Below are 72,089 nucleotides of genomic sequence, written 5' to 3'. Positions count from 1 at the left end.
GTGGATCCGGCTGCACAAGGAGAGGAGGAATGGGTGGATCCAGCTGCACAAGGAGAGGAGGAATGGGTGGATCCAGCTCCACAAGGAGAGGAGGAATGGCTGGATCCAGCTCCACAAGGAGAGGAGGAATGGCTGGAACCGGCTGCACAAGGAGAGGAGGGGTGGGTGGATCCGGCTGCATAAGGAGAGGAGGAATGGGTGGATCCAGCTCCACAAGGAGGGGAGGGATGGGTGGATCCAGCTCCACAAGGAGAGGAGGGGTGGGTGGATCCGGCTGCATAAGGAGAGGAGGGATGGGTGGATCCAGCTCCACAAGGAGAGGAGGGATGGGTGGATCCGGCTGCACAAGGAGAGGAGGGATGGGTGGATCCGGCTGCACAAGAAGAGGAGGAATGGCTGGATCCGGCTGCACGAGGAGAGGAGGGGTGGGTGGATCCAGCTCCACAAGGAGAGGATGAATGGCTGGATCCGGCTGCACAAGGTGAGGAGGAATGGCTGGATCCAGCTACACAAGGAGAGGAGGAATAGCTGGATCCAGCTGCACAAGGAGAGGAGGAATGGCTGGATCCAGCTGCACAAGGAGAGGAGGAATGGCTGGATCCGGCTACACAAGGAGAGGAGGAATAGCTGGATCCGGCTGCACAAGGAGAGGAGGAATGTCTGGATCCGGCTGCACAAGGAGAGGAGCAATGGCTGGATCCGGCTGCACAAGGAGAGGAGGAATGGGTGGATCCGGCTGCACAAGGAGTGGAGGAATGACTGGATCCGGCTGCACAAGGAGAGGAGGAATGGGTGGATCCAGCTCCACAAGCAGAGGAGGAATAGGTGGATCCGGCTGCAGAAGGAGAGGAGGGATGGGTGGATCCGGCTGCATAAGGAGAGGAGGGATGGGTGGATCCAGCTCCACAAGGAGAGGAGGGATGGGTGGATCCGGCTCCACAAGGAGAGGAGGAATGGGTGGATCCAGCTCTACAAGGAGAGGAGGGATGGGTGGATCCGGCTGCACAAGGAGAGGAGGAATGGGTGGATCCAGCTCCACAAGGAGAGGAGGGATGGGTGGATCCGGCTCCACAAGGAGAGGAGGGATGGGTGGATCCGGCTGCACAAGGAGAGGAGGAATGGGTGGATCCGGCTGCACAAGGAGAGGAGGGATGGGTGGATCCAGCTCCAAATCACCCCTGGCTCATCCACAATGCCTGCAGCACGTCAGCTCACTCTTCATTTCCCTCTTCCATTGGGAAATTTGCAGACATTACAGCAGGACAACCGGAAACTGTCTTGAGGTGTTTTAAATTGAATATTATTGAAAAAGTACTAGTGGTGATCCACCCATGGGCAGGACCTCTGCTTATTTCTCCATGCCTCATGGTCTTGTGCTTTCCTCTTTGGTTGCTTGTCAGAGCCTCCCATATTTTAACTTGCACCAGAAATGAGCAAAATGACTTGGGGAAAAGTACATCAGATGCTTTTTGTTGCATCTCTCATGTGTGCTTTAGAGGAAGCACAAGTCCTCTTCCCGAAGGATCCTCTGCCTGTATGTGGCCTTTGTCTCTCGAGGCTCTTCCTCCATACCACCAAAAATGTGTTGGTTCTGCTGCTGGCCATGTCTTGTAACCGTGAGCATGGGGCCTGGGCCTGGGATGACTTGCAGAAGGGCAAGGACGAAGGTTCCGATGAAGAGTCACTGACTGAAATGTTAACTCTGCTTCTCTCTCCACAGATGCTGCCAGACCTGCGGAGTATCTCCAGCATTTCTTGTTTTTATTCCAGGCTCTTGAGATCCTTTAATTGTTCCTCATTTATTCTTGTTCTTTTTTGTGTTGTTTTCTGCACTCCTTTCAATGCCTGTAAGTTCTTTTTGAACTCTGGTAACCAGAGCTGCACATTGTATACCAATTGAGATTTATCTAATATATTATAGCCCCTCAGTATAACCATTGTATACTTATACTCCATTATTCTATGTATGCAATTTCTATTTGCTCTCTAATTGCTCCCTGAGAAGTTGACACATCACCATCAAAGTTTTTGTATGCTAATTCTATAATCAACAGTTTCCTTTAATATTTCCACCAATGTAAATAGTGCTTGGCATAGGTATGAAAAGAAAATGTCAAACATAAATAAAGCTTAATTCCAATGCTATTAAAAATTCAAAGGCAATTTGAAAATTCAGCACAGCCTTGATGACCTAAATACATATATTAAGCACTGGAACAAAAGTTGGCATCTGAAGAGTCCTTATATAATGCAAATAGGATATAATTGTTTTAAGGGGATTATGTACAAACAGGATATGGATTTGATGGCTTGAGTCTCATTAAGGACAGTTAACCAGTTCCTTAATGAAGTTTCATGAATTTCCAACACTTTTCATTCAGTATTGCTGAAAATAGAGACGTGTTGTCGAACCTTTTTGTCTTGCACTCATCAGGACAAATTCACTTGCCAACCAATCAGCATTCTCTTCTCCTACAGAATAAAGTTGTTGCTTTCCCTTACATTAGTATTCTTGCAGATTGTCCTGATGAGTACAAGATGAAAAGTTTTGACAACATGTCTCTATTTTCAGCAATGCTCAAGTTCTGTACTAACCAAACGACTACTTTTCATTCAGTGACATTGCATGGTGATTTCAGCTGACTTTCTTGCGTTATATAAAACAGTACCAAAATACTAATAGTAATGTTTTTTAACTAACTAAAACTTGGAAATCATATAAATTTAATATATCCTGGCCTTTCATATAATTCCACTTGTGAGATGATTATGACTTCCTTACTCATGAGTTATGACAATTGTTGATTCCAATCATGTTCCTGTTAGTTCTCATCTCTTAGGTTTGCTCTTTTACTGAAAATGTAAAAGATGATCAGCCACAAGATGATTAATCCCAGAAACACTTTAAAATAAATGTAATGGAATCCAGAACGGCCACTTCAATACTGATATTTTAGGCATGAAACATCCTAGATGGTTAGGTTTTCTCAATAGAACTCCTGGAGAAAATAGTGCCTTGTTACCCTACCCTCTGCAGTAGAATGTACATAACAAGGAAAATTGTGTTTTAACCAATCACTGCATTAAGAACGCAAGAAATAGGAGCTGGAGTAGACCATTCAGGCCCTCGAGCCTTTCTGCCATTTAATAAAATCGTGGCTGATCTGATCGTGGCCTTAGCTTCACTTTCCTGCCTTTCCCCCATAACGCTTGACTCCCTTGTAGATCAAACTTCTGTCTAACTCAGCCTTGAATATATTCAATGACCCAGCCTCCACTGCTGTCTGGGTTCGAGAATTCCACAGATTAACGACCCTCTGAGAGAAGACATTCCTCCTCATCTCCATCTTCAATGGGAGACCCCTTATTTTGAAATTGTTCTTGATTCTAATTCTTGATATCTCCTTGAGGGGAAACATCCTCTCCATATCTACCCTGTCAAGCCCCCTTATATGTTTTGATGGGATCACCTCTCATTTTTCCACACCCCAATGAGTATAGGCCCAACATGCTCAGCCTTTCCACATAAGACAAACCCCTCATCCCAGGAATCAGCCTAGTGAACCTTCTCTGAACTGCTTCCAATGCAAGTATGTCCCTCTTTAAATAAGGAGACCAAAACTGTACACAGTAATCTAGGTGTAGTCTCACTAATGCCCCATACATTTGTAACAAGAATTCTCTACTTTTATACTCCATCCCCTTTGTAATAAAGTGCAATATTCTATTTACCTTCCGAACTACTTTTTATAATTGAGGAACGAGGACACCCAGGTCCCTTTGTACTGCAGCATTCTGCAGTCTCTCTCCATTTAAGTAATATTCTGCTTTCATATTCTTCCTGCCAAAGTGGACAACCTCATATTTTTCCATATTATACTCCACCTGCCAAATTTCTGCCCACTCATTTAACCTATCTATGTATCTTTGCAGACTCCTCACAACTTGCTTTCCCATCTATCTTTGCATCGTAAGCAAATTTGGCGACAATACGTTCAGTCCTTCATCCAAGTCATTAATGCAGATCGTAGATAGTTGAGGCCCCAGCACTGATCCCTGTGGCACTCCACTAGTTACAGTTTGTCAACTGGAAAATGACCCATTTATCCCAAATCTCTTTCCTGTTAGTAAGCCGACTACTATCTATGTTAATATATTACCTCCAACACCATGAGCTCTTATCTTGTGTAGTAACTTTTTATGTGTCACCTTATCAAATGCCTTTTGGAAATCCAAATACACTACATCTACTGGTTCTTCTTTATCCACCCTGCTCGTTACATCCTCAAAGCATTCTAACAAATTTGTCAAACATGATTTGCCTTTCATAAAACCATGTTGACTCTGCCTGATTGTGTTATGATTTTCTAAATGTCCTGCTACTACTTCCTGAATAATGGATTGCAACATTTTCCCAGTGACATATGTTAGGCTAACTGGCCTATAGTTTCCTGCTTTCTGTCTCTCCTTTCTTGAATAGAGATGTTACATATGTGATTTTCCAATCTGCTGGGACCTTTCCAGAATCTAAGGAATTTTGGAAGATTCTAGTCAATATCACTGTCTCTGTAGCCACTTCTTCTAAGACTGTAGGATGCAGGCCATCAAGTCCAGGGGACTTGTCAGCCTTTAGTCCCATTAGTTTTCCTGGTACTTTTGCTCTCCAAATAATAATTGTTTTAATTACCTCCTTCCCTTTTGCCTCTAGACGTTCTGCTATCTTGGGATACTTTTCATGTCTTCTACCGTGAAGATGCATACAAAATACTTATTCAAATTCTCTGCCATTTCCTTCTTTCCGATTATTAATTCCCCAGTTTCAGCCTCGAAGGGATCAATGCTTATTTTAGCTACTCTTCCTTTTTATATATTTGTTGAAGCTTTTACTGTCCATTTTCTTGTTAGTTTACTCTCATACTCTAATTTCTCTCTTTTTTTTAGTTTCCTTAGCTGGTTTCTAAACTTTTCCCAATCTTCTGGCCTACCACTAATCCTTGCAGCATTGTACACCTTTTCTTTCAATTTGATACCACCCTTAACCTCCTTAGTTAGCCATGGATGGTTTACCCTTTTCATAGAGTTATGAATGATGTGTGCATTCAAATAAAGAGCCTTTAGTTTTGTCTATTTACCATTTTTCCCTACCCTGACTTATTTTCTGGTGCATCCTTATGTTTGTATACTCTGTCCCTTCCTGTCACACTCTGGTTACCATTATCTGTATCGCTACCCTGTATTATTGTCTTGTCCTTTTTCCCTTCATGTGAACCACCCCCTGTGACTGTTTAGTTTAAAGCCCTCTCGACAGCACTTGTTATACGATTTGCCAGGACATTGGTCCCAGCATTGTTCAAGTGAAGCCCATCCCAATGGTACAGTTCCCTTTTTCCCCAGTACTGATGCCAGTGCCCCATGAATCCAAACCCATTTCTCCTACACCAATCTCTGAGCCACGCATTCAATTCTCTAATCTTATTTACCCTATGTCAATTTGCTCGTGGCTCAGGTAGTAATTTAGAGATGATTACTTTTGTGGATCTGCTTTTTAATTTAGCCCTAGCTGCTTATATTCCCTCAGCAGAACCTCTTTCTTAGTTCTACTAATGTTGTTGGTACCCAAGTGGACCCTGTCATTCAAAGGTCCTCTCCAGGCCCAAGGAGATGTCTTTAATCCTGGCACTGGGCAGGCAACACAGCCTTTTGGACTCACACTCTCGGCAGCAGAGAACAGTTTCTATCCCCCTAACTATACTGTCCCCTCCTACTATTACATTCATTTTTACTCGCCCCACTTGAATGCCCCCCTGCACCATGGTGCTGTGGTCAATTTGCTCATCCTCCCTGCAGTCCCTGCTCTCGTCCACACAAGCTGCAAGAACATCAAACCAGTTGGACACGTACAAGGGCTGAGGCTCCTCTGTTGCTACCCTCTGTATCCCCATAGCTGCCTCACTTGCAGTCACACCCTCCTGTCCCTGATCACAGATCAAATTAGAAGATGCTAGCCTAAAGGGTGTGATTACCTCCTGGAACAAAGTGTCCAAGGAACTATCCCCCTCCCTGAGGCATCGTCATGTCCGAAGCTTGGACTCCAGCTCATCAACTTTGAGCCAAAGTTCCTCGAGCTGCAGACACTTACTGCAGATGTGGTTGCTGTGGATGAGACTGGTGTTCACCAACTCCCACATGTTACAGCTGCAACACATCACCTGTCCTGCCATCTTTATTGTGTTTTAGCTAACTAATTAGGTTGCAAGTTTAGAAATATCACTCAACAATTATTTGTAGTTCCATTAAGTTGTTTAACTCATTAACCTATAAATTTAATGCAATACTTATATCTCCCAGTACCAGGTTAAACTCCTGTCCCAAATTGGAGAGACAAAAGCCTTAAAACTCACCAACCAATCACCTACCTGCTCAGCTAATGAATGCATTTGGGCTTCAGCTCTCCGGTCTCACTGTGTCCCACTCCCTCTCTTGGATCACCATTTGTTCTATAAAACACCTCCTCCCTCACTGCACCAAATTCCCTCACTTATCAAATTCCCCAAGTTAAGCACTCTGTCTCACTATATGAGCTGGGCTTCGTGTTACTTACTTCATGTGTTAGCAAAAGTTCCTGTATTTATACCAGCTGGAATTCCAGAGACCTGAGTCAGGCCCTGCTGATGAGGGAACCAGTTTTAAGCAGGTACCTAATTAAGTAACTGTGCCACTGCCTCTTAACTATTGCGAAGACTGAAGGAAACTGCAATTTAATGTTAATGTTAAATTAAATGCTAAATGCAAACTTGACCATATTTTAGAAAGTGATCAACCCTTAAAATTCCGTCACTTACCAAATTTCCCAAGCTAAGCACTCTTTCTTGCCGTACTCAGTTGAGCTGGACTTTGTGATTCTTAGCTTCACAGCAACTTGCTAATGAAGGGTTTTTAAGTCCATTAGTTTTATAACATTAAAAAGCATGGCAATTTGGTCAGCATTTCAAAGACGAAAGAATAATACTTTAGGTCTAACCATTTGACAGTTCTAATAAAGAATCCCAACTCTTTCTCTTAATGCTGCCAACCTTTTTTTGATGTTACTTCATATATGACTGTTGAAATTTTTTTTATATTTAACATTTTGCCACAATATTTGATGGCACAAAACATGCCTTTAAACAGTTAGTAATTTGCTCAATAAGAGGGCGGGCAGTAATTTGCAGAGTGTCCCACCATAAAGCTTCTCTTTGGCCTCCTTATCTCGAGAGACAATGGATAAGTGCCTGGAGGTGGTCAGTGGTGTGTGGAGCAGCGCCTGGAGTGGCTATAAAGGCCAATTCTAGAGTGACAGGCTCTTCCACAGGTGCTGCAGAAAAATTTGTTTGTCGGGGCTGTTACACAGTTGGCTCTCCCCTTGCACTTCTGTCTTTTTTCCTGCCAACTACTAAGTCTCTTCGACACGCCACGCTTTAGCCCCGCCTTTATGACTGCCCGCCCGCTCTGGCGAATGCTGGCAACTGACTCCCACGACTTGTGATCAATGTCACAGGACTTCATGTCACGGTTGCAGACGTCTTTAAAGCTGAGACATGGACGGCCGGTGGGTCTGATACAAGTGGTGAGCTCGCTGTACAATGTGTCTTCGGGGATCCTGCCATCTTCCATGCGGCTCACATGGCCAAGCCATCTCAAGCGCCGCTGACTCAGTAGTGTGTATAAGCTGGGGATGTTGGCCGCCTCGAGGACTTCTGTATTGGAGATACGGTCCTGCCACCTGATGCCATGTATTCTCCGGAGGCAGCGAAGATGGAATGAATTGAGACGTCGCTCTTGGCTGACATACGTTGTCCAGGCCTCGCTGCCATAGAGCAAGGTACTGAGGACACAGGCTTGATACACTCGGACTTTTGTGTTCCGTGTCAGTGCGCCATTTTCCCACACTCTCTTGGCCAGTCTGGACATAGCAGTGGAAGCCTTTGCCATGCGCTTGTTGATTTCTGCATCTAGAGACAGGTTACTGGTGATAGTTGAGCCTAGGGAGGTGAACTCTTGAAACACTTCCAGAGCGTGGTCACCAATATTGATGGATGGAGCATTTCTGACGTCCTGCCCCATGATGTTCATTTTCTTGAGGCTGATGGTTAGGCAAAATTCATTGCAGGCAGCCACAAACCTGTCGATGAGATTCTGCAGGCACTCTTCAGTATGAGATGTTAAAGCAGCATCGTCAGCAAAGAGGAGTTCCCTGATGAGGACTTTCCGTACTTTGGACTTCGCTCTTAGACGGGCAAGGTTGAACAACCTGCCCCCTGATCTTGTGTGGAGGAAAATTCCTTCTGAAGACTTGAACGCATGTGAAAGCAGCAGGGAGAAGAAAATCCCAAAGAGTGTGGGTGCGAGAACACAGCCCTGTTTCACGCCACTCAGGATAGGAAAGCAAGCAATAAGAAAAAGCAGTCTCAAATGTTTTGTGTTCTAGATATTCCTCCCTCGCAAGAAGAAATACTTATCCCAATGAACTCCTCCTTCCAGTAATATAGTTGAGACTAGGAATTTGCCGTGTTTTGAATTCTGAACGCAACCCGTACTTGATCACTCACAGACACATTAAGGTGAATTTTATGGGAAGATTGGGGACGGGAATAGAGTTGGGGAAGATGTTGGACCTGATGTCTGATGTTGTGATACCTGTCCATATTTTACTGTCAGCAACTGATATGGAGGGTGGACGTCACACATCCACACAGTGGGAAACCAATTCAGGTAGTTAAGAGCCCAATCGACCGCAATTTTATTCTCCGTTTTGCATTTAACTGATGGCGCACAGGAACAACAGGCGTTTGGAGCCTTGCCTGGCTAAAGAAGCTGACAAGGAGGCAGGAGCTCAGTTCCAGCAGAAAGGGAAACCATTGGGTGAGGCAGCACCAATTGCCAGGGAGTGTAGAGGAGGGAGGGCATCAGGAATCGGTCTGAGGAATGGGGGCAAAGGTGCCAGCACTGAAGGGGAGACATGCCAGGGTGCCACTGGCAAGTGCCACCTCCTCCAAAGTGACAACTGAGTGGAAGAAGAAGGGGCCTATTAGCTGTGAAAGCCTTGCACACAGGGAAAGGCAACCTGTCATAGGCCTCATTCACCCTGGCTTTGGGTCCACCGTTGAGGAAGAGGAGCAGCAGAAAGGGAGAGAGGTCCAGGCATTGTCAGCGGGAAATCAACAACTTCAGAGCCCACAGGAGGGCCTACTTTGGGCTTGGGACGCTGGAGAAGAATGCAGGAGGCAAACCAACAGCCGCCTGCACGCAGAAAAAGCTACTCTCCAGAGAGGGTCTACTGGCCGAAACTCAATTACTTGCAGATGTTGGAGCAGCAGTGTAAACAAAGACTCTGCCTCTCCAGGGAGGCCATTACTGATCTGTGTGTCATGGTGCAGGATGAGCTGAGCCCCATGGGACTTGGTGGACACCCATTGTCAGTGGCACTGAAGGTTACCATGACACTGAACTTCTACATCTTCAGATCTTTCCAGGAATCCACTGGAATTATGTGTGGGATCTCATAGTCTGCAGTGCATCAGTGCATCAAGGAGATCACCAATGCCCTTTTCAAGACAGCAGGTGACTATGTGAGCTGCTGCACTGATCCAAAGAGTCAAACTAAGAAGTCAACTGGGTTTGGGGCCATCGCTGAATTCCCCCAGGTGCGCCCATATAACCATCATCGACTGCACCCATATGACCATCAATGCTCCTGCAGATCAGCTAGAAGCCTTCATCAGCAAGAAGGGCTTCCACTCACTCAATGTACAACACATGGTCTGTGACCACTGCAAATGGATCATGCAGGTCTGTGCACTGATCCCAGGAAACAACACGATGCCTACATACTTCAGCAGTCTGAGGTGCCAGAACTGCGCCGGCCCCCACTGCACATTCAGGGATGGATACTAGGAGACAAGGGATACCCACTGAGGACATGGCTACTGACATCTGTGAGGCACCTACACACAGATGCAGAGGAGAGGTACAACACCGGTCACTGGTCAACCCGAGCGACCATCAAACAGGCCATTGAGATTCTGGTACCTGGATCGATGTGGAGCATTTCAATTTGGACAAGGGAGGGTCTCGATTAACGTGGTGGTCTGCTCGGTACTGCACAACCTGGCACTACAGAGGAGGGATTCTTTGGTCAGTGAGAATATCTTGGAGTACAATGCCTCCTCTGATAATGAGGATGTGGAAGAGGATGCCCGGGCAGTGCCAGATGAAGACATTCGGAAAGGTGCCATACGATACTCATAAGGGAGGCCTGAGACACCCTTACATATTCACGTTTCTTATGGCTCTTCCTACCTTTGATAATCGCCACAATAAAGCAGCATGAAGCTGTGTTGTCACCTTCCTTCCTTTTGCACTCCATGGCCCCTGTGCCCCAGCGCACATCACACAGTGGCAAGGTTAAAGCAATGAGCGTTCGTGGCCTGGTCCCTCACTTCCAGCCCCTTCATAGAGGCAGGGTTTTAATGACATCCCGAAGGGCATTAATAAAAGGAGGAAGACGTTGTGGCATAGTGGTGCTTCTTTATTCCACGTGATACCAAACACAACCCTTTCCATTGAGATTAAACATTCACCCGTGACCCCCAAGTGCATCTCGGTGCTCTTCTTAAATCTTTGACAGGTGCTCCTACATTGTGCTCCCCCTGCGCTTTCAGCTGAGGTGGAGGCAGGCTGCTGACCTCGCTGTCCCGTGTCTTGGGATGATCTTAGCAGCCGTCTTCTGGCGGCCTGAGCCTAGAGGCTCACGCCACACTGAGGGGCTCCTGCACCAGTACAGGGACCCCCTCTGTCATCAGGAATGATGGAAGCGCTGACGTCACTGGGAGAAGGTCTTTGCAGCTACTGCCAACATCAGGAGCACCCTGAAATGAGCTTCCAGCTGCAGAAGACAGATTCTCCTCCTCCCTTATAAGGTGCAGTTGTACTTCCCTGATGACTTGAGAGGGCAAGGAGCTAGAGGAGACTTCAGATGCTTCATCCCCCTCTCGCCTTGCCATTGCTGCTTTGAGCTCATGTACAAAGCGATGGTGTGTGTAGTGAGTTCTTTATGTTGTCTGATGCAACATAAATGAGATGCGTGGAGTCCAGTTGGTTGAAGATCTCAAATAGGTTTATTAAACAGCCGAACTATTATATACAGTACAGAGAAACTATTTACAGAACCTTACTCTGGGTGTTACAGTTGCAGAATGACTCTGGCTTTGAGTCACATTACTATGTCCTGGTACTTAGGTCATTAGCATACTAAGATCTTAAAAGGACATCACTCTTAAAGACCATCATACAACAGTGTGTAGGTCTGTGTGCACCTCTGACAGCCAATGATTGGTCTGCTGGATCTGCCTCTCCTTGAGAGTTGCCAATCTCTCAATGAAGGAATCTGAACGCGCACCCATCAGAGACAGTTCAGCACCCAGGGCCTGGATGGACACCTCCATCATCCATGCTTGTGTACGCATAGCCTCTGGCATTTCTGCCAGATGTTGCCTTACCTCTCACTGGAGCTGCAGCATTTCCCATGTTGCTGGTGACACCAGAGGCAAATCACCAGCCTGGAGCTCAGCATGGGCTTGGCTTTCAGCAGTCCTCCAACTGCCAGTGTCCTCAGTTGTCTCAGCCTTCCGTCAACTGCTCAGGCACATCAGTGATGTACTCATAGGTTATGTGGCGCACGATACTGGTTGGCTGGCTGCATTTCGCTCACGTGGCAATGGCACCTGCTTCTGATGCCACTGTCGAGACCCACACATTCGCACTAAATTTTGACCATTGTATTCAAGCACCTATGTGCTGCATGTCCATAGCTCCTCTTGATTTAGCTTTAAATAAAGCAAGAACAAAAGTATTTTCATAAAAGACCTTAAGCCCAATAAGCCCACTTTGTGATAGACCTACTTGCCATCTTATTACATCCCTTTATCCTTTCTCTCTCCAATATTGAAATCATCTGTACAGTATCTGTTATGGACAGGCGGGAAATGGTGTGGGTGGCTTCCATTTTTCACCTCTCAACTGACCGCAGGTAGTGTTTTAGTCCCTGAATGTTTAAAGACAAATAAACAGACAAATGACAGGTTTTGTCATAGGTTTAAAAAAAGAAAGTTAGCTATTCATTAAATGTTTGCAACCTCATCCATTCACATACATTCACACACACAAGAAAAGATGGACAGTAGAGGGTAGCATACAATTAGCATTCGATTATTGTAAAGAGAGTTCACTTTGAAACCTTCTGGGTTTTCTGGGAAGAATCTCTCTGCCTCAGTAGTTTAAAGATGGTGCTGGCAGGCCTTATTGCTTAGCTGGGTCAATCTCAGATTTTCTGGCTGATATGTCTCACTGTCTTCTTTTAAGATAAAAAAAATTATCAGGTTTTGGTTTTAGTCAGGTGACTCAAGATGCTCTCCACTGGGTTGTTCATACAATGTCCCATGATGTGGGAACCATAATGATGTCTGAATGTGGTCCATTTTGATAAATAGGTGTTATTTCATACCTATGATCTTGGCCTTGGCTTTAGAGTCAGCCTGTCTGAGAAAGCTATTGCTCGCCCAAGTTTTGATGTTAGGAGTCGTTAGCAAGGAATGGTCTGTTTTACATGTTAATGTGCCTCCTCAAGGTGATTCTAGACATTAATAATGGTCCCATTTTCAACAGACAAGCATGTTGATTGGAGGGGATCACCTGACCTCTCCCTCCATGTTGCTGGGTAGCAAAGTGTCCATTTTCCGGTAACTTAGTTCGACTTTTATTTCATAATTCCTCCAGTTCATTTTATATTTCATCACTGTTCCCTTGGTGAGCCTGATAGTATGTTAAAGGTCTTCCACAGTTACTTCTTTCCCATAATTCTATTAAGCTTTGAATGAAAACATTTCAACTGATTTTTTTTCTTACTCTTGGCTTATTAATGTCATCTTGTGCCTAATGCCATTGGATCTCTTTTTGCCATAATAAATAATTTTCCTAGATTAACTTGTCCAATCTTCAATTATCTTGAAAACTTCAATTCAATTATGTTTCATTTCTAAGAAAATAACCCTTTTTTAACCTTTACTCATAAGTTAAGCTCCTAGTACAAAAATGGAGAAAGATGTAAACACTTAGTAGGTAAGGCAGCAACTGTGGACAGACCCGACAAGATGAGGTTTTAGGAAGGACCCTTTGTCAAAACTGGATCTTCCCCAAATCAGCAACTCAGCTGTTGTTGTCACTGATGCAATGGGATATGCTGAGTATTTCCAACATGCTCTATTTATGTTTCAAGCACCTGAAGTATTTTCCTTTTTCTCCAGCTTCTGATACCCTGAAATACCCCGTTGTGAAAAAATCATATACTTCTATCTAAATGCTGAAAACAAAGATTTTTTCTGTCAATAATAACATTCAGTATATATTACAATGGTCTTTGAAACAAATTACAACTGTTGAGTCTTGATTGTTTCCTCAGTTGTGGAATGAAATAACTTTTGATCAGCTAGCTGTCTAACATACACAAACCTTTCCATCATCTTAAGAGTCTCCAACTTACTTAAGCCAAGGCTTTGGGACCTGCCAAGCATGCAAAGGTCCCAGCAGTGAGTCAGGCTATGCACAGATCTACTTGTCTCTTTTCTACTTGTCTGTATCGGATGACCGGGTCTACTAGAGAGGATCAACAGACTTTCCCTCTCCCTTCACCAGGAGTGTCATCTTGAAGCCATCTCAAATGCACATCATCCATCACCCCACCAAAGCAAGGCAGTTCCTACCTGCTCAATAGACAACTAACAAGGCAGACAGCAGATGCCAAGAACTCCCCGTGGGCAACATGGTGAGAAATAAAATTCACTATGAAATGTGCGACTTCATTGCTTCCACTCTTCTGACCACACCATGGACTGATAGTTCCATCCTTTGGAAAGGTTGTCCCTTGGCAGCTACTGCTTGCTTTGCATCAATCCAGTTAAGGCAGCCACCACACCCTGAATAGATAAGCACTTTTGCAGCCTTATGCTAATACCTGAAATATAAGAATCTCCTCATCCAATATGAGATATAAATATGCAGACAAGCCAACTCTCGCAAAATTATCGTGAAAGATGCAATTTGTCAGCAAAATTAAGCCTGAGAGAACTTTGAAATCACCGGATCATTTAGAAATGTGTCCATCTTGGAATAAAGACAGCACCACCCACCATGGCTGCTTGTTTTTCTTTTTGTAAATATGTTTAGCTTTGGTGTGAGGGGCCTGCGGTATGGTCAACACAGTCCTGAGCTGGAAGTGTGGCTTTTCTAGCTGCAGACAGAGTGTTGGCCCCAGCAGCTCACATTATCTCCAGTAACCACCTGCGTGCGATTGGCAGGGCTTTTTTGTCAGTTTGGGGCAACATTTGAAAACCGCCATGCTGTGCTGCCCGAAACGTGAAGAGACTCCATTAAAGGGCCCAACATGACTAATATTTCTGGCATACAAACATAAAAATTCTGTTTACAAATGAGATGCCGCTGCACAGATTGCAGATATTTTCAAAGATTTTGGGACAGCTTGAATTTGCCACTTTTGTTTAAAATTGACTGTTCCAGTTTTTGACTTTTTTACAGTTCTGTAAATTTAATTAAGATAATAGTATTGTTAAAAAAAGACTTGCATTTATATAGCGCTTTTCATGACCATCTGATGTCTCAAAGTGCTTTAGAGCCAATGAAATACTTTTAGATGTAGTCACTGTTGCAATGTAGAAAACTGGCAGCTAATTTTGTGCACAGGAAGCTCCTACAAACAGCAATGTGATAATGGCCAGATTTTGATGTTGATTGAGGGATAAATATTGGCCAGGACACCAGGATAACTCCCCTGTACTTTTTCGAAATAGTGCCATAGGATCTTTTACATCCATTCAGGCAGGCAGATGGGATCTTAGTTTCACGTCTCATCAAAAAGACAGCACCTCTGACAGTGCAGCACTCCCTTAGTACTGACCCTCCAACAGTGCTGCACTCCCTCAGTACTGACCCTCAGACAGTGCAGCATTCCCTCTGTACTGACCCTCCGACAGTGCAGCACTCCCTCAATATTAACCCTCCGACAGTGCAGCACTCCCTCAGTACTGAACCTCTGACAGTGCAGTACTCCCTCAGTACTGTGCCTCTGACAGTGCAGCACTCCCTCAGTATGGTACTGGAGATTATAAGAAACGGGTGCACTTTCTAAAGTCTGATCCCATGCAGGAGAAACACTCAATGGGTACAAGTCCATGTTAGACAATGGAACAACCAATATGACAACTTTTGTTTTTGTAATATCTACTACTGAACAGTTTCTTACTTATGGTGTAAATTTGAAACTGTTCAAAAACAATCAATTGACATTCAAAGAATGCCCATATTTTTTGGACATCACTAATGTGACATGGTACAGTTTTTTGTTTTACAAAGTTGTGATACTCTTTTTAAAACATCTTGAAACATTTGAATAATCTGTATAACTATTTGCATGTCCTGAGGTCTTGATAGGTGCTATATAAATGCAAGTTCTTTTTTCTAATTGTCTTGTAACAACTTGCACTATATTCTCAGAGAAATATCTTTTAGTAAAATAAATTTCTCAGAGCTGAGATGAATAGCAACTTGTTACGAAAATCCTCTAATGACATTTATAAACTAAATATTAACTTCTATTGGTGTATCTTTGAAAAAAGAGCAACTGATGGTTTTTACATGAAATCTTTTCATTTTTAAGTGTTTGTCTCTTGATTTATGAGTCAGTAGGGTTGGCATGTCTGCATCTGCTTTGCAGCTCCTGGAAGGAGATTTGCAGGATAGCTTACTCTGTCATTCATAGGAATATAGGAACATAGGTGCAGGAGTAGGCCATTCAGCCCATCAAGCCTGCTCAGCCATTCAACATGATCATGGCTGATGTCTTTCCTTCAATGCCTTTTCCCATATCCCTTTATACCATTGGTATTTAGAAATCTGTCAATCTCTACATTAAACATACTCAATGACTGAGCTTCCACAGCCCTCTGGGGTAGAGAATTCCAAAGATTCACAACCCTCTGAGTAACGAAATTTCTCCTAATTTCGGTCCTAAGTGGCTTCCCCTTATTTTGAAATTGTGTCCCATGGTTCTAGACCCCCCAACCATAGAACATAGAACATGGAACCAAGGGAAACATCTTACCTGTATCTACCCTGTCTATCCCTTTAAGTATTTTGTAGGTTTCAATGAGATCACCTCTCATTCTTCGAAACTCTAGAAAATTCATGCCCAGTTTCCCCAATCTCTCTTCATAGGACAGTCCCGCCATTCCAGGAACAAGTCTGGTGAACCTTCATGACACTCCCTCTATGGCAATAATATCCTTCCGAAGGCAAGGGGACCAAAACTGCACCCAATACTCCAGGTGCGGTCTCACCAAGGTTCCATACAACTGAAGCAAGACTTCACTACTCCTGTACTCAAATCTTTTTGCAATAAAGGCTAACATACCATTAGCTTTACTAATTGCTTATTGCACCTGCATGCTGGCTTTCAGTAACTTATCAATGAGGACACTCAGATCCCTTTGTACACCTAACTTTCTAATCTCTTACCATTTAAGAAATACTCTGCACATCTATTCCTCCTACCAAAGTGGATAACCTCACATTTTACCACATTATATTCCCTCACATTTTTCCACATTATATTCCATCTGCCATGTTCTTGCCCACTCACTAAGTCTGTCCAAATCCCCTTGAAACCACTTTGTATCTTCCTCACAACAGACATTCCCACCTAACTTTGTGTCATCTGCGAACTTGGAAATATTATATTTGGTCCCCACATCTAAATCGTTGATATATATTGTGAACAGCGGGGCCCAAGCACTGATCCTTGTGGGACCCCACTAGTCATATCTTGCAAAGCAAGAATTACCTGTTTATTCCTTCTAGAAGCATTGAGTCATACAGCAGAGAAACAGGCCTTTCGGCCCACCACTACCGACCATAATGCCTGTCAATACTAATCCCACCTGCCTGCATTAATTCCATATCCCTCTATGCCTTGCTCATCCAAGCACCTGACCAGATGCCTCTTAAATATTGCCACTGTTCCTGCCTCCACCACCTCCTCTGGCAGCTCATTCCAGATAACCCACTATTCTTTGTGTAAAAAATGTACCCCTTTGATCCCCTTCAAACTTCCTCCCTCTCACCTTAAATCTATGCCCTCTAGTTTTAGTCACCCCTACCATGGGAAACCCTCCAAACCAGGCAACATCCTCGTGAATCTTTTCTGCACCCTCTCTAGCTTAATCACATCTTTCCTGTAGTGCGACGACCAGAACTGCACACAGTACACCATGACGTCCCACCTCTTGTACTCAGTGCCTTGGCCGATGAAGGCAAGCATGCCATATGCCTTCTTCACCACCCTGTCTACCTGTATTGCCACTTTCAGGGAACTATGTGCTTACACCCCAAGGTCTCTCTGCTCAACAACACTCCCCAGGGCCCTGTCATTCACTGTATATGTCCTGCCTGGTTTAACTTCCCAAAATACATCACTTCGCACTTGTCTGCATTAAATTCCATTTGCCAATCCCTTGCCCACTTTCCCAGTTGATCTATATCCTGTTGTAACTTTAGACAACCTCCTTCACTGTCCACTATACCACCAATTTTGGTGTCATCTGCAAACTTACTAATCATGCCCCTTACATTCACATCCAAGTCATTAATATATATGACAAACAACAGAGGGTCCAGCACTGATCCCTGCGGCACACCACTGGTCACCGGCCTCCAATCTGAAAAACAACCCTCCACTACCACCCTCTGCCTCCTATCACCAAGCCAATTTTGTATCCAATTGGCTAGCTCACCCTGGATCCCATGTGTTCGAACCTTCTGGAACAGCCTACATGTGGGATCTTGTCAAAGGCCTTGCTAAAGTCCATGTAGACAATGTTCATCACCCTGCCCTCGTCAGTCCTCTTGGCCACCTCCTCAAAAAACTCAATCAAATTCGTGAGACATGATTTCCCACGCACAAAGCCATGCTGATTATCCCTAATCAGACCTTGCCTTTCCAAATGCATATAAATCCTGTCTCTCAAAATCCCTTCCAATTACTTTCCCACCACTGATGTAAGGCTCACCGGCCTGTAGGTCCCTGGCTTATCACTGCTGCCCTTCTTAAATAAAGGCACAACATTAGCTATCCTCCAATCTTCCGGTACCTCACCCGTGGCTAATGATGATACAAAAATCTCTGTCAGGGCCCCAGCAATCTCCTCCCTTGCTTCCCATAGCATCCAAGGATACACCTGGTCAAGCCTTGGGAATTTATCCACCTTAATACACTTCAAAACCTCCAACACCTCCTCCTTTGTAATGTTTAGATGCTCCAGGATATCGCTGTTCCCTCCCTTGAACTCACGAGCTTCCATTACCTTCTCCACGGTAAATACAGACGAGAAGTATTCATTTAAGACCTCACCCATTTCCCGTGGCTCCACACATAGATTACCACACTGATACTTAAGGGGACTTATTCTCTCCCAAGCTACCCTTTTACTCTTAATATATTTATAGAATCTTTTAGGATTCTCCTTTATCTTATCTGCCAGGGAAATCTCATGCCCCCTTTTCGCCCTCCTAATTTCCTTCTTAAATGTACTCCTACATCCCTTATACTTCGTGAGGGACTTGCTTGATCCCAGCTGCCTATACCTGACATATGCCTCCGTCTTGTTCCTGACCAGGCCTTTAATATCCCTCGTCAACCAGGGTTCCCTAAACTTGCCAGCCTTGCCCTTCAATCTAACCGGAACATGCCGGCCCTGAACTCTTCCTATCTCACTTTTAAAAGCCTCCCACTTGCCAGATGTCCCTTTACCTGTAAACAGCCTCTCCCCTTCAACTTTTGAGAGTTCCTGACTGATGTCATGGAAATTAGCCTTCCCCCAATTTATGACTTCAACGTGAGGACCAGTCCTATCCTTTTCCATAACTATCTTGAAGCTAATAGAGTTATAGTCACTGGTCCCAAAGTGCTCCCCCACTGACACATCAACCACCTGCCCATCCTCATTTCCTAAGAGGAGGCCGAGTGTAGCCCCTTCTCTAATAGGGCCATCCACATACTGCTTCAGAAAACTATCCTGGACACACTGAACAAATTCTTCCCCATCTGATCCCTTAGCACTAAGGCAGTCCCAGTCAATATTAAGGAAGTTAAAATCACCTACTATTGCAACCCTATAATTCCTACACCTATCTGTGATTTCCCTACATATATGCTCCTCCAATTCCCTCTGACTATTGGGGGGCCTATAGTATAATCCCATCAAAGTGATCACCCCTTTCTTATTTCTAAGCTCTACCCATATGGCCTCACTGGACATTCCCCCCGGGATATCCTCGCTAAGTACTGCCGTGATGTCCTCCCTAATCAATACTGCAACTCCCCCTCCTCTCTTACCTTCACCTCTGTCACGCCGGAAGGATCGGTACCCCGGAACATTGAGCTGCCAGTCCTGCCCATCCCTCAACCACATTTCCGTAATAGCTATAATATCACAATCCCATGTACCAATCCATGCTCTGAGTTCATCTGCCTTACCTGTAAGGCTTCTTGCATTAAAGTAAATGCAGTTTAGCCAATCAGACCTCCCACACTCCCTGTCCTGCCCCTGCCCGACCTGCCTACTGGACTTGCTTGATTTAACCTCTACATTTGCCTCAACTATCTCATCGAAGAGACTATTACTTTGGGTCCCACCCCTCTGCCAGACTTGTTTAAACCCTCCCGAGTAGTACTAGGAAACCTCCCCACAAGGATATTGGTCCCCTTCCGGTGCAGATGCAACCCGTCCCTCTCATACAGGTCAACTCTGCACCAGAAGATCCAAGTAGCTGAAGCCCTCCTGTCGACACCAGCTCTTTAGCCACGCATTCATTTGCCTTATCCTCCTATGCAAAGAACAAAGAACAAAGAACAGGACAGCACAGGAACAGACCATTTGGCCCTCCAAGCCTGCGCCGATCTTGATGCCTGCCTAAACTAAAACCTTCTGCAGTTCCGGGGTCCGTATCCCTCTATTCCCTTCCTATTCATGTATTTGTCAAGATGCCTCTTAAACATCTCTATGGTACCTGCTTCCACCACCTCCCCCGTCAACAAGTTCCAGGCACTGACCACCCTCTGTGTAAAGAACTTGCCTCACACATTCCCTCTAAACTTTGCCCCTCTCACCTTAAACCTATGTCCCCTAGTAACTGACTCTTCCCCCCTGGGAGAAAGCTCTGTCCATGCCGCTTATAACTTTGTCAACCTCTATCAGGTCGCCCCTCCACCTCCGTCATTCCATTGAAAACAATCCGAGTTTATCCAACCTCTCCTCATGGCTAATGCCCTCCAGACCAGGCAACATCCTAGTAAACCTCTTCTGTACCCTCTCCAAAGCCTCCACATCCTTCTGGTAGTGTGGTGACCAGAATTGCACGCAATATTCTAATTATGGCCTAACTAAAGTTCTGTACAGCTGCAGCATGACTTGCCAATTTTTATACTCTATGCCCCAACCGATGAAGGCAAGCATGCCGTATGCCTTCTTGGCTACCTTATCCACCTGTGTTGCCACTTTCAGTGACATGTGGACCTGTACGCCCAGATCTCTCTGCCTGTCAATACAGGGGTTCTGCCATTTACTGTATACTTCCCACCTGTATTAGACCTTCCAAAATGCGTTACCTCACATTTTTCTGGATTAAACTCGATCTGCCGTTTCTCCGCCCAAGTCTCCAACCGATCTATATCCTGCTGTATCCTCTGACAATCCTCATCACTGTCCACAACTCCACCAACCTCTGTGTCGTCCGCAAACTTACTAATCAGACCAGCTACATTTTCCTCCAAATCATTTATATATACTACAAATAGCAAAGGTCCCAGCACTGATCCCTGCGGAACACCACTGGTCACATCTCTCCATTCAGAAAAACACCCTTCCACTGCTATCCTCTGTCTTCTATGACCAAGCCAGTTCTGTATCCATCTTGCCAGCTCCCCTCTGATCCCATGTGACTTCACCTTTTGTATCAGCCTGCCATGAGGGACCTTGTCAAAGGCTTTAATGAAGTCCATATGGATAACATCCACTGCCCTTCCTTCATCAATCATCTTCGTCACTTCCTCAAAAAACTCAATCAAATTAGTGAGACACAACCTCCCCTTCACAAAACCATGCTGCCTCTCGCTAATAAGTCCACTTGTTTCCAAATGGGAGTAAATCCTGTCCCGAAGAATCCTCTCTAATAATTTCCCTACCACTGACGAAAGGCTCACCGGCCTATAATTTCCTCCATTATCCTTGCTGCCCTTCTAAAACAAAGGAACAACATTGGCTATTCTCCAGTCCTCTGGGACCTCACCTGTAGCCAATGAGAATGCAAAGATTTCTGTTAAGGCCCCAGCAATTTCTTCTCTTGCCTCCATCAGTATTCTGGGGTAGGTCCCATCAGGCCCTGGGGACTTATCTACCTTAATACTTTGCAAGACACCCAACACATCCTCCTTTTTGATAATGAGATGACTGAGACTATCTACACTCCCTTCCCTCGACTCATCATCCACCAAGTCCTTCTCCTTGGTGAATACTGATGCAAAGTACTCATTTAGTACCTCGCTCATTTCCTCTGGCTCCACACATAAATTCCCTTCTCTGTCCTTGAGTGGGCCAACCCTTTCCCTGGTTACCCTCTTGCTCTTTATATACGTATAAAAAGCCTTGGGATTTTCCTTAATCCTGTTTGCCAATGACTTCTTATAACCCCTTTTAGCCCTCCTGACTCCTTGCTTAAATTCCTTCCTACTGTCTCTACCTACACTCACTTGCATGTGGCACAGGGAGTAATCCTGAGATTACAACCCTGGAGGTTTTTAACCTTCTACCTAATTCCCTATATTCACTTTGCAGGACCTCATCTCTCTTCCTGCCTGTGTCGTTAGTACCAATATGGACCACAACCTCTGGCTGCTCACCCTCCCCTTTCAGAATGTCCTGCAGCTGCTCCGAGACATCCTTGACCCTAGCACCAGGGAGGCAACATACCATCCTGGAGCCTCGTCTGCAGCCATAGAGACACCTATCTGCACCCCTTACAATAGAATCCCCTATCACTATAGCTCTTCCACCCCTTTTCCTCCCCTGCTGTGCAGCAGAGGCCTTCATGGTGCCACAAACTTGGCTGTTGCTGCTTTCCCCGGGAGGTCATCCCCCCCAACAGTATCCAAAGCGGTATATCTGTTTGAGAGGGGAATGGCCACAGGGGACTCCTGCACTACCTGCCTACGCCTACTACTCCGTCTGGTGGTCACCCATCCCTTTTCTGCCTGTGCAGCCATTAACTGCAGTGTTACCACCTCGCTAAACATGCTATCCACGACGTCCTCAGCATCACGGATGCTCCACAGTGAATCCACTCGCAGCTCCAGCTCTGTAATGCGGGTAGTCAGTAGCTGCAGATGGATACATTTCCTGCACACATGGTCGTCAGGGACACTGGAAGCATCCCTGATTTCCCACATAGGACAGGAAGAGCATATCACGGGGCTGAGTTCTCCTGCCATGACTTACCCTTAGATTAATTAGTTACTCCCTTAATTAAAAAATACTAATTACTCTAGGGGCCTTGTTCTACCCACTACAATCCAAAGTCCTTAATAAGCTACACTACATTTAAAAAAAACACTTTAGTAGTACTCACTTTATGACGAGAGGTTTTTTCAACAAAAAAACTTCCCCCTTTTTTAAAGCTATTTAAATGCACTAACAGCTGCTACTCACCCAACCAATCACCTTGCAGATTTCCCGTGATGTCACTGTAAGTTTTTTTTTCCGAGTCTCACCTCACACCCAGAGGGAGAGCAGGTCTGCCAGCTGCCGCCGCTCCTGTCTTCATTTTCTGTCTGTTAACCAATCTTTAATCCATACCACTATATTACCTCCTATCTCATGTGTTTTTAATTTTGCTAACCAACCTCCTGTGGGGGACTTTATCAAAAGCTTTCTGAAAATCCAAGAATACTACATCCACTGACTCCCCTTTATTAATTCTGTTGGTAAAATCCTCAAAAAACTCCAACAGGTTCATCTAACATGATTTCCCATTCATAATCCATGTTGACTATGCCCATATCATTATTATCCAAGTGTTCATTTATCACATCCTTGAGAATAGATTCTAACATTTTCCCATTGACTGATGTAAGGCTAACAGGTCTGTGGTTCCCTGTTTTCTCTCTCCCTCCCTTCGTAAACAGTGGGGTGACATTTGCTGCCTTCCAATATGCAGGGACCGCTCCAGAATCTATAGAATTTTGGAAGATGATCACCAATGCATTCATTATCTCCAGAGCTACCTCTTTCAACACTCTTGGATGTAGAATATCAGGTCCTGGGGACTAATCAACCTTCAACCCCATTAATTTCTCCAATACAACCTCCTTACTAATACTAATTTCCTTCAATTCCTCATTCTCCCTCGTCCCTTGGATTTCTAATTCTGGAAGATTTCTTATATCTTCCTCAGTGAAGACCGACACAAAGAAATCATTTAGCTTCTCTGCAAATTCTCTATTCCCCATTATAAATTCTCCTGGCTCTGCCTATAATGGACCCACATTTGTCTTAGCCAAATGCTTCCTTTTTACATTCCTACAGAAGCTTTTACAGTTAGTTTTTAAAATGCTTTTTGCTAGTTTACATTCATATTCTATTCTCTCTTTATCAGTTTCTTGGTACTCCTTTGCTGTACTCTAAAATCCTCCCTATTCTCAAGTTCACTCCTATTTCTGGCAAATTTAGAGACCTTTTCTTTTAATCTTATACAATCCTTAACTTCCTTTGTTAGCCACAGTTGACTGCCTTTCTTTGGCCTCCTTATCTCGAGAGACAATGGATAAGCGCCTGGAGGTGGTCAGTGGTTTGTGAAGCAGCGCCTGGAGTGGCTATAAAGGCTTTACATTTGGGGTTTTTGTGTCTTGAAGGAATGTATAGTTGCTGTAAACTATGTAATAATTCTTTGAAGGCTATCCATTGTCAATGCAGCTTCATACCTTTTAATGTATTTTCCCAATCCACTTCAGCTAATTTGCCCCTCATACCTTCATCATTTTCTTTGTTCAACTTTAACATTCTGGCTTCAGATTGAACTACCTCACTTTCAAACATAATGTAACGTTCTTTCATATTATGGTTACTCATCCCTAAAGGTTCTTTTACAACAAGGATATTAATTAGCCCTTTCATAATCCTAGATCAAAAATAGCATGTTCTCCAGTTGGTTCCTTAACATACTGCTCTAGAAAACCATCCTTAACACCCTCCAGAAATTCATCCTCCACAACATTTGTGCTCATTAGGTTTACCCAGTCTATATGCAGATTGAAATACCCATGATTACTATATTACCCATGCTACATGCTTCTCTAATCTCCTGAATAATACCATGTCCCCGACTACCACTGCTGTTTGGTGGCCAAAAACAACTCCTACCAATGTTTGCTGCCCCTTGTTGTTTCTTAGCTCCACCCAAACAGATTCCACATTTTGTTCTTCCGAACTGAGATTCTCTCTTACTAATGTACTGATCTCATCCCTTATTATCAGTGCAACACTACCTCATTTTCCTTTTCTGCCTGTCCTTGCTAAATGTTGAATATCCTTGAATATTCAATTCCCAGTCTTGGTCACCCTGGAGCCACGTTTCCGTAATGGCAATTAGATCATACCCATTTACCTCTATTTGTGCCTTTAAATCATCTATTTTGTTGCGAATGCTGTGTGCATTCAGCTAGAGTGCCCTTAACCTTGTCGTCTTGACATTATTCTGCATTCTAAGCCTAGTTGATGCCTTTGTTTCGCCTGCCTTCTAATGTCACTTGCTACTATTCTACCTCCTGTTACCAGCTTTGCTTCCTTCCAATTTGAACGACCCCTCAGGTTCGCATCCCCCTGACAAGCTAGTTTAAACCCTCCCCAACAGCACTAGCAAATCTCCCTGCGAGAATGTTAGTTCCGGTCCTGTTAAGGTGTAGCCCGTCCATCTTGTACAGGTCCCACCTGCTCCAGAACTGGGCCCAATGCCTCAGAAATCTGATGCCCTCCCTCCTACACAAATTCTCCAGCCACATGTTCAATCGAGCAATCCTCCTATTCCTATGCTCACTAGCAGGTGGCACTGGGAGTAATCTTGACGTCCTGCTTTTTTAAATTTCCTTCCTAACTCCCTAAAATTTCCATCCCTTTTCCTACCTATGTCATTGGTAGCAATGTAGACCACTACCTCTGGCTGTGCACCCTCCCCCATAAACATCCTTTAATTTTACTGAGGAAACAGGGATGCACTGAGTATGGGCTATGTCTATTAAAGCATTTATGTGGATCACAGCATATCATGGGATGAATCTTCTGGTGGTCTGTCTAAAATTCGGTGGGATATCAAAGAAACAGAGGAAAAAGGGCATTTATGCCGTCTTCCCGGAGATGGGCGGACAATCGAGAGAACCCGATGAAAATCATTGGCGGATACATTGAACCAAAACACCAGCAACTGCGTGACTGTCTCTTCCCCCATGCCAAGTAGAAAGTGTTCAGACTTTATGCTATAAATCTATCTCGGTGGTTGTTGGGGGCGGGGTGGGGGGTTGCTGGAGGATGTGGTTGCAGATGAAAAGAATCTGACATGATAACAAAATCTCTATAGATGCTTAATGAAAATTGCGATTAATATCTATCCCATTTGGCAGCATCCCAATATCATTCACCGTTGTATGACAGAACGGGTAAATAATACATCATGAAAGTAATGCAAAGGCTAAATTGCCAGCATCGTCTTCACCCAATTTTTATCCAGAATTACCCGTACATTAGGAATCCAATGTATTGATGTACAGTCTGACAGATGTAAACTGGAGCATTTACCATCGGAGGAAATCTGTAAAAGCGACATCCATTTCACATTCGTTTCAGTCTATGGACTTGTGTTTATTTCGCAGAGTGAGGCGCCTGGAAATAGGTCACAGGACTGAATCAAAGCCCCTCATGACTCGCTAACTTTTTAAACAGCACCTTGCCTTTATTGGATAAAGTATTCCATACTGAACGGTTAATCTTTATGAAACCAATGAAAACAGAGCGACTTTCTGTGCATAATGAGTTTATTAATAAGTAAAAGGTGCATCAGATGGTGGCGGTTACCGTATTTCTCTGCAACATGCTGCTATTTACAAAGTGAGACGGATTCTATATAGGCCGAATACAGTCTGTGTATACTGTCACTTCTTGCTATATGTGGTGAAACTGTATGATCACAATTTACTGGTTCCCCATACCCTACAATCCAAGGAATGCTATTTTTTTGTAGATTTAATGTTATTTGATGCATGTTATAATGTTGATTTCCGCACATTAGTCTCCACAGGAAACTCGTCGTTAACCAGTATTCCTATCCAAACTTTCTTTTCGTTGACTTCTGGGACTCGAGTCAAAAGTAATCTGACAGCAACAGCACTTTTACAATCCCGGAATCGAGCTTGGATAATAGCACCAAGTATTTCAGGGATTTAGAATCAATCCCATCTATAAATCATATGCCAACTTCCTGATCATCATTCAGTTGGTATAGATTGCCGATTCAAGTCTGATAAACAAGAGTTTCCCGTTCGCCTGGCCAGTCTCCAAATGCTTCACAATTACATCGTGTTTGGGGAATTATTACAGGTCTTGGGGCTTCAGTAGAAAATATTTTTTTTATTCAGTCTTCGAATTTAATTCACGTGTGTTATTTCATAGAAGTTCGCCCAATGCTCAGCAATCACGTTCGCCTAACTGTGGTTTTATAACACAAGGGCTGAGCTTCAGTTGAACAAAGTACTTCAGTAACAGACAGAGAGCTCAGAGAGCAGGGTTATTGTCTCTGTCTGAGCTGGACTGCGCGTTTCCCGATGTCTGCACTCGCTTTTCTTTCAGCACATTTCCTGCTTCAGCACCACGGACAGCGCTCCAGTTCCCGACCCGCCCTGTTTTAACCCTTACTTTGTCGGTTCCCTTCCTCAGTTTCAACAGTTCAATTTGCAAGTCATGCAAAATTAAAAGGTTAACATCTATCACAAAGCAAAAAAAAAGCCATCAAAAGGTTAACATCAATCGCGAAATGTGTGAAAAAAATCCATCTCAATAGTACATATAAATGATAATGATAGGAGTTACTTAGCATGTGCCCCTTGCCTGAGGGTGCTGCACCATTTACATTTAATTAACGACGAACACCATGAGCCTCCCCTTTATTTTGACAGTAAATGCTGTTTTTATTTTAATTGGAGTAGCCCAGTGGAAACTCCGAACTGCTTTTGATCCATGCTATAGTTGATTTGGTTAATGCTTGAAGTAGAGAACGGGTGATCCTATATATAGTAAATGCTTCCACTAGGTAATTATTCTTTGGGAACTTGTCAGAAGACATAATAGTGTCACAAGCATTTTCTTTAAAAAGAACAATCACAGAATGTAGGCCATGATGGTTAGTATCTGGTCTCCCTCCATTCCAGCCAGCAAAACCGTCCCCCTCAATAATAAGTATACCGTTTTGGATATGGTTGAGGGGGACAACCTACCAGGGGAAAGCCACATTGGCCAGGTCTCTGGCACTGAGCCTGGCCCAGTGGCTCAGAAGGGAAGGGGGGAGAATAGGAGAACGATAGTGATAGGAGATTCAGTGGTGAGAGGAACAGACAGGAGATTCTGTGGTCGCGAACGAGACTCCCGGATGGTATGTTGCCTCCCAGGTGCCAGGGTCAGGGATGTCTCGGACCGAGTCTACAGGATTCTTAAGGGGGAGGGGGAGCAGCCAGAGGTCATGGTACATATCGGTACCAATGACATAGCGAGGAAAAGGGATGAGGACCTGAAAAGCGAATATAGGGAGTTGGGTTGGAAGCTGAAAGGCAGGACGAGCAGAGCAGTATTCTCAGGATTGTTACCGGTGCCACATGCTAGTGAGGCTAGAAACAGAGAGCGAGTGCAGCTGAACACGTGGCGACAGAACTGGTGTAGGAGGGAGGGATTCAGATATGTGGATCATTGGGATACCTTCTGGGGAAGGTGGGACCTGTACAAGAAGGACGGGTTGCATCTGAACTGGAGGGGCACCAATATCCTGGGCGGGAGGTTTGCTAGAGCTTTTCGGGAGGGTTTAAACTAGTTTGGCAGGGGGATGGGAACCGGAGCTACGGATCAGTGGATGGGGTAGCTGTTGAACAAGCAGATACCGAGTGCAGAGAGTCTGTGAGGAAGGTTAGACAATTGACAGGGCAAAGTTGCAGCCAGTATGATGGGTTGAAGTGTGTCTATTTTAACGCAAGAAGTGTCAGGAATAAGGGTGATGAACTTAGAGCATGGATCAGTACTTGGAGCTACGATGTTGTGGCCATTACGGAGACGTGGATATCACAGGGGCAGGAATGGATGTTCCGGGGTTTAGATGTTTCAAAAGGAATAGGGAGGGAGGTAAAAGAGGTGGGGGAGTGGCATTGCTAATCAGGGATAGTATCACAGCTGCAGAAAGGGAGGTCGTCGAGGAGGGTTTGTCGACTGAGTCATTATGGGTGGAAGTCAGAAACAGAAAAGGAGCAGTCACTTTGTTGGGAGTTTTCTATAGACCCCCCAATAGCAACAGAGACATAGAGGAACAGATTGGGAGGCAGATTTTGGAAAGGTGCAGAAGTAACAGGGTTGTTGTCATGCGTGACTTCAACTTCCCTAATATTGATTGGAACCTCCTTAGTGCAAATAGTTTGGATGGAGCAGTTTTTGTCAGGTGTGTCCAGGAAGGTTTCCTGACTCAATATGTAGATAGGCCGACTAGAGGGGAGACTATGTTGGACTTGGTGCTTGGCAACGAACCAGGCCATGTGGCAGATCTATCGGTGGGAGAGCATTTCGGTGATAGTGATCACAACTCCCTAACCTTTACTATAGTCATGGAGAGGGACAGGAGCAGACGGGATGGGAAAATATTTAATTGGGGGAGGGGAAATTACAATGCTATTAGGCAGGAACTGGGGAGCATAAATTGGGAACAGATGTTCTCAGGGAAATGCACTACAGAAATGTGGAGGTTGTTCAGGGAGCACTTGCTGCGACTGCTGGATAGGTTTGTCCCGATGAGGCAGGGAAGGGATGGGAGGGTGAAGGAACCTTGGATGACAAGAGATGTGAAACAACTCGTCAAGAGGAAGAAGGAAGCTTACTTAAGGTTGAGGAAGCAAGTATCAGACAGGGCTCTAGAGGGTTACAAGGTAGCCAGGAAGGAACTGAAGAATGGACTTAGGAGAGCTAGAAGGGGACATGAAAAAGTCTTGGCGGGTAGGATTAAGGAAAATCCCAAGGCGTTCTACACTTATGTGAGGAACAAGAGGATGGCCAGAGTGAGGGTAGGGCCGATCAGGGATAGTGGAGGGAACTTGTGCCTGGAGTCGGAGGAGGTAGGGGAGGTCCTAAATGAATACTTTGCTTCAGTAATTCACTAGTGAGAGGTACCTGGTCGTTTGTGAGGACAGCGTGAAACAGGCTGATATGCTCGAACAGGTTGAGGTTAAGAGGGAGGATGTGCTGGAAATTTTGAATGATATGAGGACAGATAATTCCCCGGGGCCAGACGGGATATACCCAAGGATATTACGGGAAGCGAGGGAAGAGATTGCTGCACCTTTGGCGATGATCTTTGCATCTTCACAGTCCACTGGAGTAGTACCAGATGATTGGAGGGTGGCAAATGTTGTTCCCTTGTTCAAGAAAGGGAATAGGGATAACCCTGGGAATTATAGACCAGTCAGTCTCACGTCGGTAGTGGGCAAATTATTGGAGAGGATTCTGAGAGACAGGGTTTATGATTATTTGGAAAAGCATAGTTTGATTAAAGACAGTCAACATGGCTTTGTGAGGGGCAGGTCATGCCTCACAAGCCTTATTGAATTCTTTGAAGATGTGACAAAACATGTTGATGAAGGAAGAGCAGTGGATGTGGTGTATATGGATTTTAGCAAGGTGTTTGATAAGGTTCCCCATGGTAGGCTCATTCAGAAAATAAGGAGGCATGGGATACAGGGAAAGTTGACTGTCTGGATACAGAATTGGCTGGCCCATAGAAGACAGAGGGTGGTAGTAGATGGAAAGTATTCAGCATGGAGCTCGGTGATCAGTTGTGTTCCACAAGGATCTGTTCTGGGACCTCTGCTCTTTGTGATTTTTATAAATGACTTGGATGAGGAAGTGGAAGGCTGGGTTAGCAAGGTTGCCGATGACACGAAGGTTGCTGGAGTTGTGGATAGTGTGGAAGGCTGTTGTAGGTTGCAACGGGACATTGACAGGATGCAGAGCTGGGCTGAGAAGTGGCAGATGGAGTTCAACCTGGAAAGGTGTGAAGTGATTCATTTTGGAAGGTCGAATTTGAATGTGGAATACAGGCTTAAAGACAGGATTCTTGGTAGTGTGGAGGAACAGAGGGATCTTGGGGTCCATGTCCGTAGATCGCTCAAAGTTGCCACCAAAGTTGATAGGGTTGTTAAGAAGGCTTATGGTGTGTTGGCTTTTATTAACAGGGGGATTGAGTTTAAGAGCCGCGAGGTTATGCTGCAGCTCTATAAGGCCCTGGTTCGACCACACTTGGAATATTGTGTTCAGTTCTGGTTGCCTCATTATAGGAAGAATGTGGAAGCTTTAGAGAGGGTGCAGAGGAGATTTACCAGGATGCTGCCTGGATTGGAGGGCATGTCCTACGAAGAAAGATTGAGGGAGCTAGGGCTTTTCTCATTGGAGCGAAGAAGGATGACAGGTGACTTGATAGAGGGGTACAAGATGATGAGAGGCATAGATAGAGTGGATAGCCAGAGACTTTTTCCCAGGGTGGAAAGGGCTATCACCAGGGGGCATAATTTTAAGGTGATTGGAGGAAGGTTTCGGGGAGACGTCAGAGGTAGGTTCTTTACACAGAGAGTGGTGGGTGCGTGGAATGCGCTGCCAGCGGTGGTAGTAGAAGCAGATACATTAGGGGCATTTAAGCGACTCTTGGATAGGTACATGGATGATAGTAGAATGCAGGGTAGGTAGTTAGTTTGATCTTAGAGTAGGTTAAAGGTTCGGCACAACATCGTGGGCCGAAGGGCCTGTACTGTGCTGTACTGTTCTATGTTCTATTTTCTATCTAAAACAAGTCTGCTGATGAAAACAAAAAATGCTGGAACCACTCAGCAGGTCTGGCAGCATCTGTGAAAAGAGAAGCACAGTTAACGGTTTGGGTCAGTGACCTTTCTTCGGAACTCACGGATGTAGGTGAGAAGAGACTGGACCAACGGAGAAAAGATAGAGTCTAGATAGGAAGAAATAAGTTCAGTGGGACAGGAGCAGGCTGACACAATGGGTCTGCCGGGACAGTCCCGTTTGTGGATTTTGGGAAGGAGGTAGAAGCGGGCTGTCCGGGGTTGCGGGACTATGAGGTTGGAAGCTGTAGAGGGAAGATCTCCAGAGGAGATGAGGTCAGTGACAGTCCTTTGGACGGTGGCTTGATGTTCGGTGGCCATGGTCCAGAGGGAGGTAGGAAGAAGTGTCTGTGAGTTGGTGTTGAGCTTCTGCAAGGTAGAGGTCGGTACACCATACAACAGCAGCACCACCCTTGTCTGCAGGTTTGATGACCATGTCGGGGTTAGACCTGAGAGAACGGAGTGCCTCAAGTTCAGAGGGGGACAGGTTAGAGTGAGTAAGGGGGGCAGAGAAATTGAGATGACCAATGTCTCGCTGACAGTTTTCAATGAAGAGATCAAGAACGGGTAAGAGGCCAGCGGGAGGGGTCCAGGTAGAGGGAGCATGCTGGAGGCGGGTGAATGGGTCTGCTGGTCGGGGGGAGGACTCCTGATGTCTGCTGATGATATTGTTGACCTCTTGTTCATTACCCAGGCCTCTGACATATCTCAACTCAATGCTGCAATAGTGTTAAATTCACACTCTCTTGTCCAAAACAAATATAATCAATTTTAAGTATGTGCATCCTAATTACAATAAGTGCAAGGAGCTCATGGACTTCTTTGTCACTAAGATTGAGAACATCCCATCAGCTGCCTCTGCCGCCTCCCTCCCTTCCACTAACACATCAGGTCAAACCTCCTCTGACATTCACCTCTCCACGGTCATCCACCTGGGTGGGACTGCTCTCACCTGTCTCCAGTGTCATCAATCTAATCATAGCCAAACCATCACTTGCAATAGCTTCTCTTCCCACTCCCACACCATTCATTACCTTTGGTGCCCTGCAAAGATTTATCCTTGGTCTCCTCCTATTTCTCATTACATATTACCCTTCAACAATATCATCTGAAGGCACAGTTTTCACATGTAGGTTGACAACACCCAGTTCAACCTCACCACCACCTCTCTCAACTCCTCCACTGTTACTAAACTATCAGACTCTTTTTCCAACATCCAAAACTGGATGAGCAGAAATTTCCTCCAATTAAATACTGGGAAGACTGAAGCCACTGTTTTCGGTTCCTGCTCCAAATTCTGTTCCCTCGCTACCGACTCCAAGCCTATCCCTGGCAACAGGCTGAGACTAAACCAGACTGCCATCTTGGTGTCATATTTGACCCCAAGATCAGCTTCTGACCACATATTAATGCCATCACTAAGACCACCGATTTCCACTTCTGTAACATTGGCTGACTTTGCCCCAGCTCACCCTCAGTCATGCCTTTATTACCACTAGTCTTGACTATTCTAATACACTCCTGGATGGTCTCCCACATTCTACTCTCTGTAAATTTGAGGTCATCCAAAACTCTGCTGCCCATGCCTTAACTTGCACCAAGTCCCATTCACCTTTCACCCCTGTGTTCGCTGGCTTGCATTGGCTTCCGATCAAGCAATAACCTAATTTTAAAATTCTCATCCTTGTTTTCAAACCCTCCATGGCCTCACCCCTTCCTATCTCGGTAATCTCCTTCAGCCCTACAACCCTTTGCGATATCTGCACTCATCTAATTTTGAACTCTTATACATCCCTGATTTTAATCGCTCAACCATTGGTGGCCGATCCTTCAATTTCCTAGGCCCGAAGCTCTGAAATATCCTCCTTACCTATCTTGGCCCTTCTATCTCACTTGCCTCCTTTAAGTCATTCCTTAAACCTACCTCTGTGACCAAGCTGTTGGTCACCTGACCAAATATCACCTTATGTGGCTGGTGTCAAATTTTGTTTTATCATGCTCCTGTCAATGGCTTTGGAACTTTTTATTACATTAAAGGTGCTATACAAATGTAATTTGTCAGTGTTGTTTAGAAGAGTTTTGAGCATCATAGAATGGAAATATATAATTTCCCTGTATCATTTTTAGATAAAAATATGTTTCAGTTATTTCTTAAATATAACGTTTCTTCCACAGGACATTATTTTGACCACACTTGATGGAGAGTATTTAGGTTTCAGACTCTTAGATTGAAAGTCTCTTTGCTTTGCCATCATCATTTTCAACATTACATGAGTTCAAGAGGAAAGCATTGCCTACAATTTGCCACTGAAATAGTAAACTCAGTCCAAAAAGCAATATTTCTTTTATGACAAGGGCAGTAAAGATACATTTTCAGTAGGTGATACTTTTCAGAAGTTAGGGTGGGTAAAAATAGGTAAAAAATTGGATCAGAGTAGAGGAATCTCATATCAGCAAGTCAGTAATAACATTCTCACCTTTGAGACAGAAAGTTGTGGGTTATTGCCCCACTATCAACATAATCGAGGCTGATATTTCAGTGCAGTCCTGACGGGTACTGCATTGTTGGAGGTGCCATCTTTCAAATGATATGTTAAACTGTGTATCTGTCTGCTTGTTCAAAGAAGAGCAGGGAAGTTATTTTAGTCTGGGTGTCATGAAAACCCCATATGCCAAATGAGAAATATTAATTTCATCGGTTGGAAACTTACATTAGACTTTGAATGGAAAAAGTCCTCCAGTTAATTTTAAAAAACTAGCTGCCAAGACAGCCACTGCAATTTGCATCTGAAATACCAAGCGATTGAATTGGAGACAAAAGTCGAACAAGAAGCCCAACCAGAATAATGCATTGCCTAACTGAGTAGATTATGCAGATCGTCCTCGTTAGTGGGACAGTCAAAGCATCTGTGAAAAGAGAAGCAGAGTTAACGTTTCGGCAGCTAGTTTTTTAAAATTAACTGGAGGACTTTTTCCATTCAAAGTCTAATGTAAGTTTCCAACCGATGAAATTAATATTTCTCATTTGGCATATGGGGTTTTCATGACACCCAGACTAAAATAACTTCCCTGCTCTTCTTTGAATCTAATCGCTCATGGAATGTGGGCGTCACTGGCTAGGCCAACATTTATTGCCCGCATTGCCCTTGAGAAGGTAGTTGTGAGCTATCTTCTTGAATCACTGCAGTCCTTGGGGTGTAGGTACAGCAACTGTGCTGTTAGGAAGGGAGTTCCAGGATTTTGACCGGGGGACAGTGAAAGAACAGCGATATAGTTCCAAGTCAGGATGGTGTGTGGCTTGGAGGGGAACTTGCAGGTGGTGGTGTTCCCATGCATCCGCAGACCTTGTCCTTTTAGGTGGTAAGGGTCGTGAGTTTGGAAGGTGCTGTCGAAGGAAACTTGGCAGGTTGCTGCTGTGCATCTTGCAGATCAGGGTTGTCCAACCTTTTCATATGGGAGGCCTCATTGCAATTTTTGTCTTACATAGGGAACTGTGAGACAATTTTGGAAAGATAAATGCATTAAAAATGTAGCTTATGGTTAATCAAAACAACAACAACTGTGTATTTTTGTGAAGAAGCTTTAAATGAGAAGATTAATTTATTGACTTACTTTCTCAACACTATATAGGACACTGCTTTAGTGAGCTACCTAGCATTTTTAACTTGCACAAGTAGTCAATGTTTGCCACACACTAGTTGTAGCAATGCGGAGTGTTCCAGATAGATGTTATTCTGTCAGGGAGTGATCTTGATCACTCTTTCCCCCTGTCTCTCTCTCTCCCTGTCTCTCCATCTCTTTCTATCTCTCTGTCTGTCCCCTTTCTCTCTGCCCCCGTCTCTCTCTGCACCCTCTCTCTCTCTTACCCCTCTCTCTCTGTTCCCCCCCTCTCTCCCTGCCCCCCTCTCTCTTTGCCCCATCTCTCTCTGTTCCCTCCACTCACTCTCTCTCTTTGTTCCCCCATCTCTCTGTGTTCTCCTCTCTTTCTGCCCCTGTCTCTCTCTGCACCGTCTCTCCCTCTTACCCCTCTCTCTCTGTTCCACCTCTCTCTCCTTGCCCCTCTCTCTCTCCCTGCCCCTCTCTCTCTCTTCTGCCCCAATTCTCTCTGTTCCCTTCACGCTCTCTCTCTTTGTTCTCCCTCTCTCTCTCTGTTTTCCCCTCTCTCTATCTCTCCCCCTCTCCCCCCCCCCGTTCTCTCACTCTCTGTTCCCCTCTCTCACTCTCTGTTCCCCCATCCCCCCCCTCTCTCTCTAACCCCCTCTCTTTCTCTCTGACAGTTGCAGGGAGCGGGAGTGCTCAGAACAGTAGCTTTGTGGTTGCCCAGTTTTAAAAATAAATCGCACTGTCAGTTTCACAGCTGACATCAAGAACAATGTTTTCCCTCCTTTGGACAGATTCGAAGTTTTCCGGCGGGCTTTTCCAAAAAGTCAGAACCTGCTGGAAAACCCTGAATTAGTCCAAAGTGGGAAATCGCTGTTCCCAATCCGAGTACCTGTCAGTTGTGAAACTGACTCCGCAATGTTTTTAAAAAGCTAGTCTGAAAGAAGAAGACAATAAAAAAAATTCTCATCCCTGAAATAAATCCGTGGGTCAGATGGAAACCATTCCCAGGCCAGATCCTGACCTGAGGGCTGTATGTTGGATAACCCTGTTGTAGATGGTACACATTGCTGTCACTGTGCATCAGTAGTGGAGGGAGTGAATGTTAAAGATGGTGGATGGTGTGCCAATCAAACAGACTGCTTTGTCCTGGATGGTGTCGAGCTTTTTGAGTGATGTTGGAGCTTCACTCTTCCAGGCAAGTTGAGAGTATTCCATTACACTCCTGACTTGTGCCTTGTAGATGGTAGACAGGCTTTGAGGAGTCAGGAGGTGAGTTACTAGTTGCAGAATTCCCAGACTCTGACCTGTTATTGTAGCCACAGTACTTACATGGCTACTCCAGTTCAGTTTCTGTTCAATGGTAACCCTCTGGATGTGGATAATGGGGGATTCAGTGATGGTAATATCAGGAGACAATTGTTAGATTCTCTCTTGTTTGAGATGGTCATTGCCTGACACTTGTGTGGCGTGAATGTTTCTTGCCACTTATCAGCCCATGCCTGGATGTTGTCCAGATCTTGCTACATATGGACACGGGCTGCTTCAGTATCTGAGGAGTTGTGAATGATGCTGAACATTCAGCAATCATTAGCGAACATCCTCACTTCTGACCTTATGATAAAGGGAAGGTCTTGATGAAGCTGCTGAAGATGGTTGGGCCTAGGAAACTAGCCTGAGGAATCTCTGCAGTGATGTCCTGGAGCTGAGATGATTGATCTCCAACAACTACAGCCATCTTCCTTTGCACTAGGTATGATTCCAACCAGTGGACAGATTTTCCCCCGATTCCTATTGACTCCAGTTTTGCCAGGACTCCTTGATGCCATACTCGGTCAAAGGCTGCCTTAATGTCAAGATCAGCCACCTTCATCTCACCTCTGGCGTTCAGCTCTTTTGTCCATGTTTGAACAAAGGCTGTAATGAGATCAGGAGCTGAGTGGCCCTGGTGGAATCCAAACTGAGCATCAAAGAACAAAAAACAGTACAGCACAGGAATAGGCCATTCGGTCCTCCAAGCCGAAGCCGATCATGATGCCTGTCTAAACTAAAACCTTTTGCACTTCCGGGGACCGTATCCCTCTATTCCCATCCTATTCTTGTATTAGTCAAGATGCCTCTTAAACGTTGCTATCGTACCTGCTTCCACCACCTCCCCCATTATTGCAGGTTATTGCTCAGTAAGTGCCGCTTGATAGCACTGTTGACGACACCGTCCATCACTTTGCTGATGATTGAGAGTCGACTGATGGGGTGGTAATTGGTCGGGTTGAATTTTTCCTGCTTTTTGTGCACAGCACATACCAGGAGAATTTTCCACATTGCTGGGTAGTTGCTGGTGTTGTAGCTGTACTGGAACAGGTTGGCTAGTGGCGTGGCTAGTTCTGGAGCACAAGTCTTCAGTATTATTGCTGGAATATTGTCAGGGCCCATAGCCTTTGCAGTATCCAGTGCCTTCAGCTGTTTCTTACATTGAAACATAGAAAATAGGAGCAGGAGTAGGTCATTCGGCCCTTCGAGCCTGCTCCGCCATTCATTTTGATCATGGCTGATTATCCAACTCAGTAGCCTGTTCCCGCTTTCGCCCCATACCCTTTGATCCCTTTGGACCCAGGAGCCATATCTAACTCCTTCTTGAAAACATACAATGTTTTGGCCTCAACTGCTTTCTGTGGTAGCGAATTCCACAGGCTCACCACTCTCTGGGTAAAGAAATTTCTCCTCATCTCAGTCCTGAAAGGTTTACCCCGTATCCTTAGACTATGACCCCTGGTTCTGGACTCCCCCACCATCGGGAACATCTTCCCTGCATCTACCCTGTCAAGTCCTGTTAGAATTTTATAGGTTTCTATGAGATCTCCCCTCACTCTTCTGAACTCCAGTGAATATAATCCCAACCGACTCAATCTGTCCTCATACGTCAGTCCCACCATCTCAGGAATCAGTCTGGTAAACCTTCGCTGCCTCCCTTGATAGCAAGAATTTCCTTCCTCAGATAAGGAGACCAAAACTGCACACAATATTTCAGGTGTGGCCTCACCAAGGCTCGAATCCTCTCGTTATAAAGGCCAACATACCATTTGCCTTTTTTACCGCCTGTTGCACCTGCATGCTGACTGGTGTCTGAGAACACCCAGGTCTCGCTGCATATTCCCCTCTCTCAGTTTATAGCCGTTCAGATAATAATCTGCCTTCCTGTTTTTGCTATCAAAGTGGATAACCTCACATTTATCCACATTATACTGCATCTTCCATGCATTAGCCCACTCACTCAACTTGTTCAAATCACCCTGAAGCCTCTCTGCATCCTCCTCACAACTTACCCTCCCACCCAGTTTTGTGTCATCTGCAAATTTGGAGATATTACATTTAGTTCCCTCATCATTAATGTATATTGTGAATAACTGGGGTCCTAGCACCGATCCCTGCGATAACCCACTAGTCATTGCCTGCCATTCAGAAAAAGACCCGTTTATTCCTATTCTTTGTTTCCTGTCCGCCAACCAATTTTCTATCCATCGCAATACACTACCCCCAATCCCATGCGCTTTAATTTGACACGCTAATCTCTTATGTGGGACTTTGTTGAAAGCCTTCTGAAAGTCCAAATAAACCACATCCACTGGCTTCTCTTCATCTACTCTACTAGTTACATCCTCAAAGAATTCTAGTGGATTTGTCAAGCATGATTTCCCTTTCGTAAATCCATGCTAACCTTGCCTGATTCTACCACTGTTCTCTAAGTGCTCTGCTATAAAATCTTTGTTAATGGACGCTAGAATTTTCCCTTCTACCGACTACAGGCTGACTGGTCTATAATTCCCTGCTTTCTCGCTACCTCCCTTTTTAAATAGTGGGGTTACATTAGCTACCCTCCAATCTGTAGGAACTGTTCCAGAGTCTATAGGATCTTGGAAGATGACCACCAATGCATCCACTATTTCTAGGCCACTTCCTTAAGTACTCTGGGATGCATACCATCAGGCCCTGGGGATTTATCGGCCTTCAATCCCATCAATTTCCCCAACACCATTTCTCTACTTATACCGATTTCTTTCAGTTCCTGTCTCTCACAAGCCCTGTGTTCCCCCACATTTCTGATATGACATTTGTGTCCTCCTATGTGAAGACAGAACCAAAGTATGCATTTAGTTGGTCAGCCATTTCTTTCTTCCCCATAATAAATTCCCCTGTTTCTGACTGTAAGGGACCTACATTCGTCTTCACCAATCTTTTTCTCTTCACATACCTATAGAAACTTTTACAGTCAGTTTTTATGTTCCCCGCAAGCTTGCTCTCCTACGCTATTTTCCCCTTCTTAATCAATCCCATGGTCCTCCTTTGCTGAATTCTAAATTGCTCCCAATCCTCAGGTCTGTTGTTTTTCCTGGCACATTTATATGCCTCTTCCTTGGACCTAATGCTATCTCTAATTTCCCTAGTAAGCCATGGTTTGTTGACCTTTCCTGTTTTACTTTTGCGCTAGACAGGGATAAACAATTGTTGCAATTCATCCATGCGCTCTTTAAATGTTTGCCATTGCCTAAGCACTGTCATCCCTTTAAGTAACGTTTCCCAATCTGTCATGGCCAACTCACGCCTCATACTTTCGCAGTTTCCTTTACTAAGATTCAGGACCCTTGTCTCAGAGTCAACTACGTCACTCGCCATCTTGATGAAGAATTCTATCATATTATGGTCACTCGTCCCCAAGGGGTCTCGCACCACTAGATTGTCAATTATTCCTCCCTCATTACACAAATACCCAGTCTAGGATGGCCTGTTCTCTAGTTGGTTCCCCAATGTATTGGTCCAGAAAACCAGCCTAGAATTCCTCCTCTACGGTATTGTGACTAATTTGATTTGCCCAATCTATATGCAGGTTAAAGTCACCCATAATTACAGATGTTCCTTTATGACATGCATCTCTAATTTCCTGTTTAATGCCATTCCCAACATCACCACTACACTTTGGGGGTCTATATACAACCCCCACTAAAATGTTTTGCCCCTTAGTGTTTCTCAGCTCTAACCATACAGATTCCACATCGTCAGTGCTAATATCTTCCTCGCTATTGCCTTAATTTCCTCTTTAACCAGCTATGCAACTCCACCGCCTTTTGCTTTTTGTCTGTCCTTCCTAAATACTGAATTTCCCTGGATGTTTATTTCCTATCCCTGGTCACCTTGCAGCCATGTCTCCGTAATCCCAACTATAACATACCCGTTTACATCTATTTGCACGATTAATTAATCCACTTTATTGATATCACATGGAGTGAATTGGATTGGCTGAATACAGGCATCCTTGATGCTGGGGACCTCAGGAAGAGTCCGAGATGGATCATCGATCTGGCACTTCTGGCTGAAGATTGTTGCAAATGCTTTAGGCTTTTCTTTTGCACTGATGTTCTGGGTTCCCCCCTTCGCTGAGGATGGGGATATTTGAGCCTCCCTCTCCTGTTCGTTGTTTCATTGTCCGCCATTATTCATGACTGGATGTGGCAGGACTGCAGAGCTTAGATCTGATCCATTGGATGTGGGATTGCTTCGCTCTGGCTAGCACATGCTGCTTTCGTTGTTTTGGCATGCAAGTAGTCCTGTGTTTTAGCTTCACCAGGCTGACATCTTTAGGTATGCCCGGGTGCTGCTCCTGGCATGCTCTCCTGCACTCTTCATTGAATCAGGGTTGGTTCCCCAGCTTGATAGTAATGGTAGAGTGTGCTATATGCCGTGCCATGAGTTTACAGATTGTGGTTGAATACAATTCTGCTGCTGCTGATGGCCCACAGCGCCTCATGGGATCCTTCCTGGATGGATCCATTCTGACTAATCAGGTTGATAGGTTGATGTAATTGAATAAAGAGATGGAGAAGATCATTTTTTAAATTCACTATTGTTTACAGAAAATTTAGTCCTATTGTATATTTTAGATAATATAATTTGACCAAGTAAAATGAAGATTCCTCTTGGACTTTCTCCGAAGACATATTCATGTCACAAGCACATTTAAAAAAAAATCTTTGAATCTAGTTTGTGATAATTTATACTACAAAGCTGGTCTATAAATCTGTAGTAGTGAAGAGTCTTGGTGCACCTCAGAGAGATAGGATGTCAGATTGCTCCTGTGATACTCCATACATAGGTTCTGCAATCCCATCCACACAGGGAACATTGAAATCATTTATACAATTCTTAGATAAACTTGTGAATTGGTGGTAATTTGTGTAAATGTCAGATATTGCATTTTAACTTTGACAGAATTATCTGGAGATTTCTCTTTTCTAGAATCTATTGCACAATGAACAGATAAAAGGCTGATGAACAAAACTGAGGCTCTTGGAATGAGCAGAATGGGTCAGTGTCAGCTTGGATGAAAAAATTGGATTAAGGACAGAAAGCAGTGAGTCTTGATAAATAGTTGTTTTTCAGACTGGAGGATGGTAAACAAGGGCCAGTGCTGGGACCACTGCTTTTGCAATATATATAAATGACTTGGATACTGGAATACGGTGTAACATTTCAAAATTTGCTGATGATACCAAATCTAGCGGTGTGGCAAATGGGAAGGATGATATGATCGACTGCAACAGGACATAGGCACATAGGAACAGGAGAAGGCCTTTCAGCCCATTGAGCCTGCTCCACCATTCAATTAGATCATGGCTGATCATCTACATCAACACCATTTTCCTGCACTATCCCCACATCCCTTGATGCCATTATTATCCAGAAATCTATCAATTTCTGTCTTGAACATGCTCAATGATTGAGCTTCCACAGCCTTCTGGGGTAGAGAATTCCACAGATTCACCACCATCTGGGTGAAGACATTCCTCCTCATCTCAGTCTTAAATGGCCTACCCCTCATTCTGAGACTGTGTTTCAAGGTTCTACACTCACAAGGTAGGGAAAACATAGATCGGCCAGGAGAATGGGCAGACAAGTGGCAAGTGACGTTTAATACTAAGAAATGTGAGGTGATGCATTTTGGCAGAAGGGATAGGGAAAGGCAATATATACTTATGGTAGAGTTCTAACGAGTGTGCAGGGACAGAGAAATCTGGGGTTTCATATGCACAGATCTTTGAAGGTAGCAAGACATACTGAGAGAATATTTAGCAAAACATATGGGATTTTGAGCTTCAGAAATAGAGCTATTGAATACAAAAGCAGAGAAGTTATGTTCAACCTTTATAAAGCTCTGGTTAGGCCATAACTGGGGTATTGCGTCCCATTCTGGTCACCACATTTTAAGAAGGATGTGAGGATGCTTGAGAGGGTGCAGAGGAGATTTACCAGAATCGTTGGAATGATGGGGGATTTTAGTTACAAGGTTAGGTTAGAAGCTGGGGTAGTTCTCCTTGGGGCAAAGGAGATTGAGGAGAGATCTGATATCGATTTGCAAGATTAAGACGGGTTTAGATAAGGTAAGCAAAGAAAAGCTGTTCCCATTATTTGATGGAACTGGAACTCGGTGACACAATTTAAGATTTTAGGCAAGAGATATGGCAGGATCGGGGGGGTGGTGGGGGTGTAATGCGAGTGATAATGACCTGGAACTTGCGCCTGTGAGGGTGGTGGAAGCAAAGGCAATCAATGATTTCAAAAAGAAATTAGATAGGTACTTGAGAGATAGAGTTGGGGAATGGGACTGACTGGATTGCTCTATAGAGAGCCAGAATGGACTCTGTGGGCCAAATGGCTTCCAACTCTGCTGTAATGACTCTCCCTATGAGATCAGGCAGGAAACTGATCTCTAAATTCTAGGATCCATTTATTGCTATGTATGCAGAAAATACAATACTAATTAAAAGTACCTGAGAGACTCCTAAGAGAATGCTTGAATGAATTACCTTGGGAGCCTTTCATACCACATTTAATAAAATCAATAACAGGCTATTTGTGCCAGCATGGTGGAGCATTGGTACAAAATCATAGAAGTTATAAAATCGAAACAGCCATTTGTTCCAACCAGTCCTTGCCAGCTTTTACCCTGCACATGAGCAAATAGTCCTAATCATGTTTACCTACCCTGTTTTCATATCCCTTTATCCCCCTTTTCTTTACCCACCTATCCAATTCAATCTTGAATATTGATATACGACCTACAAACATACATATGAATATATTTATTAGGAGCAGGAATAGGCCACTCAGCCCATCAAGCCTGCTCTGCCATTCAATAAGATCATGGCTGACCTGATTGTAACCTCAATTCCACATTTCTGCCTGCCCCGGATAACCTTTCACCCCCTTGCTTATCAAGAATCTATCTACCTCAACCTTAAAAATATTTAAAGCCTCTGCTTCAACTGCCTTTTGAAGAAGAGAGTTCCGAAGACTCACGACCCTCTGAAAAATAAAATTCTCCTCATCTCTGTCTTAAATGGATGACACTAGTTCTAGATTCTCCCAGAAGGGGAAACATCCTTTCCACAGCTACCCTGTTAAGACCCCTCAGAATCTGATATGTTTCCATCAAGTTGCTTCTTACTTTTCGAAACTCCAGCAGATACAAACCTAGCATGTCCAACCTTTCCTCATAAGACAACCCACCCATTCCAGGTATTAGTCTGGTAAACCTTCTCTGAATTGCTTCCGGTGCATTTAAATCCTTCCTTAAATAAGGAGACCAGTACTGTACACAGTACTCCAGATGTGGTCTCACCAATGCCCTGTATAGCTGAAGCAAACCTCCCTACTTTTGTATTCAATTCCCCTCGCAATAAACAATAACATTCTATTAGCTTTCCTAAGGACTTGCTGAACATGCATATGAACCTTTTGCGATTCATGCACGAGGACACCCAGATCCCTTTGCATCTTAGAGCTCTGCAATCTCTCACCATTTACAAAATATGCTTCTTTTTTATTCTTCCTGTCAAAATGGACGTTTCACATTTTCCCAAATTATACTCCATTTGACAGATCTTTGCCCACTCACTTAACCTATCTATATCTCTTTGTAGCCTCCTTACGTCCTCTTCACAACTTACTTTCCTACCTATCTTTGTGTCATCAGCAAATTTAACAACCATACCTTCAGTCCCTTCATCCAAGTAGATGGAGGAAATGCACTGGATGTAGTGTATATGGATTTTAAGAAAGTATTTTACAAAGTATTACAGCTTATAAGAAAATATTAAGAAGTTTGGAATTACAGGGTCGATAGAAAACTGAAAGACAAATTGGTTAGAAGGAAGAAACTGGAGAGCAGGAGCTTTGAGCAGATTTTCAGAGTGGCTGGAAGTGGAAATTGTACTATGGTCAATGTTAATGCATCTCAATAGTTTCATACATCACAGTAGTCTCATATACAGCAGGATATATATAGTATGCTGGAGACTAAATCAGCCCTTAAATTGTGGCAGAAATAATGGCAAATTAATGGCACTCCCAATTATTAGCTCATAAAAAATTCAGCAATTTGTGATGAGATATGCCATGAGTTCCGATTCCTCACAAATTACTGGATGATTTGCTGCTCTCCTCCATTATTGTCAACTAAACCAAAACAATTGCAACCTCACCATGAGCCTTTCTACTCAAATTAATTGTGTATCATGAAATTGCTGGTCTTGCACTGGTAATGTAAATTCATCTCTCCTCAGCCATGTGGGGCTGGTAATTCATGTCATATGGACCCTGTTAATAAACTGATTTATGGTCCTGACATGACACTTTACTTTGGAGACATAGGAAAGGAGCAGTGAAAGTGTGGAGTCTCACCCCAGCAGGCAGTGAATTGGTGCGAGAGGTTTATAAACATTTTAAAATTTATTTTTAATTTTTTTTTTAAATTTTATTTATTTTTATCTGCCTTTGCAGATTTTTTGTGTCAGTCTTGCCATCCACGCTCCTGTTAATGTTGCTTCGACAATCAGAAATGCAAATTAGATAACACTGTGTCATGCACGGAAGGAGCCGTGATGAGATAAACAATGAAATCGGAGAATTATGAAGTTAAAAATTCGATTGTTAAAACTAAATCACAAGAACTTGTACCACAGTCAAAATGGAGTAGTAGTCATGTGACCCTTTTTGTACTGGAAATAAAGAAACTTGTCTGCCAAGATGGAACTCATTAACCTCGTCTGAAATAGCTCGGGGGAGAACCCCTTTGAAATTGAAAGGAGGACTATCACATATTAATGAATCTTATTGACATGAATGGATTAACAAAGGATGCTGAAGACAGTCTGACTCAGAGCCAAAACCAGGATGGATGAGTGTAAATTAGCAACATCATAACAGAATAGTACCCATTCAAACATTAATCGATAGCCATAATTATCATATCCTGGCCCATTGTGTGATCACAACAGAGGAGAGGACCATTCACCTCCTAACAGATATTCCAATGTGAGAGATTTTTGCCTTAAAAGGTAGCCCTCTGGGGAGAGATAGAGGGAGATCAAGCCAACAACTTCAGAAAGCTGTCCGGCTGTGGAAAGGGATCCAGCCAAGCAAGAAGAAGCCCTGCTGCTAATTCTACACTTCAACTTGCTTCACCAGAGAACTGAATGTGACCACCATCTCTAGTCTGAAGTCTTAATCACCCGAAATCTACCTCAACAAGTTCAAGGCTACGAACACCCAGGCTTGCACCTTTAAAAAATATTGTCCTCCTTAGAAGATTCAACAGGTTTACTGTAAACCACAAACGTCTATCTTGCAGTGTACTACATCCTACCCTTTCTCTCTATCTATTTTTGTGCATGTGTGTGTGTGAGTGAATGTGTGTGTGAGTGAGGTTGCGATCATTTCATGAATTGTGTAAAAACTATTACTTATATTTATTAACCTATGAGAAAACCGATCATGTGTCTGTTCATTTAATCCTAAAAAAGACTCAGAGACGAACTCATCATTTTAAACAAAACACAATTGCAGTCAGTTGGGAGGTGAACAGTGGGAATGACCCACATTCCTTACCACCTGTCCATAACAATGGTATTTCCTTTTCTGTCCTTAATTTTAATTGGTAAGGAGATATACCATTGTGCATGATGTTCATGAGGTTGTAGATGCAACATTATCAATTTTCAGCGTCAATATATTGTGCAAGGTGAAGAGAAGAGGTACTTGAGACACTGGATTCACCATTCCAGCAATTTCCGAGTGTAAATTGAACACATACATTGGAGCCTTCTTCAAATGTGCATTCATCAAATAGATTTTCAGCAGTGAAAAAGTAACAGAAAATGTTACTAGCCTAATTTTAGTCTGCATGTGTGATAATCCACATTTCAAACCATGAATTAACAGTAAGGGTGTCCCAACTGCAAACAATGCACCCACTTCTGCTTGAACAAAATGCAAGAACAGGAAAATTTCACCAAGATATGGCATGATTAGTAACAACAGCACTTTGCTAAACCATTTCCTTAAATTATCTGAAGTGTTCTCCTGGATCAGGTCCAAAGTGTAAAGAGGGAACTTGGCTAACTGTTTTGCTTTAATTGGACGGTTTATAATTTTATATATTCAAACGTTGTGTGCTCATCGTGGATGCCAAGTAAGGTAAATGACTTTTTTTCATGGTCTGTCAGGAGAGCTTGTCAGATCATATTGACCTATATAGTAAAGGCATCTGCATTTTCCTTTACATTCTGATCAGTGAAAATGCACTCAGAAAACTAAAAAAGAACTTTATGCCTGATAGCGATGAACTTTCTTGAATTTTAAGATAGCTACTAAAATCTACTCAAAAAGCTTGTTACATAACTGCTATAAACAGCAAGAAGCAGGGGCAGCACAGTGGTGCAGTGGTTAGCACTGCAGTTTCACAGCTCCAACAACCCAGGTTCAGTTCTGGGTACCGTCTGTGCAGAGTTTGCAAGCTCTCCCTGTGACTGCATGGGTTTCTGCCGGCAGCTCTGGTTTCCTCCCACTGCCAAAGACTTGCAGGTTGAGAAGTAAATTGGCCATTGTAAATTGCCTATGGTGTAGGTAGGTGGTAGGGGAAAGTGGGGATGTGGTAGGGAGTATTAAATGGGTGGTTGATGGTCAGTACAGGCTCATTGGACCGAAGGGCCTGTTTCAGTGCTGTATCTCTCTATGACTCTAAGAAGTTAATTACAACTACAGTACAACTTCAAAGTCTTTGAAAGCTTCCAGTAAATTCTACTAAAAGCTACATATTACAAGAACAGAATGATGCTAGAAATGCAACTGAGAAAGACTAGTCCCTGTATGTATAAGATTTTAAAATGTCTGTGTGACAAGTGGCTGAAGGTGTAAGCTAAAGCAGTACAGTAAAAGAAACAAAGCATCTGAAAACAAAATGAACAGGTTAACCAATTGCAAATGTCCTTAACCAAACAAATTGATGGATTGTGAAATGAACACTGAAAAGGAAGTGTAAATTAGTGTGGGTGAATTCAATGTTAAATCAGGCACAGAAAGCCAAATAAAGAGAGGGAATAAAAGACTGCATTAAGAGAGACAGAGAAAAAAATCAAAAGGAGAATTTAAAAAAAGTTACCAACATTTTACTCTTTAACATTTTTAAGATCACCAACAAATAATACCTGAAGGAATGAAACTTCACACTTTTGAGTGCCAGAGAGGTTAATTGATAGTAATTAACAATTACTATTAATAGGCAGAGACTGCTGGAGTTGTTTTTGGAGATACAGCACTGAAACAGGCCCTTCGGCCCACCGAGTCTGTGCCGACCATCAACCACCCACTTATACTAATCCTACAGTAATCCCATATTCCTACCACATCCCCACCTGTCCTTATATTCCCCTACCACCTATCTATACTCGGGGCAATTTATAATGGCCAATTTACCTATCAACCTGCAAGTCTTTGGTGGTGGGAGGAAACCAGAGTACCCGGCGAAAACCCACGCAGACACAGAGAGAACTTGCAAACTCCACACGGGCAGTACCCAGAATTGAACCCGGGTCGCTGGAGCTGTGAGGCTGCGGTGCTAACCACTGCTCCACTGTGTACCTATCACAACCTCTGCATCACCAACTCGTTCTTTCACACTAAACCCTGTCACCAGGTTTCTTGGAGGCACCCAAGATCACGTCGTTGGCACCAGCTGGACCTCATCATCACAAGGCGAGCCTCTATAAACAGTGTTCAAATCACACGCAGCTTCCACAGTGTGGACTGTGACACCGACAACTCCCTGGTGTGCAGCAAGGTTAGACTCAAACCAAAGAAGCTGCATCACTCCAAGCAGAAGGGCCACCCGCGCATCAACACTAACAGAATTTCTTATCCACAGCTGTTAAATAAGTTTCTAAATTCACTTGAAAAAGCCCTTCAAAAAACTCCTACGGGGGATGCAGAGACCAAGTGGGCCCACATCAGAGACGCCATCTATGACTCAGCAATGACCACCTTTGGCAAACGTGAGAAGCAGAATGCAGACTGGTTTCAATATCACTTTGAAGAGCTGGAACCTGTCAATGCTGCTAAGCGCATTGCACTGTTGAATGACAAGAAAGCCCCCAGCGAGTTAACAACTGAAGCACTTAAAGTAGCCAGAAGCGCTGCACAAAGAACAGCCAGGCGCTATGCAAATGACTACTGGCAACACCTATGAAGTCGTATTCAGCTGGCCTCCGACACCGGAAACATCAGAGGAATGTATGATGGCATTAAGAGAGCTTTTGGGCCAACCATCAAGAGAATCGCACCACCCCCCTCCTCAAGTCCAAATTAGGGGACACGATCACTGACCAATGCAAACAAATGGACCGCTGGGTGGAGCACTACCTAGAACTATACTCCAGGGAAAATATTGTCACTGATACCGCCCTCAATGCAGCCCAGTCTCTGCCAGTCATGGTTGAGCTGGACGTACAGCCAACAAAATCGGAACTCAGTGATGCCATTGATTCTCTAGCCAGTGGAAAAGCCCCTGGGAAGGACAGTATTACCCCTGAAATAATCAAGGGTGCCAAGCCTGCTATACTCTCAGCACTCTACGAACTGCTTTGCCTGTGCTGGGATGAGGGAGCAGTACCACAGGACATGCGTGATGCCATTATCATCACCCTTTATAAGAACAAGGGTGACCGCGGTGACTGCAACAACTACCGTGGAATCTCCCTGCTCAGCATAGTGGGGAAAGTCTTCGCTCGAGTCGTTTTAAACAGACTCCAGATGCTGGCTGAGCGTGTCTACCCTGAGGCACAGTGTGGCTTTTGAGCAGAGAGATCTACCATTGACATGCTGTTCTCCCTTTGCCAGCTGCAGGAGAAATGCCGTGAACAACAGATGCCCCTCTACGTTGCTTTCAATGATCTCACCAAAGCCTTTGACATCGTCAGCAGACGTGGTCTCTTCAGACTACTAGCAAAGATCGGATGTCCACCAAAGCTACTAAGTATCATCACCACATTCCATAACAATATGAAAGGCACAATTCAGCATAGCGGTGCCTCATCAGACCCCTTTCCTCGGCTGAGTGGCATGAAACAGGGCTGTGTTCTCGCACCCACACTGTTTGGGATCTTCTTCTCCCTGCTGCTCTCACATGCGTTCAAGTCTTCAGAAGAAGGAATTTTCCTCCACACAAGATTAGATGTCAGGTTGTTCAATCTTGCCTGTCTAAGAGTGAAGACCAAAGTACAGAAAGTCCTCATCAGGGAACTCCTCTTTCCTGACGATGTTGCATTAACATCTCACACAGAAGAGTGTCTGCAGAGTCTCATCAACAGGATTGCAGCTTCCTGCAGAATTTGGCCTAACCATCAGCCTCAAGAAAACGAACATCATGGGGCAGGACGTCAGAAATGCCCCATCCATCAATATCGGCGACCACGCTCTGGAAGTGGTTCAAGAGTTCACCTACCGAGGCTCAACTATCACCAGTAACCTATCTCTCGATGCAGAAATCAAGAGAGTGTGGGAAAATGGCGCACTGACATCAAACACAAAAGACCGAGTGTATCAAGCCTGTGTCCTTAGTACCTTATTCTACGGCAGCGAGGCCTGGACAATGCATGTCAGCCAAGAGTGACGTCTCAACTCATTCCATCTTCGCTGCCTCCAGAAAATCCTTGGCATCAGGTGGCAGGACTGTATCTCCAACACAGAAGTCCTCGAGGCAGCCAACATCCCCAGCATATACACCCTACTGAGCCAGTGGCGCTTGAGATGGCTTGGCCGTGTGAGCCGCATGGAAGATGGCAGGATCCTCAAGGACGCATTGTACAGCGAGCTCGTCACTGGTATCAGACCCACCGGCCGTCCATGTCTCCGCTTTAAAGACGTCTGCAAATACGACATGAAGTCTTGTGACATTGATCACAATTCGTGGGAGTCAGTTGCCAGTGATCACCAGAGCTGGCGGGCAGCCATAAAGGCGGGGCTAAAGAGTGGCGAGTCGAAGAGGCTTAGCAGTTGGCAGGAAAAAAGACAGAAGCGCCAGGAGAGAGCCAACTGTGTAACAGCCCTGGCAACCAATTTTATCTGCAGCGCTAATGGAAGAGTCTGTCACTCTAGTATTGGCCTTTATAGCTACTCCAGGCGCAGCTCAGCAGACCACTGCCCACCTCCAGGCGCTTACCCATTGTCTCTCGAGATAAGGAGGACAGAGAGAAGAGAATTAATAGGGTACTTGCATTTGTAACAACAAAATGGAACAGAACAGAACTATGGGCTACCTGTAAAGAGGAGATAGCTCACTTACAGTTGAGGTCGATTCCCATGATGGGGAATGGTAGGACAAACAAAGTCAGAGATCCCTGGATAAGGAGAGATAGAAGGCTGAATTTTGTTCTCCCCATGCTTCGGGGTCTGTGGACATTGAAGGTGCCTCTAGGAAAGGACCGCCATGCACCCCAACGCCAGGAGGGCCCGGCCTGATATTACTGGGGCTGCGAGGCCTCGTGGCGGCCCGCCTGCCACTTGGCAATGGGACTCCAACTTGAATATTTAAATAAATTAAAATGAATAAATTAATGACACTCACATCACCGCTTGATGTCCTAGTGCGACCTTCGGCCCAGTGGCCAGCACTTCCGTGCCTTCAGATCCCCAGTGCCACACTGGTGGGAATGGGTGAGGAGGTATGTTTATCAGTGAGGGGGGTGGGGCAACGGGGTCAAATTAGCATCATGGGTGTAGGGGATGGTGTGAAGGGTTTAAAGTTTGTGCAGTTTGTGGGGCGCAAGGTCAGATGGACAAGGTAAGTGTTTTGGGGGCAGGGCAAATAATTAATTTCATTGTTATTGTGGGGGGTTGTGGGAGTGGGGCAGAAGAAATGTCTTTATTTATTTTTACTTACTTTACCTTTAAATATTTAAATTGCCCAGTGGGGCTGAAATCCCTTTAAAGATGGCGTCAGTGCCTGCACACAGACAGCTGACGCCATTGCTGGGTGAACCACCTGCTCTCTCCATGTGATCGAGGAGGGGCGGGTGGCCCGGCTATTTAAATGAGCCACCAAACAGAAGATTTTGGCGGCACTGCAACATGTGGCCTGTGCGGGCAGGCCGTCATTTTTATCGCCTGCCGCTGGCACAGAAAATTCAGCCCAGGAGTAAGATGAAGCAGAAAGTAGGGACAGATGTCAGGTTGACAATACAAATAAAAACCAGGCTGACTATAAGAAGTTCGGAAAGGGAATAAGAGAAGCAAAGAGAGAGCAGCGACTATCAAATGGAATTTATAAGTATTTTACAGACATATAAGTAGCAAAAGGGTAGTAAAAGGTGCAGTGGGGCCAATTAGGGTCCAAAAAGGGGATTTATGAATGGAGGCAGAGGGTATAGCTGAGGTATTAAGTGAGTACTTTGTACCTGTTTTTTTGAAGGAAGAAGATGCCGCCCAAGTCATAGAGAAAAATCAGATTGTTGGGACACTGGATCAGCTAAAAATTGATAAAGAGGAGGTTTTAGAAAGGCTGGCTGTACTTAAAGTTAATAAGTCACCAGGACCAGATCAGAAGCATCCAAGGATACTGAGGGAAGTATGGGTGAAAACTGTGGAGGCATTGGCCAGAATCTTCTAATCCTCCTCAGGTACAGGAGTGGATGCAGAGGACTGGAGAATTTCAAATGTTACACCCTTGTACAAAAAAAGTCGTAAGAATAAGCCATGTAACTACAGGCCAGTCAGTTTAACCTTTGTGGTGGGAAAATGTTTAGAAATGATAATCCAGGACAAAATTAACAGTCACTTGGACAAATGGATTAATTAAGGAAAGCCAGCATGCATATGTTAAAGTAAATCATGTTTAACTAAGTTGTTTGAATTTTTTGATGAGGTAACAGAAAGGGTTGATAGGGTCAATATGGTCAATATGTCGTGTACATGGACTTCCAAAAGGTGTTTGATAAAGTGCCATATAACAGGTTTATCAGCAAAGTTGAAGTCCATGGAATAAGCGGGAAAGTGACAGTGTTGCCATCTTGAGAAATACAGAACCCAAACTGAAGAGTTATAAAAATTGACATTTCCTTTAAAAAGTGGACAATGTGCTGCAAAATGGCTACTGAAGGTCAGATGACCTGGCCCTGTATATTCAAACTGTCTTACTGTCTGTCAGAAGAAAAGGATACATTCCAAGCTAAGAGATGTCAATTACACCCGTCTTGAATGCAGCAAGAGACATTCCTAATTGAATGGGTTCTTCTGAAACAAAAAGGCGTGAAGTAGCCACATCCTGGTCCATTGTCAGTCATCACAGATAGAGGCCCTGCGTCTCCTAACAAGAGGCAATATGTGAATGATTTTGACCTTAAAACATATCTCTCTGGAGAGAGAGGGGAGATATCACAACAACAGTACAAAAGCATGTCAAGCCGAGAGCTGTGAGAGATCCAGCAAAAACCACAGAAGGAGCCCTGCTGTAAATTCTACACTTCAACTCAGTGCAACATAGAACTGAAAGTGATCACCAATTCCAGACAGAAGTCTCAACATCCAGAAAAATCTACAAAAAACCCAGGCCTGCAACTTTAAAAGGAGAAACTGTCCTCTGGGAAGATTCAACAGGTTTACCGTGAACCTCGAACACCTACGTATCTTGAAACCACTTACCCTTTTCCTCTCTATCTATCGATTCTTGTGTGTGTGTGTGTGTCTCTGTGTGTCTGTGTGTGTGTGTGTGTGTGTGTGTGAGTGAATGCATGTGTGGATGCAGTTGCGACCATTTCGGGAATGAAAATTGTTCAATAAATAGTTAATCTTCTGTTTTAAAGCTACAGGACAACCTGTCACTGTCTGTTTATTTGACAAATAAAACACACTACTCGGGTTAAAACCCTAGTAGTGGTCAGTTGGGAGGTGAACAGTGGGAACCACCCACTCCCCTTATCACCTTGCTGTAACAGGCAGCATGGATACGAAGTTGGCTGAGTAACAGCAAACAGAGAATAGTCGTGAATGGTTGTGTATTGGACTGCAGGAAGGTCCCCAGGGGTTGGTATTAGGACCACTTCTTTTCTTGATAAATGAATGACCTTGACAAGGCAGAATTTCACAATTTGTGGACTACACAAAACTTGAAAATATTGTGAACTATGTGGAGGATAGTGAAAGACAGTCTGGTAGAATGGGAGGACACATGGCAGGTTAGATTTAATTGAGAGAAGTGTGACGTGATTCATTTTGGTAGGAAGAATGAGGAGAGGCAATATAAACTAAAGGATACAATTCTAAAGGGGGTCCAGGAGCGGAGAGACCTGGATGTTGGGGGGGCGGGGGTTGAGGGGGAGGTCTGTGGGGGAGGGTGGGGTCCATGTGCACAAATCTTTGAACTTTGCAGGAGAGGTTGAGAAAGCAGTTAATAGGGCATACAGGATACTTGGCTTTATAAATAGAGGTAGGGAGTACAAAAGCAAGGAAGATAAGAACAAAAGGAATAGGAGCAGGGATAGGCCATTTTGCCCCTTGAGCCTGCTCTGCCATTCAATAAGATCATGGCTGATCTGACTGAAGCCATAAAACCACATTCCTGCCTGTCCTCCACAACCCTTGACTCACTTGTAGATCAAAAATCTGTCTAACTCAGACATGAACATATTCAATGACCCAGTCTTCACTGCTCTCTGAGGTAGAGAATTCCAAGTTTAATAACTCTCCACGAGAAGAAATTCCTCCTCATCTCTGGCTTAAATGAGAATCACATTATTTTAAAGTTGTGTTCTCTGGTTCTAGGTTCTCCCATGAAGTGAAACATTCTCTCAGCCTCTACCCTGTCAAGCTCTTACATGTTTCAATAACATCAGCTCTATTCTTCTAAAAGCCAATTGGTATAGGCCCAACCTGCTCAATCTTTCCTTATAACACAGCTCCTTCATCCGAGGAATCAGCCTAGTGAACCCTCTCTGAACTGCTTCCGATGAAAGTATATCCTTCCTTAAATAAGGAGACCAAAACTGCACACAGAACTCGAGGTGTGCTGTCACCAACTCCATGTACAGTTGTTAGCAAGACTTCCCTACTTTGATACTCCAACCCCCTTTCAATCAAGGCCAACATTACATTTGCCTTCCAAATTAATTGAAGTACCTGCATGCTAACTTTTGGTGAAGTTATGGTGAACCTTCATCAAACACTGGATCGGCTTCAACTCGAGTATAGTGTCCAATTCTGGTCTCCGCACTTTTGGAAGAATGTGAAGGCATCAGAGTGAGTGTAGAAAAGATTTACGAGAATGGTTCCAGGGATGAGGATAGACTGAAGAAATTGTGGCTGTTCTTTACGGATAAGAGTAGGTTAAGAGAAGATTCGATAGAGGTATTCAAAATCCTGAGGGCTCCGGACAGAGTCGACAGGGAGAAATTGTTCTCATTGGTGAAAAAGTTGAGAACCAGAGGACACCGATTTAAGGGTAAAGAAGCAAAGGTGACATGAGGGAAGCTTTGTATAGCAGTGAGTGGTTCGGATCTGGAATGCACTGCCTGAGAGTGTGGGGGAGGAAGATTCAATCGTGGCTTTCGAAAAGGTATTGGATAATTATCTGGAGAAAAACTTGGCAGGGCTATGAGGAAAAGACGGGGGAATAAGTAGCACCAAGTCTAGCTTGATAAAGTACTGCAGTGACAGAGTATGTAACTTGGGGAATATGGTCAGTCAGGGAATTCGACACAGCCAGGGAAGAGGTGCTGCTCTGCTCTTTTACAAAACCAGGAGCAGTCTGAGTGAGGGAGTGGGAGACAGTGCGAGCTGGCAGCGACGGAGACAGAAACTGATAAATCAGAGCAGGAAAGACTGGACCTTCCAGAGAAAGCAAGGAGTGACATCAGAGGATAATGGGTCGGTGATTGGTTGGGAGTTTGAAACAGTTTTTTTCTCTCTAATCTTGGGCTGCTGTTTAAACAAGCAACAGGAAACTATAAAGTACTGTATTGAATTTGCAGCTTAGATTAATTAATAAAATTCCAATCAGGCTATGTATAACAGTAAGTGAATTAATAAGATTATTAGAACAGAGCAGAGCCAGAGGCATTCATTAAAATTAATAGTATATACAACTAGATTCCAAAAGTGGGAACAGAGATGTTTTTCTGAGATCATGGATGGGCAGCTGCAACCTACTGCTTGCAATTCCTGCACCATGTGGGAACTTCAGGACACTTCACGTGCCTTGGGGGCATCACATGTATTGGAAGTGTCTCCAGCTGCTTCAGCTTGAGCTCAGGCTTTCCAAGCTTGAGAGGCAACTGGAGTCACTGCGGAACATCAGGAATCAGGAGAGTGCCCAGATCGTTCCAGGAAGTGGTCACTCCACAGACAGTGGGAATTCAGGATAGTAGATGGATGGCCATCCAGAAAAGTAGGAAGAGGCACGAGGTGCTGGAGTCTTTGGGGTGCGTGCCACTCTCAAACTGTTGGGAGTGATGACAACTTGAATGTGTGCAGTTCACACCATAACACTAATGGACAAGGGACTGCACAGGAGGGAACAGCTAAGAGTAGAAATACAGTCGTTGTAGGTGATTTCATAGGTGGGTGGCAGACAGGCATTTCTGTAACCGTCATCATAAGTCCCACCTGGTGTATTGTCTCCCTGGTGCCAGGGTAAAGGGCATCATGGTGAGGGTGCAGAATATTCTGCAGGGGGAAGGAAGTGAGCCTGAAGTTGTGATACATGTTGGTACCAATGACATAGCAAAGGTCCTACGGTCAGGTTTTCAGGAGCTAGGAAGGAACTGAAAAAGTAGGGCCTCAAAGGTAGATTACTCCCATGCCAAGCACCAGCAAGCGTATTAATAGGAAGATAGGGAGGATCAATGATGATTGATGCATGGTGCAGGAGGGAGGGCTTTAGATTCTTGGGGCATTGGGACCAGTTCTGGGGCAGAAGGCACCCATTCAAAAGGGTCTGGTTGCACCTTACCAGGACTGGGACCAATGTCCTCACATGATATTTCACTAGTGTGGTGTTGACCCTCAAACTAGGGTTTCAACTGATGTGGTGGACAAAAGACACCTGCACGAGATACTTCGTATAAACACTTTTATCGATACTTAAATCACTTATTAAGCTACTCATTATTTCACTTGTTAAACTACTTGTTACTTGTTACAATAAATCACAAGACTCATGGCTTGGACTTAAATACTACCCATTGTGAGGCGAGGTGATCAGTCCATCTCCCGATGGGTTCTCTTCACAGAATTCCGGACTCAGGATTCCTTTACCCAATGGTTGTTCCTGCAGGTCTTCGCTGTGGAGGCTCCTAGCCTCCCCTTTTTATCCAGTTGCTCCCAGCATCGAGAATGTCCTTAGTCACGTACACCCATGACTTGGAGTCATCCATTTGCTGAGCTACTAGTTGCAAGACAAAATACATCTGCTGGCCTGGTTCATTTTTTACATCCTTGTCTAGCAACCTTCGCAACCACAGCAGTCTCACACATCTTATCACACACCGCCTATTCAGCAGGCTGGGTTCATTAAACTGCAACTGCAGTAGTTTCACAGTCCTTGACCTTGTGTAAGGCTGGCTATTTTTCCCTTCATGCTCTGCAGATGCTTAGCTGTTAGCCATCCGGCTACAGTCCCCCCTTTGATCCATTAAGCATTAGCGAATTGGATCATAAAGGAGCCCTGATCATACCCCAGCAGATATTCAAGTCCATGCCGTGTTACATTTAGTTATATCTATCATTTGTTCGTGTTTTCGCACATACCAGTCCATTTCCAACTTCCCTTCCATTTCAACTTTCCAACATTTAGACATTGTTTACAAGGGGCATAGATTTAAGGTAAGGGGCAGGAGGTTTAGAGGGGATTTGAGGAAACAAAATTTCACCCAGAGGGTGGTTGGAGACTGGAATACACTGCTTGAAGTGGTGGTAGAGGCAGGAACCCTCACAACATTTAAAAAGTATTCAGATGAGCACTTGAAATGCCATAGCATACAAGGCTACAGGCCAAGTGCTGGAAAATGGGACTAGAATAGTTAGGAGCTTGATGGCCAGCACAGGCACAATGGGCCGAAGGACCTGTTTCTGTGCTGTATAACTCTATGACTCTATAATCATAGTATACATTTGATACATCAAAATCACAATCATACCAATAATGACAATGTGTGAAACAATTCTTATTCACGGATCTATCTGTATGTTGGTATCCCAATTCAAAATATCATCCCAGTTGGTTACTCTAATCGTTTCAATCTTTCATTAACTCCATCTTTCCTACTCTGGTTGGTATTTGTGGATTGAAACAGAAGGTACTGTTACTCACTGGACAAGCCCGATTATGTCCATACCGGTACTCCTTCGCTGTGGTGGTTAAACAATATCTCCCCTTTCCCATATAGACCACATGAGTTATCCCTGACAACGCTTTCCTAGTTTCCTAGTTTACATGGTGCAATTCACAGTGGCATTAAATTCACATATATAGGATGAGGACATATGACCACCTGGTTTTCCAGACAACACTTAGACAATGTTGTTCCAACAATCTCTTTTCCAATTTCCATAACATAGGGTAAAATATCATAGTATTTTATGTAATCTTTTCCCCTTATCACTAGTGTGGGTTGGGAGAGTTTAAAATAAATTGACAGGGGGATGGCCACCAGCATAGAGAAGTAGGAAAGAAGAATATGGTACATAATATGAGAATGTTGGATAGTACTAAAGAAGGGAATAGTATCATATCAGGTAGGAGCAGACTACGAAGGATTATGAAGAATACAAAGACAGGTTCATAATGCATGCATTAAAGTTGGTGAGCTACAAGCACAAATAGCCATGTGGGAATATGATATAACGGTAATAATGGAAATGTGGTTTAAAAATTGTGAGGACTGAGCATTTAATATTCAAGGATACAAAGTGTTCAGAAAAGATAGAGAAGGTAGCAGTATGCATTTAGGAAAACATTGTAGTGTTGGAAAGTGAGGACAAGGACAGAATCCATTTGGTTAGACTTAAGAGTCAAAAAGGGGATGATCACACTACTAGGGGTATTCTATAGGCCTCCCAATTGTGAGAGAGAGATAATTGAGCAAATCTGCAGGGAAATCACAGAGATGTGCAAGAACTATAGAATGGTGATATTAGGGGACTTTAATTACCCAAATATTGATTGGGATAATGTTAGAGTGAAGGGAAAGCAAAGAAGCGACAGCAATTTCTGAAATGTGTTCAGGAGACCAGTATGCTCTCAGTCCAACTAGGAAGGAGGCATTACTGGATCTGGTGCTGAGGAATGAGGTGGGCCACGTAGATCAATTGTCTGTGGGGGAACACTTGGGTAAAAGTGATCATTAGCTTTGTAATGGAGAAGAGCAAGGAACAATCTGAGGTGGAACTTCTAACTTGGAAAAGGACTAATTTCAAGGGAATGAGAAGGGATCTAGCCAGTGTAAAATGGAACCAAGGATTGACAGAAAACCTATAAGGGAGCAATGGGTGATCTTTAAGGAGGAGACGTTTCAAGTATAAGCTACTTACATTTCACCAAAGGTGAAAGGTAGGGGAACCAAAGCCAGGGCTCCTTGGATGATGAGAAAAATAGAGAATATGATGAAACAAAAAAAGAGAGGGTGTGAGATGCATGTCAGATGAATTCTTCACCTACAACAAGGCCAAATACAAGAAGTTGAGAGGGGAACTGACGAAGAAAATACAACTCGCAAAGAGAGAATTTGAGAATAGACTGGCAGTTAACATAAAAAGGAACACAAAAATCTTCAACTGGCATATAAGTAGTAAGTGGGTAGCAAGAGGTGGGGTGGGGCCTATTAGGGACAAAGGGGATGATATATGCTGAGAGGTACAGAGCAAGGCTAGAATATTTAATGACTGCTTTGTATGGGTGTTTACTAAGGAAGAGGATGCTGACAAAATATCGGTAGAAGCCGAGATGGTAGAGGTAATGGATGGAGTGAAAATTGATAGGCAAGATGTACTGGAAAGGTTGGTTATGCTTAAAGTGGATACGTCACTTGGTCAGGATGGCTTGCATCCCAGGTTGCTATAGGAAGTGGGAGTGAAGATAGTGGAAGGGCTTACCATCATCTTCCAATCTTCCCTAGATATGGGGGAGGTGCTAGAGGACTGGAGAGTGACAAATGTGACACTCTTTTTCAAGAAAAGGTGTAAGGACAGTCCTTGCAACTACATGTCAGTTCGCTTAACACCTGTGGTGGGTAAGGTATTTGAAACAGTAATCAGGGAAAACAAATCAACAGGCACTGAGAGGTTTGAATTAATTAGGGAGATCCAGCACGGATTTGTAAAAGGCAGATCATGCTTGACTAATCTAATTGAATTTTTTGATCAAGTAACAGAGAAGATTGATGAAGGGAAAGCAGTATATGTTTTCTTTGTGAAATTAAGGAAGAATTTGACAAAGTACCACATAAAAGGCCGGTTAACAAAACTGAGACTCATGGAATAGGAGGGTCAGTGTCAACTTGAGTAAAAAACTGGTTTAAGGATAGAAAATAATGTTGCTGAGGATCTGTAACCACTGAGACATGTAGCTTCTACTGAATAGGAGCAGCTGGCATTGGCCTTAGAGGACAGCAATACTTTAACATGCTCTCTTTTGTCCTTGCAGGAGAAACAGGCTCATAATGTCCGCAAGAAGGCCCAGATGGGAGTAGGGGTTCCCTTCCTTCATGTTATTACTGCCATGGAGGAGGGAGCCATGGACATCGCCAAGGTCACAGACAATGAGGCAGTCAGGCAAGGTGAAATGTGCATCCATGGTGGAGATATTGATTAGAGAGTGCAACACATTCATTAAGGGGATGCATTGCAATTCATCCGATAGGGCAGCATACTGAAGACCTAGTTACATTGGGAAGCCTCAGCACTTCTGTTCTCCAAGGCTCGCTGTCATGATCTCTTCCTGTGACTCCCACAGATGCAGACATTAAGGTGATGAAACCAACTCCCTCACCATCACCATCACCAGGCTAACAGCAGCTGCAGGTGAGCTCAGATCAAGCATCTTCACACCTCAACCATTCCAGATACAGTCACCTCAGTGTGTCCTTGCGTACAATTATATAGAGTGGCACTGGGTGATGAGCGTGTTACTAGTGCGCAGGAAGAGGTGCCAGAGCAGAGTCAGCTGTGGGCAGTCCCACTTAGAGAATGGTGACAGATACAGCCCTCCTGAGCTGGACACAGATGCAGGGCCTCAGGAGTCACAGGAAAGGAGGCTATAACTAGACCAGTCACAGCAGATGTGCTCCCACACATTGGAGTTCCCTAAGGAAGTACAGGGTCATGGGCTGAGAATGTGGGAGTCTATCCAGCTCATGAATGTGAACTTCTCCATGGAGAGAGTGGCCAGCCTCATGGAGAGCCATGTGTGGCAGCACTTGGAATGCATGCAGAACAACATACGGACATTCATAGGTTGCATTTGACACCATGTAGCCTTGATTGTTCAATGGCACTAATGGCGCTTCTCTTCAGCCATCTGGAGTGCCATCCAAGGGTTGAGGCAGTCACCGAGAAGGGTGAGGTTGCCTCCCCTCATGGGGTGCCATCATTATCATCGGCTTCCTTGGCTCCTCCATACATCAAGGCCCAGCGACGGAGGCTGCCCCTGCAATGATGCAGTTACAGCAGCCTCTGGAGGTGCATCTTAGCCACTGTGTCGGTCAGTGCACTGAATGGGTCACTTGGGCGTCTTCGACTGTAACTGTGCAGTTTTCCTTTATGAGCACCATCTAAATATTGACACATGAAGCCAAATGTGTGAGCCTCCTTTTATGAATGGCCGGAAAAGGAAGGATGTCTGAAATGGTCAAGATGAGCAAGGATCTACCTGGTAATCAAGCTGCTGTATACTTCCAGCATGCTCTGCTTTTATTTTGGCTTTCCACCATTGAGGTTTGATTTTATTTCAATTCATTTTCTTTTCTTCCTTACAGCTAATTTTGATTTAACTTCCCTATAAATGACAGGAACAGCTGTGGCATATATCCGATATATACAATGATGTTGCATTATCTGTGGAAATCTATAATGGCCACCCTGATGAGATTGCCAGATAGGAATAGAGGTCAGAGACTTAGCCCTATAGTGTTGTAGCGAAGAGAAGAGGATTGAGCAGAAAGCCCCACTTCCCAAGACCTTGGTGTATCTGGTCCACGGACCACATTACATTACCCAATTACTAGTGGCCCAGTAACATTGCAGCTAGTTATAATTGTGACTAATTGTAAAGGAAAACTGTTGAAAAAGTAAAAGCAGTTTACATGATGTAATTAATGAAAATATATGTCCCTTATCAGTGTTGAATGCCTGCCAAACACTTAGGGCTGAATTTCCGGGGCCCCCACTGAAGATGGGAAAAGAAGTGGGGCGGGGTGGGGGTTCCTGAAAAATACTGATGCCAGGCAGTGTGCCGATTTCAGGGTGCCAATCCTGGCATTAGCAATAGTGAGCAGTGTGAGGGGAGGATGTGACAGGAATCCTGCTCTCCCTTCAAATCAGGCGAACTAAACTTGTGAAAAATCTCACTCAGAGCTTGTGGCAGGGGGAAAGTGCGATATTTAAAGGGATGCACAGGTTATAGAAACTGTCAGTTTCAGAACAGCTGGGGGGGTGGGGGGAGGCGTAAATAGTGGGGAGCCAGTCATGGCTATCCCTGGGCATCACCCTGGCCCAATAAGAGGGTCAACAGGGCAGAGAGGGACTGGGCACATGGTAAGGGGTGCCCTTGGCACTGCACAGGTGGCATGGAGAGTGGGCACTCAGCGCCCAGGCTTTGAGCATGGTTGGCACCCCCCCCCCTCCCCAAGCACCAGGGGGGCAGAAAAATAACTGATTATCTGGTCATTGTCACATTGCTGTTGTGGGAGCTTGCTGTGTGCAAATTGGCTGCTATGTTTCCTATATTACAACAGTGACTCCACTTCAAACGTTCATTCTTGCTTTGGGACATCAAAAAAGATAAAAGTCTTTTTTCTATCATTGACTGTCTATAAATGGGCACATCGGGACTTGTACAATGTGGAGTATTGAGAAACGGAATTAAAGAAATAGATGCAGGCGCAGCTGCTCACTTCAACAATAGCACCCTCCAGTCACAAAGATCCAAGCAGAAACTGGAAGAGAAGACTAATACTTATCTCTTCAGACATTCCTCACATTGCTGTCTGCCCCTGCAGATCAGAGGGCCTACGTGTTGGTCCAGTTGTTGGAGCTGGAGGACTGGAAGGTCTGGGAATGGCCTTTTTGGGCCTTAGGTACAGATTTGTCATTAGCCTCCAAGTATAGTAGGTACAAGGGCTATGCTGCCTTTAATGGGAGCCCCAGAAGTCAACATAAAGGGGCGTAGATTAAATATATGAGTCTGTGCCTCTGTTTCCATTGCCTTGTGCTTAGAGAATATATATCCCCAGATGCAAATCAGAAGAAAATTAGCCTGATATATGATGTCAGACCCCATTTTAATGTGAGAAAATGGTAACTTGATGTTTACATTTTAATTTGCATGTCCTTTATAATTAGTTTTGGAGGCTTCATTTGTTAGAATAGATTGTGATTTACATTTTTTTAAAAACACATTTTATTTCTTATCTTTCATTTTGATAGTGATTAATGATCTCTGAAGTATGCTCTAGGGCTGTTTCACAGGGCTTCTTGCAATAACTAGCACTGAGTTCTCGGGCACCTTGCACAGATGCAGCAGGCACGCAATGCCAGCTGGCTCTGACATCCTGAGTTGACAAACCTGAACCATCCACAAAAGTTACACTCAATATTCAATAGAAATAAAATCACCACCAAAATAATTAAACGGAGAAGTACCTGAACTATAACTGATTGCAATGCAAAATATTGACAAATAAAGAAACTAACCTTTAGTTGCATCTTTATGCACTAAAGCCACTCAGAAATAGTTCACTCATTAGTAATGGTGGAAGAAAAAAAAAGCAGCCCCCAGGAAAAGGAAAAGTATTGGCGGTACTATACACCAAAAACTGTTGAAAGATTAAAATAATAATTACAAATATTGGGTAGAATTTTAACTGCCAAGCGGATACAGGCTCAGTTGCAGGTGAGGGTTTAAATCCCCTGAAAGTGATGCCAGGTGGGGAACCTGACACGATCCCGTCCACGTCAGGGTTTAACCTGGATGGATTTACAGGCGAGTAGGGGACTCCCATGGAGCTGTCAGGTAAGTAATTACAATATTCAAAGAGGCTATTATCTCAGGATTTAACACAGCATTTCACTTTAACAGCCAGAGCATGGGTTTCCCGAGCTAACTGCAACTCGCCAGGGTCATGAGGCGAGGTCACAGTGTGGAATATTTCTTTAGTGAAACTGACAGGCTGGGGAGCCTTTGACCAGTGAAATTGAAGAGCTCCAGCCATGGCCAGGTGAGAGGCTGCTGTTCACAGTAGCTATAAATCAGGAAATGGAAGGGATGGAGGAACTCAAGAAAATTAAAATTGCCAGGGAAGTAGTACTGAAAATATTGTTGGAACTGCAGTCTGACAAGTCCCTGAATCCTGATGGACTTCATCCTAGGGTCTTAAAAGAAGTGGCTAGTGAGATAGTTGATGCGTTGGTTTTAATTATCCAAAATTCCCTAGATTCGACATGTGCTATAGATAATGGGGAACCAGTGGATGTATTGTACCTAGATTTCCAGAGGCATTTGATAAGGTGCCACATCAAAGGTTATTGCAGAAAATAAAAGCTCATGGTGTAGTGGGTAACATATTGGCATGGATAGAAGATTGGCTAGCTGGCAGGAAACAGAGAGTAGGCATAAATGGGTCATTTTCTGGTTGGTAAGATGAAACGAGTGGTGTGCCACAGGGATCTGTGCTGGGACCTCAACATTTCACAATTTATATAAATGATTTGGATGAAAGGACTGAAGGAATGGTTGCTAAATTTGCTGATGACACAAAGATAGGTAGGAAAGTAAGTTGTGAAGAGGACATAAGGAGGCTACAAAGGGATATAGATAGGTTACGTGAGTGAGCAAAGAACTGGCAAATGAATTATAATGTGCGAAAAATGTGAAATTGTCCATTTTGGCAGGAAGAATAAAAAAGAAACCTGTTATCTAAATGGTGAGAGATTGCAGAGCTGTGAGATACAGAGGGATCTGGGTGTCCTAGTGCATGAATTGTAAAAGGTTAGTATGCAGGTACAGCACGTAATTAGGAAAGCTAATAGAATGCTATTGTTTATCGCGAGGGGAGTGAATACAAAAATAGGGAGGTTATGCTTCAGCTATACAGGGTATAGGAGAGACCACATCTGGAGTTCCGTGTAAAGTATTGGTCTCCTTATTTAAGGAAGGATGTAAATGCGTTGGAAGCAGTTGAGAGAAGGTTTACTAGACTAATACCTGGAATGGTCAGGTTGTTTTATGAGGAAAGGTTGGACAAGCTAGGCTTGTATCCACTGGAGTTTAGAAGAGTTGATTGAAACATATAAGATCCTGAGGGGTTGTGACAGGATGGATGTGGAAAGGATGTTTCCGCTTTTGGGAGAATCTAGAATTAGGGATCAGGGTTTAAAAATAAGGGATCAACCAAAAAAAAAAAAGGACTCGGTTGTGTGTAGGTAAGGTAAGGCTTTTTCTATTTCTCTTCTTGTTTTATCGTGTGATTGGTTAAAAACTTGGGAATTTAGAATAGTGGGAATGGAGGTTAAGGCAGTTGAATGTTCCTCCTGCAGAATGTGGGAGGTAAGGGTCGCCAAGGGTGTCCCTGCTGACTGCATCTGCGGGAAGTGCACCCAGCTCCAGCTCCTCGAGGACCGCGTTAGGGAACTGGAGCTGGAGCTGGAGGTACTTCGGATCATTCGGGAGGCGGAGGGGATTATTGAGAGGAGTTATCGGGAGGCAGTCACACCTCAGGTAAAAGAAGGTAGATGGGTTACCGTCAGGGGAAGGAGAGGGAACCAACAGGCAGTGCAGGGATCCCCTGTGGCCGTTTCCCTCAACAACAGGTATACCGTTTTGGATACTGTTGGGGGAGACGACTTACCAGGGGTAGGCAATGGGATACAGGTCTCTGGCGTAGAGTCTGTCCCTGTTGCTCAGAAGGGAAGGGGTAAGAGGAGCAGAGCATTAGTCATTGGGGACTCCATAGTTAGGGGAACAGATAGGAGGTTTTGTGGGAATGAGAGAGACTCACGGTTGGTGTGTTGCCTCCCAGGTGCCAGGGTACGTGATGTCTCGGATCGTGTTTTTGGGATCCTTAAGGGGGAGGGGGAGCAGCCCCAAGTCGTGGTACACATAGGCACCAACGACATAGGTAGGAAGACAGATGGGGATTTAAGGCAGAAATTCAGGGAGCTAGGGTGGAAGCTTAGAGCGAGAACAAACAGAGTTGTTATCTCTGGGTTGTTGCCCGTGCCACGTGATAGCGAAGTGAGGAATAGGGAGAGAGAGGAGTTGAACACGTGGCTGCAGGGATGGTGTAGGAGGGAGGGTTTTGGCTTCCTGGATAATTGGGGCTCTTTCTGGGGTAGGTGGGACCTCTACAAACAGGATGGTCTTCACCTGAACCAGAGGGGTACCAATATCCTGGGGGTGAGATTTGCTAGTGCTCTTCGGGGGGCTTTAAACTAATTCAGCAGGGGGATGGGAACCTAAATTGTAGTTCCAGTGTGCAGGATGTTGAGAGTAGTGAGGTCAGGGATAAGGTTATAAGGACACAAGAGGGCACTGGCAAGCAAGAGCTTGGTTTAAAATGTGTCTACTTCAACGCCAGGAGCATCCGGAATAAGGTGGGTGAGCTTGCAGCATGGGTTGGTACCTGGGATCTCGATGTTGTGGCCATTTCAGAGACATGGGTAGAGCAGGGACAGGAATGGATGTTGCGGGTTCCGGGATTTAGATGTTTCAGTAAGAACAGAGAAGAGGGTAAAAGAGGGGGGGGGGGGGGTGTGGCATTGTTAATCAAGGAAAGTATTACAGCGGCAGAAAGGACGTTTGAGGACTCGTCTACTGAGGTAGTCTGGGCCGAGGTTAGAAACAGGAGAGGAGAGGTCACCCTGTTGGGAGTTTTCTATAGACCTCCAAATAGTTCCAGAGATGTAGAGGAAAGGATAGCAAAGATGATTCTTGACAGGAGCGAGAGTAACAGGGTAGTGGTTATGGGGGACTTTAACTTTCCAAATATTGACTGGAAATACTATAGTTCGAGTACTTTAGATGGGTCTGTTTTTGTCCAGTGTGTGCAGGAGGGTTTTCTGACACAGTATGTAGACAGGCCAACCAGGGGCGATGCCACATTGGATTTGGTACTGGGTAATGAACCCGGCCAGGTGTTAGATTTAGAAGTTGGTGAGCACTTTGGTGATAGTGATCACAATTCGGTTAGGTTTACCTGAGCGATGGGCAGGGACAGGCATATACAGCAGGGCAAGAATTATAGCTGGGGGAAAGGAAATTATGATGCGATTAGACAAGATTTAGGATGCGTAGGATGGGGAAGGAAACTGCAGGGGATGGGCACAATCGAAATGTGGAGCTTATTCAAGGAGCAGCTACTGCGTGTCCTTGATAAGTATGTACCTGTCAGGCAGGGAGCAAGTTGTCGAGCGAGGGAGCCGTGGTTTACTAAAGAAGTGGAAGAGCTTGTCAAGAGGAAGAAGAAGGCTTATGTTAGGATGAGACATGAAGGCTCAGTTAGGGCGCTTGAGAGTTACAAGCTAGCCAGGAAGGATCTAAAGGGAGAGCTAAGAAGAGCAAGGAGAGGACATGAGAAGTCATTGGCGGATAGGATCAAGGAAAACCCTAAGGCTTTCTATAGGTATATCAGGAATAAAAGAATGACGAGAGATAGGTTAGGTCCAATCAAGGATAGTAGTGGGAAGTTGTGTGTGGAATCGGAGGAGATGGGGAAGTGTTAAATGAATATTTTTCGTCAGTATTTACAGTGGAGAAAGAAAATGTTGTCGAGGAGAATACTGAGATACAGACGACTAGGCTAGATGGGATTGAGGTTCACAAGGAGGAGGTGTTAGCAATTTTGGAAAGTGTGAAAATAGATAAGTCCCCTGGGCCAGATGGGATATATCCTAGGATTCTCTGGGAAGCCAGGGAGGAGATTGCAGAGCCTTTGTCCTTGATTTTTATGTCGTCATTGTCGACAGGAATAGTGCCAGAAGACTGGAGGATAGCAAATGTTGTCCCCTTGTTCAAGAAGGGGAGTAGAGACAGCCCTGGTAATTATAGACCTGTGAGCCTCACTTCGGTTGTGGGTAAAATGTTAGAAAAGGTTATAAGAGATAGGATTTATAATCATCTTGAAAAGAATAAGTTCATTAGAGATAGTCAGCATGGTTTTGTGAAGGGTAGGTCGTGCCTCACAAACCTTATTGAGTTTTTTGACAAGGTGACCAAACAGGTGGATGAGGGTAAAGCCGTGGATGTGCTGTATATGGATTTCAGGAAGGCGTTTGATAAAGTTCCCCACGGTAGGCTATTGCAGAAAATACAGAAGTATGGGATTGAAGGTGATTTAGAGCTTTGGATCAGAAATTGGCTAGCTGAAAGAAGACAGAGGGTGGTGGTTGATGGCAAATGTTCATCCTGGAGTATAGTTTCTAGTGGTGTACCGCAAGGATCTGTTTTGGGGCCACTGCTGTTTGTCATTTTTATAAATGACCTGGATGAGGGTGTAGAAGGGTGGGTTAGTAAATTTGCAGATGACACGAAGGTCGGTGGAGTTGTGGATTGTGTCGAAGGGTGTTGTAGGGTACAGAGGGACATAGATAGGCTGCAGAGCTGGGCTGAGAGATGGCAAATGGAGTTTAATGCGGAAAAGTGTGAGGTGATTCACTTCAGAAGGAGTAACAGCAATGCAGAATACTGGGCTAATGGGAAGATTCTTGGTAGTGTAGATGAGCAGAGAGATCTTGGTGTCCAGGTACATAAATCCCTGAAAGTTGCCACCCAGGTTAATAGAGCTGTTAAGAAGGCATATGGTGTGTTAGCTTTTATTAGTAGGGGGATCGAGTTTAGGAGCCACGAGGTCATGATGCAGCTGTACAGAACTCTGGTGCGGCCGCACCTGGAGTATTGCGTGCAGTTCTGGTCACTGCATTATCGGAAGGATGTGGAAGCTTTGGAAAAGGTGCAGAGGAGATTTACTAGGATGTTGCCTGGTATGGAGGGAAGGTCTTACGAGGAAAGGCTGAGGGACTTGAGGTTGTTTTCGTTAGAGAGAAGGAGGAGAAGAGGTGACTTAATAGAGACATGTAAGATAATCAGAGGGTTGGACAGGGTGGATAGTGAGAGCCTTTTTCCTCGGATGGTGATGGTAAACACAAGGGGACATAGCTTTAAGTTGAGGGGTGATAGATATAGGACAGATGTCAGAGGTCGTTTCTTTACACAGAGAGTAGTAGGGGCGTGGAACGCCCTGCCTGCAACAGTTGTAGACTCGCCAACTTTAAGGGCATTTAAGTGGTCATTGGATAGACATATGGATGAAAATGGAACAGTGTAGGTCAGATGGTTTCACAGGTCGGCGCAACATCGAGGGCTGAAGGGCCTGTACTGCGCTGTAATGTTCTATGTTCTATTTAAGACAAATGAGGAAAATTGTTTTCTCTCAGAGGGTTGTGAACTTTGGAACTCTCTTCCTCAATAGGCGGTGGAAACAGAGTCTTTGAATATTTTTAAGGCAGAGGTAGACAGATTCTTGATAAGCAAGGGGGTGAAAGGTTATCAGGGGTAGGCGGAAATGTGGAGTTGAGGCTACAATCGGATCAGCCATGATCTTGTTGAATGATGGAGCAGGATCGAGGGGCCGAGTGGCCTACTCCTATTCCTAATTTGTATGTTTCGATGTTTGTATGTTCCTACTCCTTCTCAGAGGGTGCTTTCAGTGCTTGACAGGTGGTTGCCAACTTCTTGGAGGTCACTTCACCTGTTTTTCACTTCACTCACCTTCATCTGCACTTCTCTGCTGTCAGCCTTCACTGCAGTCTGGGAGAGGCTTATGCAGCTCTAACTTGGATCTCTGAACAAGAGGAGCAGCAACACCAACACCAATAGCAGCGCCAGCTGCATTCTCCTCAGCTACGTCACTCCATAGGGAGAGAGTGGATGGTCACTGAGATCCAGTTGGAAGGAGGCAAGACACCCAACCAGGGTCTACAGACAGAGGACCAGCTCTCTCGGCATGTCTAAGCATCAGTGTCTGAGGGGGCTCAGGCTCTCACAAGTGTTGATTAGAATCAAAAAGTCATAGAATGGTTACAGTACTAAAGAAGGCCATTCGACCCATTGTGTTCTGCAAGAGCAACTCACCTATTCCCACTTCCCAGTCTTTTTCCCATTGCCCTGCAATTTTTTTTTCTCAGATAATAATCCAATTTTTTTTGAAGGCCTCTATTGAATCTGTTCCCACCATAATCTCAGGCAGTGCATTCTAGATCCTAACCACTTGCTGTGTAAAAAAAGGTTTTTTGTTGCTGTTGCTCCTCTTGCCAATCACCTTCAATCCACTGTCAAGAAAACATGCCAAATGAGGGTTTTTAATTCATTGTTGGAAACCTACATTAAACTTTTAAAAAGGAGCTGGAATCCTACAGTTAACTTTTAAAAAACCGGCAGCCAAGATGGCTACCACAATTTGCATTGAAATACCTTACACTTCAAAGGTGAGACGAATGTCTGAGTGAACCACCACTAGAACAATGCCTCATGAATTTGGAACCAGCTAACAGCTTCACTTCTAATGGCAAAACCTTCAAAGTCATCTTGAAACAAAGAGACCAGAGAGAGATGGAGAATTCCTAGACTAGAATCTAATTAAATTGCAAACGTGGACACTGGACAATCATATGACTGCCACTCCATTTGTGAAAAAACTGGCAGCCTTTTGCTACAAAAGGGTCAAGCTGATGAGACTTTGTATGCAGAATATAGGGGGTGCCTCTCTCTCCCTCCCTCCCTTGCTCTCTCTCCAAGTGACCATAGGCGTGTTCGAAGTTTGCCTGCTGATTGGAAAAGATTCAAGACAAAGACCTCCGGGAAGAAGACCACCGACTCCACGAACAACTACCAACCACTGACTTCAGTTTAGTTCAGTGATGCAGCACTGAAACAGGCCCTTCAGCCCACTGTGTCTGTACCGACCATCAATCACCCATTTTTATACTAATCCTACACTAATTCCATATTCCTACCACATCCCCACCTGTCCCTATATTTCCCTACCACCTACCTATACTAGGGGCAATTTATAATGGCCAATTTACCTATCAACCCGCAAGTCTTTGGCTGTGGGAGGAAACTGGAGCACCCGGAGGAAACCCACGCAGACACAGGGAGAACTTGCAAACTCCACACAGGCAGTACCCGGAATCAAACCCGGGTCGCTGGAGCTGTGAGGCTGCGGTGCTAACCACTGCACCACTGTGCCGCTTCAGGATCACAACCTCGGCAGGAAGACAACTGAATTACCAGACACCACAGACTGTGTATTATTTCTATTTGTTCTGGACTCTAATCCAACCAAAACTATCACTCATCACTCTGTAATCTATTTGTGTGTGTGCGATGTTGTGTGTGTGTGTGAAAGTATAGTTTTGTTTTACTTACATCGTATTTTTGGTTAAGTAAAATAAATTCACCTTTTGTCTAAACTCAAGAAAACCTGTCCAAATGCTTCTTTTATGATCACATGATCACAACAAAGGTTAAAGGTTAAACACTCACTGAAGTGGTAAGCACAGCCACAGTTTAAAAAGAAATAAACCCTGTTGTAGTCAAGCAAGGAGAAGGGCAACTGAAGAGCCTTGCGACCCCTCCTCGCCTGATCATAACACCATGTCGTCCATGGTTCTCAACCCTTCTGCCAATGGGAACAGTTTTTCCCTATCTACTCTGTCCAGACCCCTTATGATTTTGAACACCTCCATCAAATCTCCTCTTAATCTTCTCTTCTCCAAGGAGCCCAGCTTCTCCAATCTATCCACATAACTGAAGTTCTTCAACCCTGGAACCATTCTCATGAATCTTTTCTGAACCCACTCTAATACTTTCACATCCTTCCTAAAGTATGATGCACAGAATTGGACACAACACTGTAGTTGAGGCTAAACCAGTGTTTTATAAATGTTCATCATAACTTACTTGCTTTCGTATTCTATGACTCTATTTATAAAGCCCAGGATCTGCCACTTGTCCGCCCATTCCACTAGCCAGTCTATGTTCTCTTGAAGTTTATCATCATCCTCCTCACAGTTCACAATACTTCCGAATTTTGTGTCAGCCATAAATTTTGAAAGTTTGCTCTGCACAACCAAGGCTAGGACATTAACATATCTCAAGAAAAGCAGTGGTCCCAATACCAACCCCTGGGGACCCCGACTATATACCTTCCTCCAGTCTGAAAAAGAGCTGTTCACCACTACTCTCTGTTTCTTGTCACTCAGCCAACTTCGTATCCATGCTGCCACTTTCCCTTTTATTCCACGGGTTTCAATTTTGCTGACAAGCCTGTTATTGGCATTTATAAATTGCCTTTTGGAAGTTCATGTACACCATATCAAAGACATTACCCTCATCAACCCTCTCTGTTACCTCATCAAAAAACTCAATCAAGTTAGTTAAACATGATTTACCCTTAACAAATCCATGCTGACTTTCTTTAATCGATCCACATTTGTCCAAATGGCTGTTACTTTTGTCCTGAATTATCATTTCCAAAAGCTGGAAATATCTTTACACTCTTTTTTTAAC

The sequence above is a fragment of the Heterodontus francisci genome, chromosome 3, assembly GCF_036365525.1.
Source record: "Heterodontus francisci isolate sHetFra1 chromosome 3, sHetFra1.hap1, whole genome shotgun sequence".
NCBI lineage: Eukaryota > Metazoa > Chordata > Chondrichthyes > Heterodontiformes > Heterodontidae > Heterodontus > Heterodontus francisci.
Note: the sequence above shows the minus strand (reverse complement) of the source record.